The sequence below is a fragment of the Erpetoichthys calabaricus genome, chromosome 8 (assembly GCF_900747795.2).
Source record: "Erpetoichthys calabaricus chromosome 8, fErpCal1.3, whole genome shotgun sequence".
Lineage (NCBI taxonomy): Eukaryota > Metazoa > Chordata > Cladistia > Polypteriformes > Polypteridae > Erpetoichthys > Erpetoichthys calabaricus.
Window position 1 is genome coordinate 55,612,539 of NC_041401.2, and position 72,089 is coordinate 55,684,627.

Consider the following 72,089-nt stretch of genomic DNA (forward strand, 5'->3'; position numbering starts at 1 on the left):
AGAGGCCTACAAGCCACAGTGCTTTGCTCCTGCTGTTACATTTGGTGGAGGATCGATGATGATCCGGGGGTGCTTCAGAAAAGCTGGAATGGGACATATTTTTGTTTGTGAAGGATACATATGAATCAAGCTATGTTCAAGGTTGTCCTGGAAGAAAACTTGCTTCCTTCTGGTTTGACAATGTTCCCTAAGTCTGAGGATTGAGGTATCCAGCAGGACAATTCTCCACGCCACACAGCCAGTTCAATCAAAATGTGGATGGAGGACCATAAGATCAAGACCCTGTCAGCTCAATCTCCAGACCTGAACCCCACTGAAAACCTCTGGAATGTGATCAAGAGGAAGATGGAGGGTCACAAGCCTTCAAAGGAAGCCGAGCTGATTAAATTTTTGTGCCAGGAATGGCATAAAGTCATCCAAGAGCAACGTGAAAGACCGGTAGAGAGCATGCCAAGACGCATGAATGCTGTGATTAAATGTCAGGTTTATTTCAACAATATACTGATTTCTGAATTCTTCCAAAGTTTATACCTTAGTAGTGTGTTGATTAAAATTGAATATGATCTTGATTTCTATGCATTATTCAAGGTCCAAAAATACTACATCTTTGTTATTTTGACCTGTTGTCATTTCATTTTCTGTAATTAAATGCTCTAATTGCATTATTTTATGTGGAATTTGGGGGAAGTATTGTCAGTACTTTATGGAATAAAACAAAAATGTTCATGCTCCTCAAACACACACCCCTATAAATAGTAAAAAACAGGGAAACTGATCATTTTGCAGTGGCCACTTAATTTTTTCGACAACTGTAGATAAAGTAAAATGAGTTTAGATGGGAAGGTTGTTGTTAGTAAGAAGTGAAATCTCCAAGGCTGTCAAATGGCCCTGAATCATAGAGAGTATTATGCAAACTTCTCCTTCAGGCAGTCAGATTGATTCATTGTAAATATGGAGTGGACTAAAGCTGCCATGTCAAAATGTCCTTCACGTGCTCTTCTGGAGACAAGGATAACAGAAAATGTCAGTTAGGAATTTGTCAAAGATTGCGGCCATATTTGTCTGAGAATAGGCTTTTTGGCAACAATACAAGTTTCTGTGATGTGGGACGCCATTTCTGAGATGTAGCTCTCTGTAATCACACTGTTCTTAACATGTTGTGATGAAGCCCCTCATCAAAACACCTTCTGTTCTCTCAGTATGCAATCCAAAATGTTATCCCGATTTTCCTGTTGTCTGAGTCATCTTTACCTGTGACTCCACAGTATTTTGGCTCCAAAAGAAAAGTAGCATTCCTCAAACTCCATTCAATGGAACGTTGGGTTACTTGTGCACAGCACTGGTTAAAAAGCAGTCAGCATTGGTACTCCTAGGCAAGAGCAGTGTTTGGGAGTGGAAAATGGGGTGACCGCCCAAGGCTGCGCCTAAGGGGGCCCTGCTTTTGAGGTCCGCATGTCCCGATTTGTCAATTTATATTCTCCAGTATATATATATTTGAGATGCTTCTAAAAGGAACACTTTTAAAATCCCTTGTAAAAGGAATTGACTCGACACACTTAAAAAGGTTTGGGGCAGCCCCCCGTATATTATTCCTGACTGCAAAAGAGTCATTGATAAATACAGAGATGTTCTCTATATCGAGTCCAAAACAGAACTGATGAAGGTTTGTCAAGACGGCGGCTTTAAGGGATAGGACAGGAAGTGATGTAAGGGGACCGGAAGTGATGTTCTTCATTAGTCAGCTCAGGTGCCGGAAGTGATAATCTTCTCGGCGCCAGAACCGGAAGTGATATTCTCCTGGGTGCCGGAACCGGAAGTGACATCATCTGTTTTAAATTAGACAGGTTTTCTCACAGCTGGTCTATAGAGATAACAGGAGAAAGTTTAGTGCACTCCGCCACCCCCTGGCCTGGTGTGGAATTACCTTTGCTTGGTCCATACAACGTCTTCCTAGTCGCACATGTGTGACACCCTCTTCAAGGTCAAATTCTGTACATGTACGTCTTTGAAAACATTCCATAGTCCACCTTCATCGCCTGAAAAGGGTCGCCAGTATAGTCCATTTGTCGCTGGGTTGGCTCCTCCTATCTACAGAAAAAGACATTGCATCCAGATTAGACTATGAAGATGTCATCAACGACTTTTCCAATCAGAAGGCAAGAAAAGTAGATTTTCGTCTCTGAACCTGGAAACCGGTAAGAGATTTCATGATGATACGTCTACGTTAATTTCACACTTCCTGTCGAAAAACTGAAACTCACATTTTATCTGTAAGTCATAAACATGTCAGAATATTTATGCACAAAAAGATGTATTGCTAATGATAACCAGCTGACATGACATCAACATGAGTTATGACTACGACATCCTGTATATCGAGACTCAGAGTATACTTGCAATTGGGGTACTTTTCTAGAAGAGGCCCTGCTAATTTCTGCATGACACCGCATTGCATTTTGCACTGTCGTGGTATTGTCAAGAATTATGAATTGCACTATTTTAATAGATTATATCATTATATTTTGATAAAGTCCGCGTGTTATCTTGAAAAAATTTAGCTGAATACTGTAATGAGAAAATTTGGTGTATGTTAACATTATATTTATTAAATTCGCACGCAAGTTTATACAGTCCACATGTACCGGTAACAGCGTTTGACGTAACTGGCCCCATGTGGGGGTGGTCAGCCCTAAGTCCGCCTCTGCTCCTTGGTCACTGTTGACACTACAACCTCCCTACAACAACTGTCCTAATTTCAGACCCACAAATGTGCTGCTGTACTATCTGACCATACGTGAGCGATGACTAAACCCTCGTCAGAATTCTCTGATCAATGCATCATCGAGGCATTTTTGCTGTTCTGTAGGAGCCAGCACCGTTCAGCCCTGTCCGTTTGTCATACCATGCTGATTATCTTATGCAAGTGCACAACTCTGTACACAACACATACTGTACATATACACAAATACACACACACACACACATACAGTACATACACAGTATAGAGCAGATATCACATTTCTACATTCAGTATGTATGCTTATTGACATTTAACATCATGGCTGCAATCCAGTTTTTCCCATCTGCACACTATACATTCACTCCACACAGTCTGTATGTTGATTATTTTATTGAAAAATGGGCGAAAATGAAACTGACCTTTGCGAATTTACTTCATCTTGACAGAAAATTCTGCCATCTAATAGAAATTCTGCAAACTGAATACTAATGGGAAATGTTTTCATCATTTATTCACAAAGAATTTGCAAGAAACACATACTTTTTCTTCAGTATTTATTATGCATCTTACTGAATGTTGTTTTTTAATGTTTTTAATAGTAGCAAATGATGACTATGCACCAGTAAAATGAAGTTGGTATTTTTTTTTTTTAAACATTTTGATTAATTTTCTGTATAACAGAAGCCTTTTGATAAATCCATCATGGGTCTGTTATAAATCACCTCAGTCTATTTTGTCATCCGTATTTTTTGACCTTTTTTTTTGAGAACGCTAACATCTATCAAAGTGATAAGAAAAAAAAAATCTGCATAACTTGCCTTATTGATTTGGGGCCTAAAGTGTTTAAAATGAAGCTAAACACTGAACTTACTGCCATCTCAACGCCCTCCGCCCTTTTAAATGGCCACTGATTACTTGACAGTCCAATAACAGACGATTACTGGATAATTCCTTAAGTGTTGCCTTCTTGTCACCAGTGCTAATTCTCCTGCTGTTCACATCTCTTCTGGCTACCAGTGGTAATAAAAACGGAAAAAGATTAGAGTAGTAGACAAGTGCTTTAATCCACATTGTGCTCCCACCTTGTCCTAAAGGTATTCACCAAAGCCCCTGTTTCTGTTTACTTAATGTCTCATTAAAAGCCACAATGGATGCTTTCAACTCTTATACTGTACAAGCTACAAGGGAAATCTGAGTAAAAAAGAAAAACTCTTGACTATGTCATCAAGACACTGCTAAGCTCCTCATTCCTTACAGAAGATGGAGATAAGTAAAAGAAAGAATGGACATAGCAGCATAAAGAGTCCTTAACAATTACCTAAGAAAACAGAAATAATGGTAATGGTTGGAAATTTAAATCAAACATTAGAGAATCGTAAGGCTTGTGAGACGGCACGAGTAAACTGCTGGCTACCTGAAGTGTTTCACTGCCAGTATGGCCTGCAGTTTTGGGACAGAGAGGAGGGCACAGACTCACCTAAATCCAGACATGAGGCAGCTGGTGTAGGACTGGGCACAAGGCAGGTGCCAGCTCTGAAATGGGTGGCAGTCCACTAAAGGGTCACTTAGGCATAAGGAGCCCATTATGAATTGTTACCATACTTGACACCCTCACCTTTGGGATTTGGCTATGGTGGGGGGTTGACTGGAGCAGACAAGGGGATATGCGCTTACTTTGTGCAGACAGTGCAGCCCCCTAAACTTACTGAGGTTTGCATGTTGTTCATCTCTTATCTAACCTGCTAAACCTGTTTGGCCTACTGGTCAAATGTAACTAAGATGGAATGGTTTTATATTTTACACCCCACTGTATGCAAATTACACGCATGGCTGTGCACTATCGTCCAGCTGATTTAAAGGATTTAAAACACGTTTCGATCTCTCAGTGTGTGTTTCCTAAATGTCCCAGGGGGTGAACATAATTAATACCAATGGCTGCCGCGCTTGCCTGACAACCTGCTGCTCTCAAGATGTGTGCGGGGCGACTTATTTATTTTGCCACAATATATTTTCCTGTTTGGAGTTAGTGATCAGTGGCACATAATGCAGCACCTTTAGTCTAATGGGGGTCACATCAACGTATCATGTATTTGTTACTTGTCTTAAACAAGTGGCTCTGTACCTGTAGGTTGAAAGAATGAGGCGTATACTTAAGTGGATTTTTATTAAAAATAATGTCTTGCAGGGTACTGAGAATGGAGTAGGTCGATATTTCTCGGTCCAATATAGATTAGTTTAACTTTCATGCAAACAGCCTGCAGATTCTTTAATCGATAATGAAACGTTATAAAGAGAATAAGTACATTTAGGAGGAACGAGCTAGCGCAGGGATTAAGGCTGAAGCTTCAGGGCTCCACAGTCGAAGCTGATGTCCCATCTCGGTCATGGTGTGGATATTCACCTGATGTCTCTATTATACGTGTTATTTGTTTTTTTTTTTTTTGGGTGGTGTGTCAGTTCCTACTCCCAGAAAGTGCAGATCAGGTTAACTGAGGACTTTAATCTTGTCCTGGTATGAATGTGCCCCATAGTGGAGCACCATCCCATGCTGGGCTGTTTCCTGCCATTTACCAGATGCTGCAGACAAAAGCTATGGCTCCTAGCATCCTGAAAAACTTAAAAAGCACATTTAGCAAATGGAAGGAAAAACTTTATTTTTGTTCTTTATTATTTAAAATACTCTTTATCTATATTTGTTGACCAGACTCCTATAAATCGAGAGTGAATATCTGTGTTTTCACAAAAGCCATTTTTGTGTTAACTACTGAAGCTCCTCATGAGCATGTATGCAATTTGACCATTTTAGGAAAATACTGTCCATTGTAAAGGGGGGGTTAGTGCATTGGTCTTGGTCTTGCCATGGATGGCACACTGGCACAGCAGAGTATGTTGTTACTGACGGATGATTAGGCTCGGTCTGATTCTCCAGTTATGTTTGCCTAGAGGCAGCACTGAAATAAGTATTTACAATTATGAAGGGCGTAAGAAAGGTTAAGGACATCTACCCATCCATCTTTCAAATCTGCTTATCCCGAGTAAGGTTGCAAGCAAGCATCAGGCACAAGGCAGGAATAATCCCTGGACATTGTGAAGATGTACACATATCAGGAGCCAGTTTAGCACTGCCACTCCTTGGACTGCGGGTGCATCTGGAAGAAATCCAAGAGGGAACATGCAAACTCCACACAGGGAGCACATTGGACTTCTTAATGTGAGGTAGCAGTGCTACCACTGTGCCACCCTGGCATCTATTTAATATTTTAAAAAATTGTGAACATGAGCATAATGGCATAAAATAGCCTACATTTCACCCAAATATAACAAAAATATCTCTCTATTATATAAAAAAATCTTGGGTCGAGACGTGACCTTCTTGGAAAGACACTTTGACGTCCCGCGAGAACAACCAATTTAAAACAAGATCACGGACATCTAACCTCTCAGTTGTTGAAATGCTTTTGGCAGACACACTTCATGTGCTCTCAGCTCTTAAAAATTTTATACGTTCTAGATGACACGTCAACAACTAAGCGAAGAAGAGAGAGCAGCGTGTCGAAAAGAGGCACGAAAGTGTTGGAGAGAAAAGAACGTATAAAAGAACAATAATAATCTCTGTGCAAATTCTGAAAATAAAGTAATAATCAGCCTGGACCAAGTGAAATTGAAAACCTCGTAGGTCCAATTGAGGTCAGAAATAAAAGACTTCATACAGATGTTCAAAAACATTGGCGCAATACACATGCAGAGCAGGTTAGCGATTATGAAATTAGCAAAAGTCGAAAGTATCAAAAAAAAAAAAAGAAAGTAAAGATCACATTAGCACAAACAAACTAATTTATAAAAAATAGATTGAATATATGGACATAGGTGATATGTCAGAAGTATGTAGATATTGTAAGGCTTTAAAGTTTAAATCGGAGGCTTGTAGATCTTCTAATTCGTGTTGCCATCAGGGAAATGTAGTGTTGCCTCCTAATGAAGAGGCAATATCCACAAGAAATAAAAGATTTGTTGTTTGGTGAAAGTGAAATCCACAAACACTACAGGCAAAATATCCGAGTCTAGAATAATCTTTTCAAGTTTGCATCATTCAGTGCTCAGAACGTAGATTTACACATACTCTATGAAAATCTGTGGTCCCGCAACAATTAAAGCTACGACAATTATAATTTCGAAGAAACCACAATTCGGTCAGGTGTATATTTATGATCACAGAGAAGCGATGCAACATAAAATCGAAAGAGTATTAACAATTCCCATGAAAATAACAATCTCTTTAAGTTGTATATCCGGTTAACCAAACACAGGGTGGGTGAGCGCAGCGAGCTAGGGAGCGGAGCCCCCTAGTTTGCATAAAAACAGTGTGTAAAACACACAGAACAAGACACTTGAAAACAGCCCATGGAGGACCGTCACAGCTCACTTTGCCAATACCTTGGACATTTTAGGAGATTAGGAGATTGAGAGTCTGGGCTGGACCACCTACGGGCAACCAAACAATTTATAAAGTCATTAGTGTCACATGTGCTGGGTCTGGGTACCACTTTTGAATAGCATCAATTATTGCTAAATTTCCCCTAAGGACAAATAAAGAGCTTTTTATCCATCTATCTCATATGTAACACAAGCAAAGGCTTTGCCAAATTCTGTCTCATTTAGGAACAGAATACTAGGTGATGCATTGAAGGCAGCCCTTATTCTAAAGCTCTGTACAATTAAGACAAAACAAAGGCTTTGTTAAGATCTTATTACACACCACTAATTGCCTGGTAGAGCCACTTGGGTAGGCCCTACACGTAGTACCACATTGTCCTTTGCTTCAATGGGGGTGGCACGTTCTCCTTGGTGTTCAGGCTTCTTTCCAAAGACGTGAAGGCTGATATTGGCCTGGAGAAAGTGTCCCAAGGCAGGCAGTGTGGTGTAGTGGTTAACGCTTTGGACTTCAAATCCCACCGCTAACACTGTGTGTCCCTGAGCAAGTCACCTGACCTGCCTGTGCTCCAATTTTAAAGCCAAAAAGAAATGTAACCAAATGTTGTAAGTCACCTTGGATAAAGGCGTCAGTCAAATGAGTAAATGTAAATGTGCCAAAGATGGCTGCCTACAATAGAAAAAAAGAAGGAAATGGCAGGTTGTTACATTTATAAAAATGCATTTACTTTATATTACATGTACTGTTTATGTTCCACTTTTGAACATAACTCGATCATGTTTAATTTATCGAATGGTGTGGGACGTACAATATTCTAATTTCAGTCATTTAGGTAGAAGTCAAGATAGTTCTATTTAGTCCTCACCGGAAATTAATATGCACCAATTGGATTCATCATCAGCGGAGGTTGCATAACTTGGTGGTAAAGTCATGTGACTTTCAAAGAAGCAACAGGTTGTAGTTTTGAGTTATTGTCGCCGGTTAAGAGCAAAAGGTTAGTGAAATGAAAGTAAAAAAAAAAAACACACACGAGAAATATTCAGATATTCATTTAAAACACTTAATCACAAAGACTAACGTTACTCTGTTTTACGTTTTTTCCTTGTATCCTCTTTTAATGTTTTATCAAACTATACTCACTAACTACAGTCACAAGTCAGTAAATGTGCTAATGCAGTTGCCAAATTTGCTCGTTTGAAAATTAAAAAAAAAAATATATGTATATATTTTGTGTCAAGCAGCAATTTTTGCATTTAATATTTTACTAATATTTAACATTTATTCTATAATATATAGTTACATAAATATAAATAAATGCATTTTATAATATAACACTATCCAAGGTGCACGTTGTGTTCATATTGGTCATGGCATTCTGGCAGAGCCAAAGGAGTAGTGTTCTTGTACATTTCAGCTTTTGAATTACTTATCTTTTGTAATTTGCTTGGTTTGTAGTGTTTTTACCAAATAAAACTAGTTTTAGTATAAGCAAACCTGTTTATTTCTAATTAATAAGTTTGAACTTGAACTATAAAAGGATAATGAAACAAGTGTAATTGACAACCTAAAAAGGTTATAGCTAAGTAACTCAGTGAGGTACATTTTTTAAAAAAAAGTTTATAAAACAATAATGTTAAAATGTTATGCTTTATTGACATTAGTCATGTTCATTTAACATAACATAATTAATTTAACAGAGAATGAAAAATTTCATTCATTTTATATAAAAAATATCATGTTGTTTCATATATGCCCTGTGTTGGCTGGGATGACCCTGTAGTTAGGATATAGCGGGTTGGATAATGGATGGATGGATGTTTCGTATATATTAATTTAGTGCATTAAGCATAATTACATTATTTTTGATAAAAACAATTTTATTATGTGCAACTGATGTACATATTTTTTTTTATTTTAATCTGACATGCCATTGTTTTCAGTGTATAACCCTAACAAGGAAAACGAAGACAAGGTATAAAGATGTGTCTTTTATTTTTTTCAGGTTAGTCAAGCTATCTTGTCATTCATTATGTTTGCTCCTATTATTAATCTGGAACTACCAAGTTGTGTAGCTGAACAACTTTTAAAAAGTCTCTGGTTGAGATATTGGGACATCTTTGGTATTAGCTAACCAGAAGAACCTGAGGAACGGAATGGTCTACTCCCAATTGTTACACTTTTTCTGCCTTTGGAAACTGAAATTCTCACTTTTGCTCTGCAATGTCAATCACATCATAACGCACTAAGTAAATGTGAATTAGTGGTTTGGACATTTCAAACTGAGATCACGTGGCTTTAAATTCAAATTGTGTCTGTCTGTTGCTACATTGCACCAAAATGCCTGGACAGATTTTTATGAAATTTAAGAGGGAGTTTGTAAATTAGCCCAACTGAGAACACTGGTTCATTGAACTTTTTGGAACACCAACTTGAAATCAAATGGCAAATGATATTAGGGTACTTAAGTTAAAGTATTTAGCAGGACTGGGAAATAAAGAAAACCAAATCTGAAACGGGAGCTGGGCCTTGGTCCAACATTTGCAGGCTGATAATGACAATATAGTATTTTAGCTCCACTATTTTAGTCCCTGTGGGACAAGACCTCTAAATTAAAACCCTCCACCAACATGCGATTGAGGTGACAATTTCAGTGGGATACTGTAAAGGGAAACTGGTATCAACCCTGTGATTTCCTGCCACCAATTTGTTTCAAAGTCTGCTCCATCTTGACCGTTAATAAACAAGACTGCTACTGCCAGCCTTATGTGGCATACATGAGGATGAGCAGCACCAAGAAAATATTTATGTATCTAAAATTTAAAAAAATAAACACAATTAAAATTCATTATCTGATAAGCTATGTACAATAACTTTGACATCATTGTCCAGAAGGCAGGATCCAAGCCTGAATGAAGCGTTAAACAGAGGACACGCTCAAACCAGGCCGACGCAAAGACAGCAAAAATACATGTCTTTGGGATATGGGAGGAAAAACCGAGCAGGCCAAACCATGAATACATTTTCTTGAGGCTGTAAGGCCACAGCAGCACTAACCTGTGTGCCACTGGGCTGCCCTGACTTTATTTTGGATTCTTTCCATATATTAAAATGCTCAGGTGAGACAGTGAGCATATGTAAGAGTTGAATTTGAATCCTGGTCCAATGTGCACCTAGCGTTTGTCTGAGTCTCATATCCCTCTTACCTTATGATTAAAAGCTGATGCTGTTATTTTATGATTTATTACTATGATAAATGCATTTCCTGCTATTTCATATAACCCCTTAAAGAGAAAATGTTATATTTGTGGCATAACCACTCTTATATAGTACTAAGTTTCCTATTAAACCATGAGAAACAGGATGAACGTGGAGAAACTCCCACGTCTCCTAAAATAAGAATAAAAAATAATACATTTTAAAAGTCATGTACTGTACATCCTAAGATAACAGGACTATCAATCAAATTGTAGTCATTTAAGGTATCAACATCTGCCATGTCCCGTTAGCAACTGGGTGTAACCAATCATGTTAAAAGTTTTCTGATTACGTAATGAATTCCTTTTATTGAGTAGTGACCTAATCAATGAGTTGTATAAATATAGTGCAGAGGACACTTTTTTCTTTGTAGCATGTTGCTAAGAAGACGTGTTGCCTCTTGCAAGATTTAGATAAAGAATAATGATTGATGCTTTCTCCTGCCTGTGTTTTATTGCTTAAATTGGGGCATTCCAGTGGGGGGGTGTCTGCATTTAAAATTTTCTTCCACACATATACCTGTACATCAGACCTCCTCAGGCTACACTTCAACAGTCCAACAGTGTAATGCCACAAAGTGTAACAGCATACTATTTTAAGAACTGCTTGTAATTCAGATTTTAAAAGCCAGTAACACATGTGAAGAATGGTTACCTTGGCCAGTGCTTCTTCGATCTCCACCAGTGCAGTACTCACTTCTGCCTAATTCAATACAGCACTACTGTCTACTCCAGTCTCAGCCAAGGCAACTCTGCAAACTGGGCAGTGCAGAAAAGCACCTGCTTGCTCCATCAAAGCCAATCTGCACATATTTATTGGATAAACTATGTGTCATGTCACAAAAGACAGAATCTGGGGCTATAACTTTACATCAGACTGTATGGCACACACAAGGAAATTTTTTTTTTTTTATAAAATCCCTAAAAAATACATACAACTTATTGACCCAAAAAGTAAAAGAAATAAAATGCCTTCGTTTATAACACAAAAAATAGCAGCAAAAAGGGCTGTAAATATCCTTGGGTTATTGCACCAGGCTGTATATTTCACTTTCTTTGAGCCACTGATCCGATATTCCTATGGAGATAATCCTCTTATTGAAGAGGCAGCTCCTGACGGGAGGCAAATTGGAAACAGGGCGTCCTTATGGCACTTCTTTTTTATCCCCCTTCAACAATATAAGCTGCAAAGGTTTCAACTTGAAGTGCTCTTTGTTCAAGCCCCCCCAACTACCACTCCTCCAAGTCTTGTAAAAGCAAAGAATTTATTTCTACTTTGTGAATAAACTGCAAAAAATGACCTGAGCCCAACTTTTGACTTAAAACAAAAAGGTCACATCCCAAGTGGCAAACTAACCTCTGTAAAACCTAGTTTTGTTTTTTTTTTTTACCCCTTTTCAGAGTAGAATTATAACGTTTGTATTTCAACTTGACTCTGATTCCTCTTCATAAGGAGGGGTATGCACTGTTACGGATTTAGTGCTCCTTACAATTTGTTGGAATTAAAATCTTACTAAGCTAGTGTCCAGTTCTGATTTGGGGTTGATGATGCTAGCATTGGTTTTGGATTGCCATATCTGTTAGAAAACGCATACGCAGATGGAAACCTTACAATAATCAGGAGAAAATTCGCTGGATTCTTCTGAACGAATTCTAAGCAGAAAACCAAACACAACTAGAACCTAAGTATTTGTCAGGTTTATTATCACACACCTTAAAGTCCATGTCACACTAAATAGTCTTCGTGACTTGGGGAATGTGTGGTTTGTCTTTGTCACCTACAGTTGCCTAATGTGATACACCCAGCGACTTCCAATTAGTCTGCGATTTGTCCCAACAGAGCATTTTGCCTTAAGTCATAGGAATGGGCTCTGCGTGCATGAATGCTACAAATCAATGAATGCTCATCCACAAACACAAAAAACATAACGCAGTGATGAGGAATAAGGAACACGGATGTTTCGGATCTCACAAAATTGAAGAGAAGCTTGTCTGTCTGATATCTCATGTTCTGTTTAACATGTAAATAGAAGAAAGAAATAAAGGGCAGAGATTGCAACTGAACTTTGGAAACGTGAAACTGTGCTGGAGGGTCACCTTGCAGTTGGATAAATTGGACATGCTCAGCAATTTCAGGTTTTATAAACTGACATACTTAGGTGACAAGATCAGCTACTGCCATCATCAAGACTGACCTACCCTCTAAAAAGAAGTTGTGTATTGTGTCATCAGCTTTACAGGAACCAGCCACCTTTTACAAATCCAATAATGAAGAGCATTTGTGTGTAAGGAGGGTGTTTTTGGTTAAATAAACCTCTCCCAAAAAGGAGGAGAGTAACAAAACTAATGTACATCATGAAAACAACTGCACTTTCAAATCAGGGATAAAGTAAAACAAACTATTTAAGGTGTTGCACAGCAAATGCTCCATTGTACATTTTTTTTTCAATGTTCAATTTACAGTAAAGTACTGGCAGCTATGGTTGCCAGAATTTTACCGTAAAAAATAAGGTGACAATATTTTTAGGTTTACTTAGATCTACGGTATAACTGTAGAAAATAACTTTTTTCTTTACAACACATTCCAATAGATGTGAATGTTTAACCAGAACCTGAAATCCATGCACTGTAATAAATATGCCAATCAATAAACCATTAGAATATATTGTCAGGATCGAACACCAGTACACAGTTTGCATCAGTAAAGTAACAACACCCAATAGCATACATGTATCACTTAATTATATACATTGAAAAGAATGTAATGTTTAAGGAAGTTATGGCACATTGTCTGCTGGAGAAGTAAAGCTTGCTTTTGAGGTATATGGTGTCCTACAGGTGTGCCAGTTCATTGAATACAACCCACCATAAATCAGCTTCCATAACCTCAAAAATCCTTCAGCATGCAGGGAAAAATAAGTCAGCCAACTTTAAGCTTTTTTTCCCTCCTGTTCACAGGTATGCAGTTCACCAGGAACAATATGTTAAAAGGGCACATTTCCTTCTGCAAATACCATAACTTTGGTGTTAATGAAACACTGCTTTACCGTTTTACAGTTGTTTACCTTCGCTATTTAACACTTTAACTCTGTAAAATGAACAGAGATTTTTTTTTAGTGTAGCTGTAATGTATCAGTAAATGGTATGTAGCATATTTTGAAGGTAGAAAGATATTGATTTACAGAACTTGGCTGTAAAAAAAATAATGAAATGTGTTAAGATATACAGGTACTTTTCAGTAGAACATAAGGTAACTTTCCTCTTTTTCAGAAAAGGTATTTTACTTTCACCATTTACAGTATTCTTACCGTTAAATTTACAGTGTAGAGTTGAGAACACAGCAAAGACAACATGGCACTACAGTACTAAAAATCTGTGTAGAAGATCATCAGAGGGAAAAGGTGAACTGGAGCCACTGGACAACTCACAGGGAATTGCAGTCCTACATGGCAGAGAGGGGAGAAAACAGAGTAAAACGATGCTTGGCCAATTCTTTAATTTGAACAAAAGCCCATAAATCGATTACTGTTTACAGGCCAGCATTTACGAGATTTTGGGATCAGGTAAAGGATTCAAGAGAATAAAACTGGCCTTTTTGAACTTAACACTATGTGCCTGGTTTGAGTTAAAACTGCACATCACTACAGTGAAGCAGAATGAAAGCAGCCTCTGGGCCAGGAAATTTGAAGAAATCATCTAAAAGGAGGGTAAAAAAGATGGAGAAATCTAAAAAAGAAAACTTATGGCAACTTGCAAACTATCTGGCAGTTAAAGTCATTGCCTAGACAGTCGGATGGTTTGTGTCTTAACAGGACCCAAAACTGACAGTGTCAGTGTGCTTGACTGCTATAGACAAAGCACAACCCGTAATCCACATGAGCTGAAAGGTGGTTTAAATCAGCACCAACAACTCTAACCCATCATGTAAGCGTTTGGACAAACTTCATAATCCAAATGTGCAAAGCTGGCAGAGGCCTATTTTAAGAGACTCCTGGCTATAATTCCTTCTAGAGGAAAATCTACCAAATATTTGCTCAAATGCAATGAATACTATGAATGATTGTACGTTTTCATTGAGAATGCCAAATGTTATTTTCACTTTGGCACTGTTATTCTTTTGTTAACTGCAAAGAAAAAAAAAATTAGCACTAAGGTCACTAAATAAATCTCCAGAAAATGAAGAGAAACTGACAAAAGTGTAGTTACTGATTATCTGTCTTTCTTATGCTACTCTTCACATGTGGTTTCTTTCAAAAATTATACAAACTAATAGTTTAAGATACTTGATTAAATTTGATGTAAAAGTGTGGGATGTTGAATTCTGTTTTGTTAAGTTCAACTTTGTTATATGGAATGTTATTTTCCTCCAATGAAATTAATAAAAATGTAGGGAATAATACATTGGGATAATTGCAAAAAGGCAAAATAAATTATAACTCAATATAATAATCACAAACTGTATTTAGTAAATGGGACACATGCATATAAAAAACAACAGCAGAATATGTTAAGAATAGGAAGGATCAAATTTTGAATGAAATAAACCTTAGTGGTGCTTGTATAAAGTCAAAGACGTAGACCAGCGGGCTGTCCAGTCCCTGTATGGTAATCTTACACAATACAAGCACAAACAGGTATACCTTTATTCTGCAGCCACCATGCAAATGCTCTCTGGGTATGCTGGGTAAAGGCTATCCTAACTCAATGGCACATCCTCCTGACCAGTGCTTTGTTCTTGTCCTTGCTGATAGAGATAGAAGCAGCTGGGATATTCTAAATGTAAAATCTGAGAGTTAATAAATACACTTAATGAATGCTGGTGCCTGGGGCAGGATAAATGGGTTAATGGGGGTCTAGAAATCCTTCTGGGGCAAGAGCCATTCATATACCTCCTTGAATTCACGTGAAGCCAATGTTCTTTGTCTTGGGGACAGAATGTTAAAACCATACAATACAGCAGCATAATAAATATTCATTCACAAGATAGAACATTAAAAAAGAAAAATATCGAGAGAAAAACTCCTTTCATCTTTGGCAAAATTACAGAATTTATTTTTGGACAGTTTTCTTTGATTCATAAATAAGAAAAATGCAAAATGTTATAAAAGCAAAGCATAACCAGAAAGGTAATTGTAATGGCACCTTGCGAAAGGAAAACCGATTCCATCAAAGTAAGCAAGAAATACAACTCAGTTAAATTTACTGTCACCATAACACAAAGTATAATGGTAGTCTGCAAGAAAAAAGCAGTGACCATACAGTATGTGACAGAACGACATGGGAGACACAAATAACTAAGCGCAGTTATGTTAATAATAATAAAAAACACTAATTAAAAATAAAAGTGCATAAACAGAGATGAAAAAATAATTAAAAATACAAAACAGATACATTTACCAAAGAGAACAAGCACAAAAAAAAAAAAAAAAAAACTGGACTACTGGTGCAAGCTGAATAGTAGTCTGTGGTAGTCAATGGAGTCTTTGTCATAGGTTACAGTATGTAGATGACTGTATGAATTATGGGGTGTGCAGGGTGTTGACAACGGCTTTCTTAAGGCACGTTCTTGCCATAAATGCCCTGCATGGATCAGAGTACAGTTTATTTTTGTATATCCCAAAATCACAAGAAGTGCTGCAACAGGCTTTAAGTACTGCTCCAGTGATGAACTGGGCTATTTTAATAACCAGTTGCAGGACCTTGTGGCATGCCCCCTGTATTTGCCATATCAGGCTTTGGTGCAACTAGTCGGCATGGTCTCCACTGTGAATCTGTAAAAATCAGTGACAATTTGGGGGGGTCGGTTGGGGGTTTGGGCGACTTATTTTCCTCAGCTCACTCACAAAAGTGAGTTCTGCTGAGCTCTCTGAATGAGATACAAGACAATGGTGTTAAGGGATGATAAGACAGCCTCAGTGATGTCAACCCCCAAGAACCTGAAATAATCTTTTCTAAAGCATGTCCTCATTATTTCACCAATGAAAACAGAGAGCTCAAGAGCAGCTTTCATAATTAGATAAAAAAATTCTGTTCTGGATCTTTTTTGTTTACTCTTATGGTGAAGTTATATATTATGTGGTGCAGTTTGACTTTTCCACTGTACACCACTACATCCCTGTTGCAGATTTAGTCACTGTAAAATGCAATTCATGACCTAAACATGGTTGAATTAGACATATTCTTAAAAGTGAACAACAAAATCCTGTAAAAATTATACCCAAAACCTCAGACACACTATTGAAGTTTGCACAGTACTGATATTTTGGTCCCACTCCCAAAAAAATTTCATCCAATTTCTGTCCACTTCTTCCCACCTTTCCCAAAAGGTCCCTTTCTGCTCCCAAACCATTGTCCCCTTTAAAAGGCACTTGAATTGGGCAAATAACAGGAGTGAGACTGTGTGGTGAGGCATGTTTCAGTATGTTTTGAAATGTTCCAATTAAAACTTAACTTTAATGACAATGACGACATCTGCTACATTATAATGGATTATAGGGTCTTCATTTATACTTCAAGAGGTATACAGTGGGTACGGAAAGTATTCAGACCCCCTTCAATTTTTCACTCTTTGTCATATTGCAGCCATTTGCTAAAATCATTTAAATTAACACATACCTCAGTGCAAGACACATGACAGCCCGCATGGAGTTTGCTAAAAGACACCTGAAGGACTCTGAGATGGTGAGAAATAAGATTCTCTGGTCTGATGAGACCAAGATAGAACTTTTTGGCCTTAATTCTAAGCGGTATGTGTGGAGACAACCAGGCACTGCTCATCACTTGTCCAATACAGTCCCCACAGTGAAGCATGGCGGTGGCAGCATCATGCTGTGGGGGTGTTTTTCAGCTGCAGGGACAGGACGACTGGTTGCAATCGAGGGAAAGATGAATGCGGCCAAGTACAGGGATATCCTGGACAAAAACCTTCTCCAGAGTGCTAAGGGACCTCAGACTGGGCCGAAGGTTTATCTTCCAACAAGACAATGACCCTAAGCACACAGCTAAAATAACGAAGGAGTGGCTTCACAACAACTCTGTGACTGTTCTTGAATGGCCCAGCCAGAGCCCTGACTTAAACCCAATTGAGCATCTCTGGAGAGACCTAAAAATGGCTGTCCACCAACGTTTACCATCGAACCTGACAGAACTGGAGAGGACCTGCAAGGAGGAATGGCAGAGGATCCCCAAATCCAGGTGTGAAAAACTTGTTGCATCTTTCCCAAGAAGACTCATGGCTGTATTAGCTCAAAAGGGTGCTTCTACTAAATACTGAGCAAAGGGTCTGAATACTTAGGACCATGTGATATTTCAGTTTTTCTTTTTTAATAAATCTGCAACAAGTTCAAAAATTCTTTTTTTTTGTCTGTCAATATGGGGTGCTGTGTGTACATTAATGAGGGAAAAAATTAATTTAAATGATTTTAGCAAATGGCTGCAATATGACAAAGAGTGAAAAATTGAAGGGGGTCTGAATACTTTCCGTACCCACTGTACTTTAAGACGTCTGTTATGCTAAAAACATACATTTTAAATATTATGTTATTCCTTTTTTACTCTAATGGGAGAGAAACATCAATATAAATACTTGCAATATTAGTAGTTGAATATAAACGAAGACATTTAAATTGATCTGTTAGATTACAAAAAATTTTAAAAGATCCATTTTACATGAAGGCAGGTGTCAAGTTTCAATTATATCAGCCCCTGGTCCTCTTCTTTGAAGTCTTGTCACCCTAAAAGACAGCTAGATATGTCTGTTATGGCTGGTGTGTCACTTAGACAAGCACTCAGAATGCAAGTTATTCATGCACACACCAGGCAAGATGCAAGCCTATGGCTCCACTGCAGACGTAAACACTGCTAATCCTGTCCACAGGAAAGTTAATAAAGATATAATGGAATGCTACCTCTTCTTCTGTTCTGACTGAACAGTATGCATTTCTACAGTGGCACAGTACTGATTGTAACACTGAGGATAAATTATAATGGTAAAATAACTTGGCGTATTTTCAGTGGTTCATCAATTCTCTGAACTCATTCCTGATCACAGGAATTAAATCTAATTGCCCATGTGCACACTCACTACACCTAAATTTTAGCAAATACACAAACAAAAAAACTTGAATCCAGTGTAATTTCCGCAGAAGTGCAGACCTCTCCTACTGTATATAATGTGATGCATCACATACAATATCTCATTTCTTTCTAATTTTTTTTTAGACTAGACCTTGTTGAAATTACTTTATTAAAATGAAACAGGTTCTAAAGGCTGACACAAGGCAATAAATTCAGAACACATTGTAGTAAGTGCCACTTATCATACGAATTCAAAAGCATACTCTCTTCACACCACGGTCAATTTAGTGTTGGCAATCAAACTAACCTAAACATATGCTAATGGTGACTATCATAAATTGAAACATTTTTCTTTACCCATTATGCCAATATTCTGACATTTTGTAGAAAAGTGTTTCATTACCACATTCAGTTTAATCTTTAAACAAAAAAAGACAATATAATAATAGGAGTCAATAATTCAACAACAAAAGAGTCAAAGGCAAAGTGAGCTTTTATTGATTGTGCTTCAAATTTTCTTTGAAGTTGGCATACCATTGTTTTAGTCTAATACTTCAGGCTGTTTCTAGAAGTGGTAGATTATAATATCCCAAAGATAATAACTGTAGGCACTATACAGTGACAATCTCATTTGTTGTTTCTATATATTTTTTCCCTAATAGCACCAAAAATTTTTAGACCATAGAATTAGAATTATTTTAAAGACCATACATCTGTATATAAGATGAAATTAAAAGCATAAACAATATCTGACTAGGAAAGAATGAAATGTCACAAATGTGTACTTAAAAAAAAACTATCATACACAATTACATCATTTGTGTTTCTATTACAAGCAAAAAAATAAAAGTGAACATTAATTTATAAAAAGTAACATAAAATTCAAAATAGACCTGAATATCACCAATGACGGTAAAACCTATATGAAATTTTTGAAAAGTGAATCAAAACAAATAATTTGTTCATATAAACTATTTAATGATAATCAGATTGCAATGCTTAGTGGATGATCCTGCTTACTTTGCTTTTAGTGGTAAAATAAGGGAAGACAAACTTGTCACCGAAAGATAGATATGATCAATAAAATTGGTAGTGTGAAAAGTGCCTATAATGGATACCACTTGCATTTTTGAATGCCATAAAATATTGTTTTATAAATACAGGATGAATACATATTATTTACTGTATATGGTAAAATAAATATATTATCTTAAAAGACTACTAAAAGAAGTCACTTTAAAGTGTGTGGGATTTGATCAAACTGCATATGCAGAATTAAAACATGTAACCTTGCACCAGTGCAAAACACAGCTTACAAAAATATGTTTTCATTTTTATTACTACTTTGTCAAGTAAAGGATTTTGAGGATGAATCTCTGTTTTAATTTAGTTTCCTTGAAGTTTTTTCATGACAAGACTATCTGTGGGGGCATTAGTGAATAGACTTCCCACAAAAACATGTGTTCCCCAGAGAGAATGTCGAATGACTTTGCAACAACCAAGGTCTTCAATGCGGAAGCCCAAGTGACGGTACCTTTCATCTGTTTCGAACAGAGTGTTGTTTGTATAGGGTCCAAAAAACTGTTGGAGAAGCACGAGACATTTAGTAGATCATGACATACGGTAATATATACAAATAATTAATCTTCACGTTATTAGCTTTATTTCATACTAACATGAAAATTAAACCAATTGTGTTAAGATATATACAAGTTTAAAATTGTTTTAAAGCTGCTAATTTTTTGGAGTCAATGGCTACATTAAAGTAAAAATAAAAAAAGGTTACTGTAAAATTTGAAAACACACACTTACTGCAAGCCCTGATGATGGATCTATAAAGTCAGACCAATATCCTTCAGAACGTAAGGCGTAACAAATTTCTCTCGCCCCACTAATAAACTGAAATAAATAAATAAAACAAAAGAAAATTATGTTCATATGTACAAAGTAGATATGTTGCACTTGTGTAAAGAATTTTATTAACGATTGGAAAATGCTCATAGATGCAAATTGGCACTAGATATGTAAAAATATTCAAAGAATTCTATGAACAGAAAAGGCACTATATGACAGAGAGATAGAACTACGTAATTTGTTTCCTTGAAAAAATTAAACCATTTATATACTACAATAGTCTTGCATATAAGACATGGTAAATTATATTAACTGCTCTGCATATCTCAAATTATACCGGGAGTAATGTTCATAACAATACTGAAGAAAGGTAACCTGCTGAGATGTTAAGTACAACTATTATCTAAGAATTTCCAATGATCAGATAAGAATATAAACAAAACACATTTGAAACAGTAGGAAACTTCACAACATATTTATCTGCAAATGTTTTTTTTACACAGAGCGGACAGAATGGGCCATTTATTAATAAAATCCTTTGTTAGTAACCCCATGTTTAAAGAAAGGTCAATCTCAGCATGATGCACCGCAGAACCATGTAATTAAACTTGACACTAGGGTGTTTGTTGAAATGAAGTCGGTTAACATTCAATCATGGTAAATTACAACAATAATGTGCAAAAAAAATTGAAATAATTTTAAAATATATAACCCATTTGAATACTGATCAGTTTCTTTTGATAATGTAACTGCAAATCTTACACACTAGCTCATAAATGATACTGTTGATATTATTTCATTGAATTAAAATATGTAAGTCAAAAATTTACAAACAAAAAAAAGTTTAATTTTTATACACCACTATGTGTATGGACTGAATGGTCTGTTATTGCTTGTCAAACTTATATTCAATATATAGGATGTCTTAAAAATTTTACATGAACTGTAAGAAATAAATATCATCACAAAAAGATTTTAATTAGTTGGTTGTTTAGAACAAGAAACTGTTTGCAGCACAAGGTAAAAAAGCTATCTATTTTTCAAATATAAATTAAAATAAAACTATAAACACTCAAAAATACATGATTAAATATACACTATATGACTGAAAATATGTGGACTCCCTTCCAAATTACTGAGTTCAGGTGTTTGAGCAGCACCCATTGTTACCGAGTGTACCATGCAATCTCAATTGACAAACATTGGCAGTAGTATGGATCGTACAAAAAGAGCTCAGTGACTTTAAACATGGCACTGTCAAAGGATGCCAACCTTTGCTACTGTACAAGTCAGTACACAAAATTTCTGCTCAGTTAGATCTTCCACGGTCAACTGTAAGTGCCATTATTGTGAAGTGGAAGCGTCTAGGAACAACAACAGCTAAGCCATGAGGTGGAATAAAATGCAAGCTCAGGGAGCAGGACCACCGAGTGTGATGTAAAATTGCCTATCCAAATTGCCTCTGAAAGCAACATCAGCACAAGTAGTATATGTTGGGCGCTTCATAAAATTAGTTTCAATGGCTGAGCAGCTGCACACAAGCCTAAGATCTCTATATGGAATGCTAAGCATCAGCTGGACTAGTGTAAAGTATGTCACCATTAAACCCTGTAACAGTAGGAACGTATTCTCTGGAGTAATGCATAATGCCTGGCAGTCTGAGAGATAAATCTAGGTTTGGTAGATGCTAGAAGAACAGTAACTTCCAAACTGTATAGTGCATACTTTAAAGTTTGTTGAAGAAGTGAAAATGGTCTGGGGATGTTTTGCAGGATTTATGTGGTGGTTGATTTTAGTGAATGCTAGAGCATACCAATACATTTTAGACAAATGTGTGCTTCCAGCTTTGCTGCAGCAGTTTTGGTAAGGCCCTTTTCTGTTACAACAGGACTGTGCTCCTATGCACAAAGCCAGGTCCCATTAAGAGGAGTTTAGTGTGGAGGAACTCGAGTGCCAGGCACAGAGTGTTGATCTTAACCCTACTGAACATGTTTAGATAAACTGAAATGCTGATTGCAAGTAAGGTCTTCATGTTCAACATTAGCAACTGACCTCAAATGCTCATTTGGTTGAGCACAAATTCCCACAGTCACACTATAAAATCTTGAAAGCCTTCCCAGAAGACTGGAGGCTGTTACATCTGGAAGATTGGTTCCGTATCAATGCCCATGGTTTTCCAATTGGATGTCCAACAAGCTCCTATAGGCATGATGGTCAGGTGTCCACAAACTTTTGTCCATATTGTGTATGCATATCATTATGGACAACTTAAAATATTTTACATATCTGTACTGGTAAACATTTAAAAAAGGTACTATTTAATCAACAGTTTGCTGTGATTATAATTTGTTTTGTAAATGTTCATAAATCTAACAATGAAACAGAAAGAAATACAATTCACATGAACTAACACTGTTTAATAGCACTAACCCATTCTATAAAGATTTCTTTACACATCTTTCATGCATTTGGGGAAAAAGAAAGATTCCTTGTCATATATCAAAAAAGCAAAACCAACTACATTCTTTAGAGAACCTGAAATTACTTCTTTGGTATACCTGGTATAACCAGACAGCTATGCAAATTATTTTAGTGAATATGGTCTGCTGTACATGATACGGCTGACAGTTCTATCATTATGGTGAAAAATGTAGAGAAAATGCATTTTTGAGTGGTTCTTAAAACTTATATAATGTGAAAAAAATATTTACAATACCTACTCATACCTTACATTAATTAAAGATGAATGAAAGAGAAAGAGAATGCAAATTGAGAGAGCATGCAACAAAACAAGATTTTTGCGAGTAAAGCATCATAGCTTACTTTCACTACCAGAGCCAGTGTGATTCAGAGCTGGTAGCCAGGACCAAAACCCATTCAAAACCGTAACCCTGCCTTCACAACTATCATGAGTGAAGATGTGACCCAGCAAAAGACAATGGCGGGCAAAAGCAATTTTTTTGTTCAGACCTGTGCCATTCATCTGCAAAAAGTAATTGTAACAGACACGTAGTATAAAAGTAGCATATGTGAAAGTTGCCCCTCTGAAGGCAATATCCCTAAAGACTCCCTAACATGTCTATAGATCTAACATGTACAACTGAACCCTGTATTTTTCTTTTATTATATAATGTGAACAACATCACTTTAAAATGATTTACTTTAAATGTAAATTGCATTTGGTTTTTTTTAAAGATATAAAACACAACAGTTTGGTTTTTGTCACTAAGCTATCAAAAGAATTTAAAAGGAAGAAAATTAAAATATATCATTTAAAAACAGTTCAGTAACATTATATAAATTACTATGGCTTCTTACTTTTTCTAATAGCACCTCTCTTTCCTTATCCACTTCTTCACACCAGATAGTCATGTCATTTTTGGTTTTCTGGGTCACAGTTACAACAGTCATCATCCTACTTACTGGAGCCTCTGGGAACATTGTTGTAAATTCTAATAGTAAGAAGCAAGAGTTAAAGTACTAATACAACAAGCAGAAGAATGAAGCATTAATGAGTCATGTAATGTATATGATCTGATTTGAAACGCCCTCTGTTGGACTATAGTAAAAATAACTACAGATCTAAATTAGAATCCAACAAAGGAAATACCAGCACTTGCATTGCAATATGTATGCCAGTTTTTTTTAATATCTGAACTGTAATACAGATACAAGAAATAAATCAGGTCAGTGTAAAACATTTAGAAATTACTCCCTAGAACTATAGAGACAACAAAAATGTGCTGTAAACAAAAAAATCAGAACTGATCTTGAAAAGACACAACAGAAATAAACACCATCTGTTTGATGGAAGTACAAACTATGACAACCCTTCTACAGTATGTGAGTGGATATGTAAAAATAGATATACTTTTATATATTTTTGGCACGGTGGCGCAGTGGTAGCGCTGCTGCCTCGCAGTTAGGAGACCCGGGTTCGCTTCCCGGGTCCACCCTGCGTGGAGTTTGCATGTTCTCCCCGTGTCTGCGTGGGTTTCCTCCCACAGTCCAAAGACATGCTGGTTAGGTGGATTGGCGATTCTACACTGGCCCTAGTGTGTGCTTGGTGTGTGGGTGTGTTTGTGTGTGTCCTGCGGTGGGTTGGCACCCTGCCCGGGATTGGTTCCTGCCTTGTGCCCTGTGTTGGCTGGGATTGGCTCCAGCAGACCCCCCGTGACCCTGTGTTCAGATTCAGCGGGTTGGAAAATGGATGGATATTTTTGGCAGTGAATTTTATATTCAGGCACTAACAATACCTACAAAGAAGTAACGCATAATCAGTGAAAAATCTGTTATCTATTTGTAAAGAAAATATGATGCACAAAACACTAATACAATAGTGAACTAATGTGAGTTTTAAAACTGATTAAAATAAAATAAATAAAAAATATATATATATATATATATATATATATATATATATCTATAGTGAAAGATACAGGCACTGTCGACCCCTTGAACCCTCAGACCAGACGTCACACACCAGATAAAAGTCCAATATGACTTTATTTTATAATAATTATGTGCACCAAGCACACTACACTCCACTATACTCATATAATAACACAATAATAAATCAATAATCAATCAATCCTCCATTCCCAGACGCGTTGCCACCCTTCCATGCAGCTCAGCTCAACGTCTGGGATTTCCCACAATCCTTTTATAATCCTTGACCTGGAAGTGTTTCACCCTCTCTGTCCATGTGACCTGGAACACTTCTGGGTCAGATAAAAAATCCTTCTTTTCTTCACCCAGGAAGCAAATCGTTCCCTTTGTCCACGTGACTCTGACGTACTTCCTGGGCGTAAGGCAAATAGTCTCTGTGCCTCCCTGCAGCGTCCTCTAGTGGGCCCCAAGGTATCCAACAGGGCTGAGAATAAAAACTACATTGTCCAGTATTCCCTGCTGGCATTCAGGGCACCTCCCTACTGCAGGAAGGGCTCCACCTGGTGGCCTGGGGGTGTTGGCCGGGATGACATGCCGGCCATATCCCACAATATATATATATATATATATATATATATATATATATATATATATATACAGTCATATAAAAATGTTTGGGAATCCCTCTCAGCCTGCATAATTTACTCTACTTTCAACAAAAAAAAATAACAGTGTTATGTCTTTCTATTCCTAGGATCATCTGAGTATTGGGGTGTTTTCCGAACAAAGATTTTTAGTGAAGCAGTATTTAGTTGTATGAAATTAAATCAAATGTGAAAAACTGGCTGTGCAATAAATTTGGGTCCCCTTGTAATTTTGCTGATTCGAATGCATGTAACTGCTCAATGCTGATTACTTGCAACACCAAATTGGTTGGATTAGCTCGTTAAGCCTTGAACTTCATAGACAGGTGTGTCCAATCATGAGAAAAGGTATTTAAGGTGGTCATTTGCAAGTTGTGCTTCCCTTTGACTCTCCTCTGAAGAGTGACAGCATGGGATCCTGAAAGCAACTCTCAAAAGATCTGAAAACAAAGATAGTTCAGTATCATGGTTTAGGGGAAGACTACAAAAAGCTATCTCAGAGGTTTAAACTGTCAGTTGCAACTGTAAGGAATGTAATCAGGAAATGGAAGGCCACAGGCACAGTTGCTGTTAAACCCAGGTCTGGCAGACCAAGAAAAATACAGGAGCGGCACATGCGCAGGAATATGAGAATGGTTACAGACAACCCACGATCACCTCCAAAGACCTGCAAGAACATCTTGCTGCAGATGGTGTATCTGTACATCGTTCTACAATTCAGCGCAATTTGCACAAAGAACATCTGTATGGCAGGGTGATGAGAAAGAAGCCCTTTCTGCACTCACGTCTCAAACTGAGTCGCTGCTTGTATGCAAATGCTTATTTAGACAAGCCAGATTCATTTTGGAACAAAGTGCTTTGGACTGATGAGACAAAAATTGAGTTATTTGGTTATAACAAAAAGCACTATGCATGACGGAAGAACATGGCATTCCAAGAAAAACACTTGCTACCTACTGTCAAATTTGGTGGAGGTTCCATCATGCTGTGGGGCTGTGTGGCTAGTTCAGGGACTGGGGCCCTTGTTAAAGTCGAGGGTCAGATTAATTCAACCCAATATCAACAAATTCATCAGGATAATGTTCAAGCATCAGTCACAAAACTGACGTTACGCAGGGGTTGGATATTCCAACAAGACAATAACCCAAAACACATTTCGAAATCTACAAATGCATTCATGCAGAGGGAGAAGTACAATGTTCTGGAATGGCCGTCACAGTCCCCTGATTTGAATATCAACGAAAATCTATGGGATGATTTGAAGCAGGCTGTCCATGCTCGGCAGCCATCAAATTTAACTGAACTGGAGAGATTTTGTATGGAAGAATGGTCAAAAATACCTCCATCCAGAATCCAGACACTCAAAGGCTATATAGGAGGTGTCTGTTTAGAGGCTGTTATATTTGCAAAAGGAGGCTCAACTAAGTTTTGATGTAATATCTCTTTTGAGGTGCCCAAATTTATGCACCTGTCTAATTTTATTATGATGCATATTTTTTGTTAATCCAATAAACTTAATGTCACTGCTGAAATACTACTGTATCCATAAGGCATGTCATATATTAAAAGGAAGTTGCTACTTTGAAAGCTCAGTCAATGCTAAACAAAAATTAAGAGGGGTTCCCAAACTTTTTCATATGACTGTGTGTGTGTATATATATGTATGTGTGTATGTATATATGTATATATATATATATACATATATACATACACAAACACACACATACATATATACACACACACACACACACATAAATATATATACAGACATACAGTGCATCCGGAAAGTATTCACAGCGCATCACTTTTTCCACATTTTGTTATGTTACAGCCTTATTCCAAAATGGATTAAATTCATTTTTTTCCTCAGAATTCTACACACAACACCCCATAATGACAACGTGAAAAAGGTTTACTTGAGGTTTTTGCAAATTTATTAAAAATAAAATAATTGAGAAAGCACATGTACATAAGTATTCACAGCCTTTGCCGTGAAGCTTGAAATTGAGCTCAGGTGCATCCTGTTTCCCCTGATCATCCTTGAGATGTTTCAGCAGCTTAATTGGAGTCCACCTGTGGTAAATTCAGTTGACTGGACATGATTTGGAAAGGCACACACCTGTCTATATAAGGTCCCATAGTTGACAGTTCATGTCAGAGCACAAACCATGCATGAAGTCAAAGGAATTGTCTGTAGACCTCCGAGACAGGATTGTCTTGAGGCACATATCTGGGGAAGGTTAACAGAAAAATTTCTGCTGCTTTGAAGGTCCCAATGAGCACAGTGGCCTCCATCATCCATAAGTGGAAGAAGTTCGAAACCACCAGGACTCTTCCTAGAGCTAGCCGGCCATCTAAACTGAGCAATCGGGGTAGAAGGGCCTTAGTCAGGGAGGTGACCAAGAACCCGATGGTCACTCTTTCAGAGCTCCTCCAGAGGTCCTCTGTGGAGAGAGGAGAACCTTCCAGAAGGACAACCATCTCTGCAGCAATCCACCAATCAGGCCTGTATGGTAGAGTGGCCTGATGGAAGCCACTCCTTAGTATAAGACACATGGCAGCCCGCCTGGAGTTTGCCAAAAGGCACCTGAAGGACTCTCAGACCATGAGAAAGAAAATTCTCTGGTCTGATGAGACAAAGATTTAACTCTTTGGTGTGAATGCCAGGCGTCACGTTTGGAGGAAACCTGGCACCATCCCTACAGTGAAGCATGGTGGTGGCAGCATCATGCTGTGGGGATGTTTTTCAGCAGCAGGAACTGGCAGACTAGTCAGGATAAAGGGAAATATGACTGCAGCAATGTACAGAGACATCCTGGATGAAAACCTGCTCCAGAGCGCTCTTGACCTCAGACTGGGGCGATGGTTTATCTTTCAGCAGGACAACGACCCTAAGCACACAGCCAAGATATCAAAGGAGTGGCTTCAGGACAACTCTGTGAATGTCCCTGAGTGGCCCAGCCAGAGACCAGACTTGAATCCGATTGAACATCTCTGGAGAGATCTTAAAATGGCTGTGCACCGACGCTTCCCATCCAACCTGATGGGAGCTTGAGAGGTGCTGCAAAGAGGAATGGGCGAAACTGGCCAAGGATAGGTGTGCCAAGCTTGTGGCATCATATTCAACAAGACTTGAGGCTGTAATTGCTGCCAAAGGTGCATCGACAAAGTATGGAGCAAAGGCTGTGAATACTTATGTACATGTGATTTCTCAGTTTTTTTATTTTTAATAAATTTGCAAAAACCTCAAGTAAACTTTTTTCATGTTGTCATTATGGGGTGTTGTGTGCAGAATTCTGAAGAAAAAATGAATTTAATCCATTTTGGAATAAGGCTGTAACATAACAAAAGGTGGAAAAAGTGATGCGCTGTGAATACTTTTTGGATGCACTGTATACAGTGATCCCTTGCTATATCGCGCTTCGCCTTTCGCGGCTTCACTCCATCGCGGATTTTATATGTAAGTATATTTAAATATATATCGCGGATTTTTTGCTGGTTCGCGGATTTCTGCGGACAATGGGTCTTTTAATTTCTTGTACATGCTTCCTCAGTTGGTTTGCCCAGTTGATTTCATACAAGGGACGCTATTGGCAGATGGCTGAGAAGCTACCCAACTTACTTTTCTCTCTCTCTTGCACTGACTATCTGTGATCCTGACGTAGGGGGTGTGAGCAGGGGGGCTGTTCGCACACCTAGACGATACGGACGCTTGTCTAAAAATGCTCAAAGATTATCTTCACGTTGCTATCTTTTGTGCAGCTGCTTCCTGAAACGACATGTAGCAAGGTGCTTCGCATACTTAAAAGCTCGAAGGGCACGTATTGCTTTTTGATTGAAAAACAAACTCTGTCTCTCTCTCTGTTTGTCTGCTCCTGACGGAGGGGGTGTGAGCTGCCGCCTTCAACAGCTTTGTGCCGTGGTGCTTCGCATACTTAAAAGCAAACAGCCCTATTGATTTGTTTGCTTTTCTCTATCTATGTGACATTCTGTGCTCCTGACAAGCACTCCTTTGAAGAGGAAGATATGTTTGCATTCTTTTAATTGTGAGATGGAACTGTCATCTCTGTCTTGTCATGGAGCACAGTTTAAACTTTTGAAAAAGAGACAAATGTTTGTTTGCAGTGTTTGAATAACGTTCCTGTCTCTCTACAACCTCCTGTGTTTCTACGCAAATCTGTGACCCAAGCATGACAATATAAAAATAACCATATAAACATATGGTTTCTACTTCGCGGATTTTATTATTTTGCGGGTGGCTCTGGAACGCAACCCCCGCGATGGAGGAGGGATTACTGTACTGTATAGTAGCGTTCATTATCAGAAATATACTTAGCTTGCAAAGCATTATCTTAATTATAAAGTGATTAGAAACACGCTATAATATATTACTATATTAGAAGTAGCAATATTCCTTCAAAAACAGATGGTTATATCTTCTTGTACTTATTCATGATAATTCTATTATCATGCCATTTATATCTAACTTGCTAGCTTGCAGGTTCTTAAATGATCCTTTCAAAACATCAGACTTTTTTTTTTTTTTATTCTGGGGCTGGGGTGAGTAAGACGCTCACAATAGGGAGAATAAGCACAATGATAACATCCTAGTGTGATTTATGTAAGATGTGCCATTCTTGGTAATTTTTACAAAGTTATCCATATTTATTAATCATTACATCCATTACAAATTTGTACGTAAAACTAACATTAGATTTGCAGATACAAAGGCTACAATAAATTAAAAAAAGAATATTCAGTATCTAAACATACCTTTAGCCTTAGAAGCACAGTACCTTTTTTTAGCAGCTCTGGGCAGGTTTGTATTGCACACTCAACATTTGCACTTTCAAAATAGTTTTCTGCTTTGTTGACTTCCTGAGGTCCTGAAGCAGTTTCATTTCCCTACAAGTAATAATATATGGTTAATAAGCAGCTTACCACAGTACCATTGAGTGTTCCTGAATATTTAACAGATAATTTTCAATCTATTTATTTTTATCAGAATATTTAACATTTTTTTGTGAATGGTTGCAAATGAGATATTGATATGCATGTTTTTCAAATCACTTAAAACAATTTGAAGACAACACAGTTGTTTACACAACACCCTTTCACAGAGTTTGACATAAAATTTAAAAAGAAACTAATTATATCCAATTCACTAAAACACTAACACAGACATTAAAAAAAGACTGGACACGGCAATGTTACTCTTCATTGCAAAGGTTTAGCTTTTGTGAATTCCAGATAATAATTTGATTCTAAAACAACTTTTTTGCCCTCAATTGGTCACTGAAATCTGAATATCTTTTAAAACTGATCTTACAACTGATGAAAAAAGATGTGATGCATGTGCCATCACCTGCATATGTAAAATCATAGTTTAATGTTCAACCTACTGCCACTTTATAGAATACTAGGTCTAACAATATGAGTATTCCTAACATTCTAAAGAAGATTTCATGATATTACACAGAAATGGATAGCTATTCTGTATACAGACAAGCAGAGAGAGAGAGAAAGAGAAAGAGAAAGAAAGAATGACCAGCACAGCACCTCAAGTTTAAAATAATCATCCTTTTTCTTTTTTTGTTTTGCTATTACTGGTGTGCTGTGTGGAACATATTGTCCATAGTGCCTACGTCATTTGAGTGGCTGTGCAGAAGTTCCTTCTAGCAAAGTGGAGCTGTCATATGTGCAAGTAACATATGCATACAGTGGTGTGAAAAACTATTTGCCCCCTTCCTGATTTCTTATTCTTTTGCATGTTTGTCACACAAAATGTTTCTGATCATCAAACACATTTAACCATTAGTCAAATATAACACAAGTAAACACAAAATGCAGTTTTTAAATGATGGTTTTTATTATTTAGGGAGAAAAAAAAATCCAAACCTACATGGCCCTGTGTGAAAAAGTAATTGCCCCCTTGTTAAAAAATAACCTAACTGTGGTGTATCACACCTAAGTTCAATTTCCGTAGCCACCCCCAGGCCTGATTACTGCCACACCTGTTTCAATCAAGAAATCACTTAAATAGGAGCTGCCTGACACAGAGAAGTAGACCAAAAGCACCTCAAAAGCTAGACATCATGCCAAGACCCAAAGAAATTCAGGAACAAATGAGAACAGAAGTAATTGAGATCTATCAGTCTGGTAAAGGTTATAAAGCCATTTCTAAAGCTTTGGGACTCCAGCGAACCACAGTGAGAGCCATTATCCACAAATGGCAAAAACATGGAACAGTGGTGAACCTTCCCAGGAGTGGCCGGCCGACCAAAATTACCCCAAGAGCGCAGAGACGACTCATCCGAGAGGTCACAAAAGACCCCAGGACAATGTCTAAAGAACTGCAGGCCTTACTTGCCTCAATTAAGGTCAGTGTTCACGACTCCACCATAAGAAAGAGACTGGGCAAAAACGGCCTGCATGGCAGATTTCCAAGACACAAACCACTGCTAAGCAAAAAGAACATTAGGGCTCGTCTCAATTTTGCTAAGAAACATCTCAATGATTGCCAAGACTTTTGGGAAAATACCTTGTGGACTGATGAGACAAAAGTTGAACTTTTTGGAAGGCAAATGTCCCGTTACATCTGGCGTAAAAGGAACACAGCATTTCAGAAAAAGAACATCATACCAACAGTAAAATATGGTGGTGGTAGTGTGATGGTCTGGGGTTGTTTTGCTGCTTCAGGATCTGGAAGGCTTGCTGTGATAGATGGAACCATGAATTCTACTGTCTACCAAAAAATCCTGAAGGAGAATGTCCGGCCATCTGTTCGTCAACTCAAGCTGAAGCGATCTTGGGTGCTGCAACAGGACAATGACCCAAAACACACCAGCAAATCCACCTCTGAATGGCTGAAGAAAAACAAAATGAAGACTTTGGACTGGCCTAGTCAAAGTCCTGACCTGAATCCAATTGAGATGCTATGGCATGACCTTAAAAAGGCGGTTCATGCTAGAAAACCCTCAAATAAAGCTGAATTACAACAATTTTGCAAAGATGAGTGGGCCAAAATTCCTCCAGAGCGCTGTGAAAGACTCATTGCAAGTTATCGCAAACGCTTGATTGCAGTTATTGCTGCTAAGGGTGGCCCAACCAGTTATTAGGTTCAGGGGGCAATTACTTTTTCACACAGGGCCATGTAGGTTTGGATTTTTTTTTCTCCCTAAATAATAAAAACCACCATTTACAAACTGCATTTTGTGTTTACTTGTGTTATATTTGACTAATGGTTAAATGTGTTTGATGATCAGAAACATTTTGTGTAACAAACATGCAAAAGAATAAGAAATCAGGAAGGGGGCAAATAGTTTTTCACACCACTGTATATGGATATGTATTCTAATATTGCTATTATAAAAACTTTAGTAGTTGGTTATAGATTACTGCTGTCCAGCTAATACAGTCTGTCTTGTGCTCCAAGTACTTTCATCAGCAAACAGTTTACTGAGCTGGATAAGAGCGATACAAAAATGGATGGATGGATAGGGTTTAAAGTACCAGAAATGTAGGGGTGGGGGCATGCCCCAGGCGGAGTCTTTCTGAAGATCCTTTAAGGCACTGCAACAATATTTGATGAAAATATGCTGTGGTCTTATTTTTCTTTTTTCCAACCAAAGGGTCATCTCTAAAAAATCAATGGTATCTTGGAGACAAATAAGTACAGTATGTGTATTTTATGCAGTATTAAATATACAATTTTAAAAAATGCATAGTTTAAATAGGAATGATTAAAAAATATTTTATGCCCTTTATTTTAACAGTGTAATGTAAATGACATACAAAAACTTCATCAATTTATTTGAAATTTTGGTGATACGTGTAATTATTTTCAGATTAATGAAGTCTACAAAACCCTAAAATAAAAAGAAAAAAGTCACAATTGTAACATCTACAATATATATTGAATTTTTAACTTTATTTATAAAATAAAACAATTTCTTAGACTATCATGACTGTTTTAAGTCCAGCTAAATAAATGTCCAAGGAAAGTTTCACTTGAAAGTCGGTGATTTGTTCAGAGTACTGCAGACAAAGGATATGGGAAAAAATATGGCAGGTGTGCGATATTTATCATCTACGATAATATCTTAATTGCTGTTTTAACAATGTATGAACTAAAATTAGAGTATGTCACTCACTTTGCAAATAACAATCATAAACACACCTTGACAGTCCACACATTCAATGTTTCATGTAAGCTAACTGGACGTGCACAAAGTGAGTGCACCAGAAGTATGAAGTTTCAAACTGACTATTTTTATTTCCGTAAGAAGCAGATGCCTATAGGGTGCATTTTATTTTGCAAGCCTGTCTTGGTGGGGGTGCTTGATTCCAAAGTACTTCATTGTCTCATTATTTAAAAAAGTCGTACAAATCCCTGTTCCTTGCCCGCTTCATCCCATCCTGACTTGTGTATAAAGTATGTGCAATAACACAGAAATTCAGAAAAGGTGAGTGTCTGTACAATGCTATCGAAAAATAGATGAAGGGCTACTTGATGATACCTGAGGTGAACAGTGATGTAAACCCACTTGAGGGGTGGAAAATGCAAGTAGTACATTTCCCCAAATTGGGGAAACTACAAAAAATAGGAGTTTTCAGCACTGGAGGAAATGTTGTAACATGTAACCATGTTGCTCTGAAGCCAGATGTTGTGGACAGAATGTTAATTTTGTATACTGCAGGTTACACCATTAAATGAAAGAATAGACTGTCTTTTGGAAATGACACATCAATTATCCTAATTTGGATTAAATAAAAAAATGTTTACATAAACAGCATAGGATGGCACAGTAGTATTTTGCACATTGCAAATGCCTCACAGTTTTCAGGAGACTAGATTCAAATCCTTGCCCATCTTGGATTAACAAGATCATAAAGTCTACATGGGGTGTCCACATTGTGTATGGGTCTGCCTGCATTCATCTCTGGTTTCTCCAGGTTTACACCAATGTTTTAATGATGTTCAGTAGAGTGACTGGTGACTATAAATTGAGTTTATATGACTAAGTATGGATATTCATATTAGACTGCCCTGCTATGGACTGATTCCCTATCCAGAGTTGGTAAAACCTATCCATATTACTAACCGAGAATAAACCGGATATGGATGCAGGTACACGGCGATGGGACGTACTGCGCAGGCGCCTACGCGCGCGTCTCATAAACCGCAAGCGAAGTCTTATCCACCGCGAACGAAGGAGTCACGGCCCAAAAACGAAAGAGCTCAACTAACGTGAATGACAAATGAAGCAACAATGCGCCCATAGCTAACGACTAACGACACAGCCACACAAAAAAGTGGATTCTGCGCTGCACCCCAGAGTCAAACGGAAGAGGCTACGGAGGCCCCACAGGTCCAGAAAGATAGTACGGAAGGCGCGGGCATCCAAAACGCGCTTCTGAATAGGACATGAAGCAACAACACCCCACGAACTCTCCATATTAAACGTACGACATCCTCACACGCCCAAACCATATAGCATATGTGAATCACATTACAGTGATGCATTATTAACGGTACAACCACAGAAAACGCTCCGTATTAACAGTAAGTACAATTATCCATATCACTAATGGTAGACAACGGATAACTAATGGAGTCACAGTCACGGCTCCAAACCGATCCAGCTCAACTAACGGAGCTACAAAAGCGAGCCCGCATGGATAAAAACAATAGACGTGGGTGCCTACAACGCGCGTCTGAAACCGCGGAAGCAAAACTGTCTCGGCTCCAAAACCAAACAGCTCCGCATGAACAAATACAATATACATAGATGCCTACAACGCGAAACCGCGGAAGCAAAGCAGGCACGGGTTCAAAACGAAAGACCACGACTGACAAACACGAGCCCGCCTGGATATAATCAATGAACGCAGGCGCCTACAGCGCGCGTCTGAAATGCCGCAAGCAAAGCAGGCACATATCGCATACATTCATCAATGTATTTCAGGCAAAAACCCGAGATAGTACAGAAGCCACGAAGATCCGGAATCCACAGCGTATGTGAATCACATTACAGTAATACAACACTATAAGTACTCAGAAAACACAAACAGAACAGGCTTCCGCGTCCCACCCCACAGTCAAACCAGAGAAAGTACGGAGTCCCCAAACGTCCACAAAACACAGCATAGTCAAACACGAGATAGTACAGATGGCTCATGCGCCTATGCACCGCAAGCGAAGGAGCCACGGCTCAGAAACGAAAGAGTTCGACTAACGGAAATAGGTGATTTTAACATTGAGTGCAATTATCCATATTACTAACAGTAAACAACGTATACCTAATCAACAAATCCTAAGGACAGACCAATTGACAGAGTCGGCCTTTACCTCTCTGAGCCTGTATTTAGACATGGACAACTTTATGTAGCCTTCTCAGGAGTTCGGCATGCATGTGACGTTAACGTCAAGATTATAATAACTCCATACCAAGGAAAACACATTCAAGGACAACACGCCGTCTTTACTACAAATGTGGTGTGTGAAGATATCCTTTGTATGTCATCTACACCTTTACACTGCAATATATCTCATACATAGATCTGCGCAAACTCAAAGACATTCTATACTTACATAACATGACAATTAAACTGCTATTGTCATTTACATATATTACATGGACCTACAGATGTCGTAACGGTGAACATGATACATATCAAATCTATTTCGGGTTACCCAAGACCAGGGGTTGGCGAGCGAAGCGAGCAGGTGGCGGAGCCCCCTAGTTGCTCAATATTACCAGGATAAAAAATTTGTCAAAACTGAACTAGATTAAACATATTCAGAAAAATGATTAGCAACGTTGATTCTGCAAGACTACGCTTGAATTTTGGTGTAATCATCATTTGTGTGACATTTTCAAGATTTCCAAGTGCGTCCAGGTAAACTGCTTTTTCAAGGACATGCATGTCAAATTAAGCTGCACCGAGGTCCATCCAGGGTCACTTCCCTTCCACCAACGTTGATTAATATAACAGATATGCTTCCAACAAGTTTGATTCTAGCTTTTGCATTAAAATAACTTTTTAAAGAGGGACATAGGAAAATTTACTCTTGTGGAAAATAAAATCTAAAATTAGAAATTTCTCTACTTAAAAGTATATACTTTCAGCACAACACTCAGAATGTACTTAACATACTGTTTCACACACCACTGTTAAAAGCAAACAAGTTAGAAAAATGTGGTAGCTGTTAAAAATGTTAACATACTATAGATGTCTGACATTTCAAGGTGATCAGTAGAAATGTGCAGGTCAAGAGGCAGGACCATTCAATGACCTATTAATTTAATACGTCTCGAGAGTAATAGTGTAACTGGTGCGAGCCATTATTAGTCTTTACAAACATTAACTAAAATATAGGTGCCAAGGGGGTGTGCCACTTAAGAATGTTACCTTGGTTTTCTTGGGTAGCACCACAGACACTAAAGATGGGAAATGGCGGTGAATTGTGGAATTTACTGGAAATGTTCTAATGATGAAAACTAGTTGCTTTCTTAGAGGTTCTGTGCATATCATGTTCCCAAAGATGTAGTAACATTACTTAACATGGACTGCTCTTCCCAGCAGTCCCAGGAGTACTTTGTCATTGGGCAGCTTTGGCTGTCACCATGGGGGTTACTGGGAGAAAGATGAGGTGCTAGATTTAAAAGGGAACTGTTAAAATGTTGGTAGGTTTGCACTCTTCTTGTGCCTTTTTCTTTCACTGTATTCACCACTCTACTGGAGTACAATTACCTTTACCCAAAAGATTACAGTTACCACTGGATTTGTGTTCTTGTCCTGTGCCTGTTTGTGTAGCTTGTCTGGCTTGGAAAACATCTGTCCAAGGAGCGCTTCCAAATTCTACAAACCTTCACGTACAACTGCATATAACAAGACAAAACTTTACATAACATTCAGAAGGCTGTTCACTTGGGATTTTATTTCTTTCATCGCTGTCATTTGCATTTGTGAAACTGGACTGTGTCATTAATGTTTACCATTTATCATTCTGTGTCTAGTGTTTTTTGGGTTTCTTTTGCATCTGTGTTAGTTAATTATCGCTGTTGTTTGGGTGAGTTTCTGTGAGTGCATTATTTGTTTTTGCTTTCGTATTGTTTATTGAAGATATTCTTTATTATTGATTTATTTTGAACTGCTGTAATATGTTTGTGTGTGATCTGATGCAAATGTGAGTGTGTTTCTGGAGTATCCTAAATAAAATAAACAAATCACCCTGTTTTACAATGAAAATGTAAGTGCTTTGTGAATGGTACATATTTCTATCAGAAAGCCCTCAATTTTACAAAAAGTATAAGTGTGTTGAGAATTAGTAGTGTCTCTGGAGAAAACTTCTCTATAAATCACTTTATAACTATCATCATTTTGCAAGTGTTGCCATGTGCACTATGCATTCAGATGCTCAACTGGTCCTTGTACTCCCCATTCGTTAAACAGTCTATCGGACGGACATCACAGCTTAATTCTGTGAGTCTAATTGGATATTCAAGATCACACACTAATTTAAGTTCTCTGTTGCTTGAACCACAGTAGTCTCGTAGAAATGTACCATCAACTCATAATTTACAATCAGTTATCTTAAAGTGTTAAGAACAGATACATTTACTAACATTTTTCCAAAACTGACATTTCAGAATGCACAGAATTACTATAATCACAATTTGTTCAAAGTAACTGTTTTTATAATGCTTAAAGTAATATGTCTAGTGCTTTATCAGGTATAGTTGAAGACTGTTTCTCTACACAATGAGTACAGTATTATAGACAAGAGTCAACTATAAAATATACAGTACTTTGAATCAGTCGGTGTTTTACATCACCAGCAATTCCAAGATGAAAAATTTGTAGAACCTCCTTTAGTCTATCACAATAGAAATTATTTGTCTATACAGATGTCCTTATCTGTCACACTTTATTTAAGGTAAACATAAAAAATGGCTTAAAAATACCAGTATGATAAGCACATTTACAAATTATCACCTAATGTGCTTTACCTGAAACTCGTTCACAAACTGAGCCAATATAAACTCGTGTCTTTCACTATTTATAGGCTCAGAAAGCACGTCTGGCACTTTTTTGGGATTATTGCTCATCTTCTGATCAGTAGTGCCATTCAGATGACAATCAAATCCTACATTTCCAGGCAACTGAAACCGCTGGTCTTGTGGGCCAAATGGACCCATTTTTTCATCAGGCCATACTGTTCTTGAACCTATAACATAAAAGTTAGTATAGTAAAATAGACAATAATATTTTAGAATAAGCTCTTAAAGCACTGAGGAAGTAGACTCTCTTCCCATTCCTTTTTCTTCTCCATCTATCTTTATCCGCCTATTAAACTCATCAATTTATTTATTTTTACTAGCTTTAAGTTTTACTCCGTTGGCTAGGTTCTCTTTCTCAGGGGTGGGGGTTGATTTGTTTTCAATCCTATTTTTTGTAAAAAATGATCTATTTGTATGGAATGATTACAATGAAATCAATAAAATTTAAATAAAAAAGTACAGTAAAATAGATTTATAATTACTAAATTATACTATTAATTACTATGTCTCTCCTAAAATTTAGGCTCTATGACATTAATATCAATTGCTTTTTGCATTTATAATTGCACATAAAAAAGAGAACAAAAATTGAGCTTTTTTCCCCTATGAACTTAAATGCCTTCCTAATATATTTAGTGTAGATTTAGAAAGTATTTCTTACCCATGTCAACTGGAGTAAAAGCTATATATGGCTCATCTGAACCAGATGATCCTGCAGCAGAAAAATGCCTTGTGCCAGCAATCCTCCTTATTAAAGTATGAAGCCCAGGGAGGTATGTCACAAGCCTGGCTCTATTACAGAGCACCTACAAAGATGTACAGCTCAAGTTTGATGAAAAGGAAATGGACTGAACTTTCCACAAAGAAACAAATTAGTATGAGTGAACATGCTTTTAAACTTTATGGATTATACAGTTACATATGTGACGTATACAACAACGAAAAAAAAACCAAACATACACAAAGATTTCAGTTTTTCACAAACTGCAGTAATTGGATATTGTCAAGCTGTTCTTTAACACTGCTTTAATACCAACATAGCAGATTTACATTTGGGCCTGAGGAAATGCTTTTTGCATTTTGGCTTGATCTGTATGTTAAACAATAATTCACTATGAGACAGCTATTAGAACATAACATAGTTGAAAGGAATGGGCCATTCAGCTCAACAAGCTTGTCAATCCTATTAATCTTGATTCTTCAAAATACTTGGAGAGATTTGAAGGCCTCTAAAGTCTCATTCTCTTTACATTGCTAGTCAATTTATTCCTCGTGAATACAAATGTACTGCATATTGAAGGAACTTTTGGCATGGGGGGTCTACAGCACACTCCTAATATAAAGACTTTATCCCTAACGCTTTGTAGTTGCATCTAGACATCCTCATTAAGATCATCACCTAAATAAAAACTTACACTCAAATCCTGTTTTATGCAAATGGTTACTCCTGCGCCTTTTCGGTTTTGCCTATCTTTCAAAAATAACACATACTTGTTAATGTAATATTCTTCCCCATTTCAGTTATTTAGCAAGGTTTCTGTTATTAAAATTATAATTACGTGCAGCAACATATAAATTCAGCTTATTTTATTAATACTTTTACCATTAAGGCAAAAAATTTTAATGTATTACTTAGGGCTGCAACGATTAGTCGACGTAATCGACAACGCTGACTACAAAAAATTGACGCGTCATAAATAGAAACTTCAACAGAGGCTCCAGTCACAAAGAACCACATTGGTTTTTGTAACTGCAATGCACTACATGAACATCTGTGGGCAGTATCGTTTGTTATTGTTTGTCAAGACTGCACACAGTCCTACCAACAAAGAAAGAACGTCTGAGGAGAAGAATAATGTGGAAGAAAATAAACGTGGTTGCAATGGTGAGTCGGATTGAGAAGGGGAAGGAGATGGAAAAAAATCAAGACAGAAAATTTCTGAAGTGTGGGAACACTTCACCGAAAAAGAAAAAAAAAAGCTGAATGCAGATTATGCAAAGCGGAGCTTTCTTTTCATGGCAGCACCACCGCGATGCATGAGCATCTGAAACGCAAGCATCCTGGAGCTGTGATGCTGCCGTCTCTTGAGAGGTAAGTTTTAGCGAGTAAAGTTAGTGTCACGTGTTAACGTTGATGTTTGTACTATAATGTGTATATCAAGGTTTCAACAATGGTAGTTAACCCTTAAACCGAAACACATACTTGGGGGTTAATACACCCCTGGACGCCAAATACTTTTTAGCTGCACTTTTTAAGTAAACGTCACAATTCACAAAGAAAATGTGAAATTTTAATGGAACACGTTGATTTTTTTTCATGCAAAGAGCATCACAATTACTGCAACTGAAATGTAAAAACTATAAATAAAAAAAAAAGACTACTGCAATAATCTATTATTATGTTCAAGGTGCAACTGAAGGCATTGATGAAATTCAGTAAATCACCGATCTAACTGCGCTTGAACTGGCTGCACGCCAGGGACAAGGATGCTGCAAGGAGCCAGTGGTTACGAGCTGGCTGCTCAATGAATATACAGCACTGACTGATCAGCTCCGGCGTGCTGGCAAATTGCTTTATGAAGCAACTTTAGCTGGGTGCAGCATTCAATGAATGTACATCGCCAAATATACTAGCCCCCTGTGTGCTAGCAAATTGCACTGAATCACGACTATAGCTGGTTGCAGCATTCAATGAATATACATCGCTCCAGCATGCTGGCAAATTGCACTGAGAAACAGCTTTAGCCAGTTGCAGAGTTCAATGAATGAACATCACCAAATGTATGTCGCCGCATATACTCTGCTTCGGCGTGCTCCCAAATTGCACTGGAAACCGACTCTAGCCGGTTACGGCGTTCAACGAATGTACTTTTCCGAATATACTCGACTCCGGCGTGCTGGCAAATTGCAGTGGTAAATGGCGGTTTAAGGGTTAAGTGATTATAATTTCAGTTATGTTTGCTAACGTGTTTGGAGCTATAGTAAACAAGTGAATAGGAGTAGCTGAGCCGTCCTAGTTTTTTTTTCTTCTTTTGTCGTATAATATTTGAGTACATATAAATAGTAAACCATCTCTAACTAACGTTAGGTAACTTGTGTTTTGGAGTATATCAGTAATTAGCTTGTTACATATTTTAGTCTGTTATTTTTTTATTTTGGCATAATATAGTACATGATGTGATAAACTACAACACTTTTCCTTCAGAGTGTTATGATTAAAACATCTTTCTCTGTCTGCAATATCATTCTTGTGTATTCCTGCTACCTCTACTCCTTCTGAGCGTCTCCTCTCAGCAGCTGGGAACATTGTCTCAAATAAGAGAGCCAGCCTCACACCAGAGCATGTCGAAACACTCACGTTCCTGCACTGCAATCAGGAATATATAAACTGAATCTTTTATAAACCGTACATTATTGTTTTATTTTATTTGAATTGAAGCTTTATTTAAACTTTTGGACTTTAAGACACACCAGTGGCCATTTTTGGTTAAGTTAAATGCAGTTTTTTTGTTTAAAGACTATGTGCACTTTTGTTTGTATGGTTTAATGTATTTCTTTTTTATTGTGATGGTCACACTAATATAAAACATCTGATTATTTTCAAATTCATATGTTTCACTGGTTATTTCAAGTTGATTATTATTAATTTTAAATCATGTTAATGCAGAGACATCAGGGTGACATCCACAGGTGGACAGACGTGAGCAGATGAGGTAAGACATGCACTGGAGCCCAGAAGAGGATGAGCAACCACAGATCGCAGGCGTCAAAATAGTCAGGCATGAAATAATCGTGACTAATCAAAAAAAAAAAAAAAAAAGAACGATTAGTCGACTACCAAAATAATCATTAGTTGCAGCCCTAGTATTACTTCACTTTGGCTTAACAGTGGAGAAAAATTTTAAATTTATCCTGTATGTATTTGTCCCTTTATGTGTTGTTCCTCGGATTCTGTAAAGAAGAGTGATCTCAGATTCCCTTCTCTATATTCTACAGCCTTATAAGATGCTATAGTAGAAGACTCAGCACTGTGCTATTGGCAAAGACAGGTTTAAAAAAATAAAATGCAGGAGTGTCTATAATCGTGGAGGGGGATATATTTGCTTACTGTCTTACTGCTTTAGTTCAGAGCACACACACAGAATATCAGCAATTATGTATATGTATTTATTCTTGCCTCAAAACCAATAAAGGGTGGTATATAAAACCATAAGCTGGTTCAGGTTGGATGGTGTATCTGTGCAGACAAATTTTCACATTTACACACCATCTTGCTAGGTTATGTGATCATGTTAAACATTACAGTAAGAAACTTTGGAACTGGGATAATATAATACTGAAGTATTACTAGAGAATATGTAATGCAATATACAGTACATTTGGACTTTTAATGCTTTGTTATTCAAGAATGTAGTTAAGGTATTGTATGCAGTTTTAATAGTCCAACTAGAGAAACACCTAAACGGTACAGGGTTACACAATAGTATGGATAAAAAAAGGGAGAGGTAGGTATATTAAAAGAATGCATGCCAAAAATGTTATTGGTTGAGCTTTAGAACACGTATATAAAAACTGTATAGGACTTCCACTATGTATGTTTGTAAATCACAAACTATTCTTCAACAATTTAACCAATTTATCAATGTATGTATACATCCACCCACTTCCATAATCCACTTATTTCAATTTTTGTTACAGGACAAGTTTGTGTTAAAATAAATTATATACTGTATATTTAATTTATATAAATTATATACTGTATATTTTATTTACACAAACACAAAGACACGCTATTAGACTGTTTACTTCTTCAGCACTGACTACCAGGTACAGACAGAAAGAAATTTCAAAGTATCCAAAATAGCAACTACTGTGGAATAAAAAAATCCAATGTGTATTAATTCATAGTTAATGTACAAAGGTACATTCAGAGTGTTCAAAATTTGATTTTATTAGAATTAGAACTAAAAAATGAAATTTTTTTCTTGATTCTTCAGATTTGTTGTCAAATTATAATATTAAAGATTTACACATTGGAGTACCATCTGAAAACAATCAACTCAGTCATAAAACTTTATGTGGAATAAGGAAAATCTATATTTTAATACAGTATTTCTCACTGTAACTTAATGAAACAAAATACTTACACTGGTCATCTTGATGAGCTCGTCTTTCTAAATCTCCACCTATGATTGAATTAAAGATGGTCAGCGACTCAAAAAAGATTTTTTTTTAACATAAGCAAAAGGGAATGAAATGAACAGTGCTTAGCAAGTAAAGACTATAGCACATACTGTATGTGACTTTACCAGTGATCTTCAGTCATAGCCTTCATTTACATATTCTTAGTAATTCAGAGGAAGTCAGTGGAGCACACTTGTGAACCAATCATGTAATGCGACATGCTCAGCAACTCAGTCCAACAAGTTTGCAACTCTCTTGAATAAAATCAGACAGGTTTGATTTTGTCTTTAGTCATAGGAGTGGGTTCTGTGTTCATCAGAGCAACCAATGAATACTCATCTGGAAGTACAATGCATAGAATGCAGCGACAAGGAATAATGAACACAAGTGTTTTGGATCTCACAAACAGAAGAGATGCTTATCTGTCTAATGTCACGCTTATAGGAGTGGGTTCTGTGTTCATCAGAGCAACCAATGAATACTCATCTGGAAGTACAATACATAGAATGCAGCGACAAGGAATAATGAACACAAGTGTTTTGGATCTCAAAAACAGAAGAGATGCTTATCTGTCTAATGTCACGCTTTATGTGTCATGTCAAAGGACGAGGGGATTGGTTAGAAGAAAAAAAAAGATTGAGGGTTAACTCTCTATAGCAATGCTGCCTCCATTAGGCAACACAATATTGGTTGTTAGAAAAAGGGGCAAACATGACTGTTTAAGATGGTCATCACTCAGTTGGTAAATGTGAAATGGGCAGCAATTTTTAGTCATTTACATTGATATAGATAGATAGATAGATAGATAGATAGATAGATAAATAGATAGATAGATAGATAGATAGATAGATAGATAGATAGATAGATATTGTAGATAATGGCAAGTATGATATTGTACTCAGACAGACCGTTTCCATGCAGATGTTTGTCGTCACATTTAATGAATATAAAATCAGTTTGCTTTCAACAACCCTACAGGAACTGTCCATTCCTTGAAAACCTGATAAATAAGGAAACTGGGATTGTTCATAAAAATATATTGTTAAAGGGCAGCACACACCCCTTGCAATTGTATAGGCAATTACCCATACATTGCAAAGTCAAATCGCCACAGCAAATATTGCACAAACAGTTTGCATCAACTTGCTTTTCTTTTCATCTGACACATTTCTTTACAAAGCTGAAAATGTAGAGAGATTTGGAAAGGTAACAGTGTGTTAGTAGGTATACAGAGTATTGTCTGAGTTAAAGCATTTTTCTCTAATAATGTGCGAACAAAAGATACAGTAAATTACACATTTGCCCATAGCATCAATGCACTGGTAAGTCCTTCTAAAGGACAATGGCTTGTGTGGTCAGTCCTATTGTGAAATCAGCCATTTTGACAAAGACAAAGTCCACAGTGCACGCATATTCAAAGTTACCCACCCAACCAAGTGACAAAGTTTGCAGCTTTCTTTTAAATTGTTAAATATGCTTGTATATTTCAAAATTACAAGAATACCTGTGCTTTCTTAATTTTGTCTTGCATCCTAAAGCCATCCATATTACTACAGAATATGTAATGGTTTTAAGTGATTGAAGTCTGACATTCACAAACTAGCAAAAACTGAATGCCTTTAACATTTACAGTAATCCCTCGCTATATCGCGCTTCGACTTTCGCGGCTTCACTCTATTGCGGATTTTATATGTAAGCATATCTAAATATATAACGCGGATTTTTTGCTGCTTCACGGGTTTCTGCGGACAATGGGTCTTTTTACTTCTGGTACATGCTTCCGCAGTTAGTTTGCCCTGTTGATTTCATACAAGAGATGCTATTGGCGGATGGCTGAGAAGCTACTCAATCAGAGCACGCAGTTAAGTTCCTGTGTGCTGCTGATTGGCTCAGCGACGGAGTGCTGCATTAACCAGGAAGTCTCATCTCACTCATTCAGCATTAACGTGCTCCTGCTTCAGGGGCCGTGTCCAAGCGCCAACAGAAGATGCAAATGATTGCAGAAAAGGTAAAAGTTTTGGATATGTTGAAGGAAGGGAACAGCTACACCGCTGCAGGACACCATTATGGCATCAATGAGTCCACGATTCTTTTTATTTAAAAGGGACGAAAAGCATATAAGATCTACGGCCGCAGTGTCCTTTAACCAGGGTGCAAAACGAGTTGCAAGTGGACGTGATAAGGCAGTAGTCTGGATGGAATCTGCTTTAGGGATTTGGATTGAAGAGTGCTGGAAGAAGAACAACGGCGGTGCTACACAATTGCCTGAAGAGGCTCCTTTAGAAGAGCTGTAACGCTATCCTTTGTTGTGCAGTAAAATTAAACTCATCGTTATCGGACAAGTCTTCGTGTCATTGTTGGTGAGTAACCATAATTAATTATCTACATACAGTACTTATTACATGTACATAGTTTAGTGTCACTGTACACACATTTTACTGTATACAATTTTTCTTGCATTGTACATATTTATTGCTGGTGGCCTGTCTGTCGTAATGGCAGTAACATATGTGATATCGGAGACACTCGATATCTTTGAAATAATATTTAGGTTTTACTGCATATAAACTGTGTTTACATACATAATTTCAACGAATCTTACCTAATATCTAAGAGAATACAAAGGGTTTATGCTGTATAATTGTGCAGGAAATGTTTATAATAGTGTGGGAGAGTTTATAAGGGCTTAAAATATATAAAAATAACCATATGAACATATGGCTTCTACTTCGCGGATTTTCACCTTTCGTGGGGGGTTCTGGAACGCAACCCCCGTGATGGAGGAGGGATTACTGTAATCACGTAATGCACAAATTTGGAATGGCAATGTATTTTGGCATTGGTCTGCAAAAGATTATTACAAAGCCTCTCCCACTTTCTGGTGTTATGACAGATTAAGCATTACTTTTTCTTCATCTGTTGAAAATAACACCACTTTGTTATACATTTTTCCATCTCACAACAATAAAACCTCTAAACTTCCAAGCTATTCCATAATGCACCATACACCCTATCAGCATTACACTGAAAGTCACATGTACTCAATCAGTAAATGCTGGACTCTCCGCCAACTCTTTTTGCACCATGAGTGATGATCTCCATGGTCATTTCACTGGGCTTCTCAAGTATTAATGATGCATGCATAATTTTGAGGCAATGAGAAACTGTACACACTCATGGAACTGACTGGGCCTAAATTGAAATATCAGTATTATTCATGGGAGACTTAACTTCTCATGCATGCTTCTTTGAATACCATGAAGATTAGCTTTTAAAAGCTGTACATCCTGATGCATTAATAATTGTTATGCTTATAATAAATATTTAAATGAAAAACTCTGGATTTAAAGCATTAAGCACAATACAGTGGAACCTCGGGTCACGAACATCTCGGACCATGTACAAATCGGGTTACGACCAAAAAGTTTGCTAAACTTTTGCATCTGTTCACGACCACACACTCGGGTGACGAACAAGCCAGTTTCCCTTCCGGTTCATACGTGCCGATGATTTACGCACATGTTCAGTCTCTCCCTGTGCATTCCCTGTGCGGAGAGCGCGAGAGAGCAAGCGAGAGAGAGAGAGAGCAAGCAGAAGAAGTAAACATTACAGAAGAAGTAAGTAAACATTTATATTACTATTACACTGTGCACTCTATGGTATAATTAACTATTTTTGTGCTTAAAAATCTTTAAAAAAAATATACATTTACATACAGCTCGTACGGTCCGGAATGGATTAATTGTATTTACATACAATCCTATGGGGGGAAATTACTTCAGGTCACGACCAAATCAGGTTGTGATCAGAGTTTTGGAACGAATTACGGTTGTGACCCAAGGTTCCACTGTACTTCTATATTCAACATATGTTGTTTAAATGAAAACATTAAAGCACATCAATTTCAGAATTATTATAGAGTAAAAGTTTTAAATATGCATTTGATTTAGATAACGCTGCTTTTGTGGATGTTCAAAGTTAATATGTACTATTCAAAGTACTTTTGCTTTGACTTCAGACAAAAGACATTTTATATCATGTAAATTTTACGTTTATGTAAAGATCACATTCAAGTTCCAATTCAAATGAAATCTTAAAATACCTATTTATATAGAAAAAAGTTTTTACAATGTATATTACAAAAAATAGTTTCTGGTTTTAGGACAGTGTGTCTATACATCCTGAAAGTGTGCCATCTTCAGGATAAACAGCAAAGGCAAATTAACTGAAGGTACAACCTATTTTTCATGTAAATACACATAATCACTGTTAATTCTTCTTCATGATGCACAAAACTCTAAATGAGCCAACTGTAAGTCACAAATAGATCAACTTCCAGTACTAATAAAACATTCCACAAACACACAAGAAATTTATCTAATAATTTTATTTGCAAACCAGTCTCTATTGTTAAACCGTTTTCAACGTACTGTCAGTGCTCACACATCATTTAAATAGGGTATGTACTGTATTTATCACTTTAATTAATTGGTTATGCAATGAACATGACCATCCACTCTACGTCTGTACTGCTTTCTCATTCTTTTTGATATTCTTATGCCAAATTTAAAACCAAACAAAATTCCATTAAAATGAAAGAATACTACTACTTCTTCTTTCAGCTGCTCCTGTTAGGGGTTGCCACAGTGGAACATTCACAATTGTTGCCCGCATATTGATTTGGCTAAATTTTACACCGGATGCCCTTCCTGATGTAACCCTTCCCATTTATCTGCACTTGTGTTACAAAAACATATATGTTCTATGGTGTTTTGCTATCTCTTACAATTGTTATCCTTTATTTCTGCCTGAAAGAAGTACCTAATATGAATACAGTAAAAATACAATTCCACTGCTTACCAGTAGACAACAGCCCATTTACTTCAGCAAAATCAAAAAAATATAAAAAAAAATTTTTCTTGTGAAGAAAGACGTTTCCTTTTTACAAATAATACAAACTGACCAGCTGTGATTGGTGTTTATACATTGCTGAGTAGACAAAATGAAGGGATATGATTTCACATTTGATTTATTGCCTATTGTCCATAAAATGGAAACCAGCTTTGTTCACAATGACAGCACAATAAAGACAAGCTAAATGTAACTGGTTGCTAGTCAGGTAGCACTTCTCAGACTCCATATACAAAACAAGGTAACACACTGGAAAATAAAAAATATATTTATAAAAAAAATACAACAAATAGTAAAAGTGCACATTTGGAGAGGTGTTCATGAATCAATAAAAAAAAGAAGTATTTTATATAATAATCTGTATGCTCTCACTATATTAAACCCAAACCCTTGACTGGATAGACCAGGATTTAAAAAAGAAAATACACACACGCATGGTGAAATAAAGTGAATCAAATCTACCACACCCATATCTACACTCACCCATTCGGGCTCAATGTTCATACTAACTAACCTTACCTGGACATTTTTAGGATGTGTTGTACAATTGGGATATCCAAAGAAGACCTACACAGTTTCAGTGAGAACATGCAACTTGTGCATTGATTTGAAGGAAGTTCAGTAGGACAGCAATTGTTAACAGATCAAGTTGTACCTCTTCAAGTCTGGCTGCCCCATTTGCTTAATTGCTCTTGATGAAAATTCCCAAGGAAACGTTCCTGCAGTGAGATATGAGGGTGCACAAAAGTGCAACTCTTAAGTGTTTGGGCTTCCGTCCTACATTCCCAAAGACATCCCTGTTAAACAGGCAATATGACCCTTGCTTTATTGAGTAAAAATGTGGGCAGATCCTGTGAATGACTGGTGTCTCTTCACACTTAGAAACTCAGTGCTATTTATGATAGTCGGCAGTCTTCCTGAGACCCTAAATTTCATTAGGCAGCGTTCAAAGTGTTCTTTTATCTTATTTTATTAAGCAACAACTCACAAAAACTTTCATTTTTCTTCTGCTGTTTTAGAATGCAACAATGACAAAATGTAAGATGATTTCAGAAATTTCCTATTGTATTATAGTGTACTGCATAATTTAATATACAACTATAACTTTGAAGGTTGTTTCATCATGAGATGTTTGCAACTTCACTTTATGTTGGAAGATCCAGATGGATAAAGTACCAAATTGATGAATTCTAGCCAAACAAAGAATATGGAGACTAGAATATAATGTGTGTTCATTTTTGTGCAGTTAATAAGAGAGCTTAGCTCCACACAAAATGCAAATTAATATGACACAATATAATCCAATATACTATAACAATGAAGCAGTGGTTAGTGCTATTACGCAGAGAACCAGCTGACTGTGTAAGATTTTAAGAATGATCAACATCTATATAGACTTTTCATGTACTCCTCAAGTCTTTTTCTAGTATTTAATGTTCCCCTGATATGTCACTGACGAACTGACCTGCTGGGTGACTTTTTCAAAACCTGCACGGTGTGAATGAATGAGAGTGGGTGTGTTTGTGAGCATCCTTCAAACTTGGTCAGATCCTTCCTTACACTTGATGTTTTTAGAAAAGTCTCCATCTCACCACAACCCTAAACGCGCATTACATGTGTTTAGAAAATGGATGGGAGATATAAAATGTTTAAAAACCCTTAAATCTGCATGAAGGACGTGGCTCAGTTTTTATACAAATTGTAGATATTGCTAATAACACACACAAGCTTACAGCACTGCAATGATAAAAACAACACTGATGGCATCATTAGCTGATTACTTTGTATTCAGTGCCAGTTTGGGCTTATTTGTGCAACATATCTGTAGTACTAGGGTGTTGTACCATGTTAGCCATTATGAATGTAGTGGCAAGTCAAGTAAAACGACACCTTTTATTGGCTAACTAAAAAGATTACAATATGCAAGCTTTCGAGGCAACTCAGGCTCCTTGTTCAGGCAAGATGCACATTGTAATCTTTTTAATTGACTTGTCACTGCAACATATGGCGAGGAAGGCAGGCACGGAGCTGGACAGTTTGACATTATGGCAGAGCGACGGACGCTCAGCAGGCTCCTGTCAATCATGGAGAATCCACTGCATCCACTAAACAGGATCATCTCCAGACAGAGGAGCAGCTTCAGCGACAGACTGCTGTCACTGTCCTGCTCCACTGACAGACTGAGAAGATCGTTCCTCCCCCAAACTATGCGACTCTTCAATTCCACCCGGGAGTGTAAACATTAACAATATACAAAGTTATTGTCTTTTTTTACCTGCATTATTATCAATCTTTAATTTAATATTGTTTTTTTGTATCAGTAAGGTGCTGCTGGAGAATGTGAATTTCCCCTTGGGATTAATAAAGTATCTATCTATCTATCTATCTATCTATCTATCTTCTATATCTGAAAGGAATACAGTACTCGTTATCGACGTTTCACTTATTTTTTTGTGGTTCTACTACTAAACGTTATAATAAATAAAGTAACTAAAAATGGGACTCCGTAATAAACGTGACACTAACCGAATTACAAATAACATTACATGTTATGTTCTGAGCTCGTTGAATACACTGGTTCACTACATACAAACAAATGTAATATTCGAATTTTCGAAAGGACAAAAATACTCAATTAAATCGAAACCGCACAAACAAAAGTCTTGAGAAAATACAAACAAAAAACAAAGAAAAAAAAGGAATATGAAACGTTTATATCTGTACAACCGGCTGCAATATTAACCTGTACCGTTAACGCCAGTAATAGTTTAATTTTGCATGGACAACAGTAGTGTGTTCACCTTCATAAAAAAGATTAAAGTTACCAAGGTGAAGAAAAAACACTCAGTTATTATAAAACATGTTTTACAAAAAACGATACTAAACATGACAATACAATATCAACTGTACTTAATAAAGAAAAAAAAAACAGATTCACGTATTCACTACTACCTGTTTATCTCTCCTCGACCTCCACGACGTAAACGTAATGCGTCATGACGTCACCATCACAGCGCCGATCTACGGGTTACAGTTTGGTACAAACATTATATTTTTATTGAACCGCATCTAATTTTCTTTTGTCATTTATTATATCTGAACGAGCATCAACATTGTATACTATATGGAAATTACAGCATATTGAAATGGAAATCGAGAAGATGAAGCAATTATACCCAAGCTGTGTATGTATATTTATATATGAATGCAATATACAGTATACGAGGTATGACAATTTAATTCCTGGAGCGGCCGTGTAGTGTCGCTCGTGTGCCTTAACTGTTTAACTAGCGTAATGTGTATTGCGCCTGTCGCTACCCGATCTGCGGTGCCTGTCGCTACCCGATCTGCGTGCCTACCAGATTTGCGCACGCAGGCGCATAGCTTAACTATTACGACCCTTGTTGGGATCAGAGCCTAAAATCACAGCCTGACATCTCGATCAGACTGAATGTGGGATGTGGGTGGAGTTGTTGGTGTTGAGGGGTGGAGTTTTGAATATAGATTGTAAAAAAAAAGGAGGAAGTCTGTGGTGTGTGTATTGTGTTGGATTGTAGCGGATCACTCTCTTGGCGTTGGTCTCTGTTAACTTGAAAACAAGCACCTAAAAAGTATTTTCAATAAAGTTAACTTTGGAGCCTTCAAGCCTTCTGTGTCGCTCCTTGTTGAAAATTAGGACAAGGGAACTCAGGGACAGGGTTTTACCCCCAGAGCACGTGGCTCTGGCCCTGGAGCTTCACACCACTGAAAACGACGAAGGAGAAGCTCCCCTGCGTCACCCCGACCACGGTCTGGAGACAGGCAGGAAAGGTAACACCCTGCACGATCTGCGTTTCTTTTACTTTGCGACAGGAGTCCCCATCCGATTTGTCTCGCGCACGCGCTCTCTGCTTAATTAAAATTCATTTCACGACGCTGTCCGATTTGTTCTGCGCATGTCCAATGTTTTACGACACACGAGAAAAAAAGTTACCACGGGATTTTAATTTCTCGGTCTGCATTAACAAATAGAACTTTCGCCATTCGAGTGAGAAGGAGAAAGAAGAACTCTGTAGAGAATAGGAGCATATTGAATTTTTCTCCTGGCAGAAGAATAATTTTCACTTCTTGAAAAAATGAAGACTTTTCAATTTTACAACGACTTGAAAGAATATCTTTTACGGGAAGAATTTAGCAACAATTTAACGGTCAGAGAGCGAAGTGAAGTACGACGTGTGTCCGTGAATTTTATGATTAAAGGTACTGTATGTAATGTTTATTGAATGCTTTTCAATTTTTGAGAATACAGTATATACTGTAATATAATCTAGATATATTTAGGATTATCTGACGTTTTGTTTAATAATTGGAATATTACAAAATTTACCGTTTTAAATAGGCTGGTGATTTCAATGAACGCGCATGAATGTTTTGAAATATGCAAAACTTTTAATAAATTGTGTTATTAAAAAAACTGCTCAGGTGGACTTTCCTGTTTACTGATTTATACTTGATTAATGGATTAGTAGGTTTTCTCTTTTTGGGAATATGAAAATCTGAACTGCCTAGATGTATCTCAGATCAGGTGTCTAAATTTTACAATTCTTTTAAAGAAAGAAGTAAATTGGTATCCACTAACGAATGTTAAAATGTGTTTTTTCTTATGCAACTCCCCAACATTAGACCACAATATTTTAGTGTGTGTGTGAATCCTCGCAATCCCAGTAACTGTTGTGTTTTTCTCATTGTATGAGTTTCAATAGAAACAAAACCAGGCTGTTCCATTTGCAAAATAAAGCACACATTCTTAGGGGTATTATGCTTTGTTACTGGGTAATTGGTGTATGCCTTTACTTATAATGTGATGTGGTCATATTTCAGTTACATGCAAGCAACTTTTGTATTCTGTTCTTTCTTAATTTTGGATAGTCCATCATCCATGCCCTGGCTGCTCTACAGGGTGTATCAGGACAGGAGGCAGAAGACTTATTTCTTGGTGGCCCAGAATACAGTATCAGGTAAAAGTCAAGTCTATGAATGTTTGAAGTAAGTGTTTAAATATTTCTTGTTTATTATTTTTATGTTTTACTTGCCTTAGTGAAGTGGAAGAATTTAACTGAAAGATAGGGCAGCAATTAAAGAAGGAGAGAATGCTGTGATATCTGTTGGAATAGAAGATGGTGCTACTGCCCAGTGCTTCCAGAATACTTCATTTGAGTCTTGGGTCTGAATCTACTGCGTCATTGCCAAGTATTCTGGGGTAATGTATCTTGTTTTGTTTACATTTTGTTTTTCTCCATATTCCAAGCTCATTTACTTGACCTTAGCTTTAATAAACTGGATGGCTGTCTCCTTCACAATTGATTTTAAAGTACTATACTATTCATTACATAAAAAGCTCTGAACAATTTAGTCCCTTCCTGTATTTGGTACTGTCTCTCCCCCAACACTCCTCAGTGTAATCTTTAATCCACAACCACTAATTTGCTTATGAAAGAACTGGTGAAGCAGCTTGCACATGTACACCAAAAATATAGAATGCCAGCTATAAATGAAAAACCTTTTAAATACTTTTAAAACTCCATTTTTAAACTTCACCTCTGCTTAATTCCCATTTCTATCAGTTTATGATTTACTTCTGGTTTATGAATGGAACTGCATACACTGAAAGATTTACACCAGATAATAACCATTGTTTTTTTGTTTTTTTTGCTGTTTTTCTTTTTTTTGTCCAGTGATGCCCTTTGCCATGCACCCTGGTCAAGTCTTGTGCAACTGACTGTGGTGCTGAAGAGAGAAGATTTCTGAAGACCCTCTTGAAGTGGAGCTGCAATTGGATTAACACCACAACAGTATGCTTGGTGAGAATGTCCACAGGGGCCTGGGGGGGCTGTGACCTTGTGACCTGAGACGTTGTTTTGTCAATCATCCTGACAAACTGGACCTTTATGTGTTCTTCAACAGGGCCATCTGATCATCCAGATATAGTTAAGGAGAAGGACCTTTCAATTTTCCTCTTGTGTACTTTTAAATTGTATATGTATTTTTTCGTTTTGATAAAGTTATATATATTTGTTAAGCAGTTTAGCAGTTTGGGCTTTATTAGTATTAAAATATGTTAGAAGTTATCTGTGGAATAATATTAATAATCAAAATAGCAAAACAATGTAACTTTAAATTTTCTGTGCTCTGGGTAAAATATGTTAAAGCTATGTGATTTTTTTTTTTACTTCTTTGGGTTTTTTTGTACATTTGACAAATGTTTTTTTTAGGTGCATTGTTCTCACATTGTTCACTTTTGTTGTTCTCATAACATTTATTCAATAAAATTTGCATGAAAAGTGTTTCCTTTTTCATTATTCAGTTATTAACTCACATTTAAGACACTATATGGGTGAATAAAAGCCATTTAAATTTGAGTACAAGACGAGCAATAGTATCACAGAAGATGGTGCTGGGGTTGTGCTTTATGTGGGTTAGACATGAAATGAAGATTTCTTTTTCTTTAAAAAGACTGTTTATGCAATCCACTAGTATCACCGCAACAAAGTTTTGTAAACCATGATGCCCTATGACATGTGTATTTCATTAATAATAATATGTAAAGTTATTTTTAAAGAGTTTTTCCAGGGATGAAAAGTGCATCAACAGTTCATTTTTACATATATACACACTTATTTTGACTAACTGCATGAAAGCCTGGTACAACAGCTGCACCAAACCTGCCAAAAAAGCCCTGCAGTGGATCATAAAAACATCACAAGACTTTCAATGGAATTGAACTGCCATCACTTGGTCATCGATACAAGATTCCCTGTGTAAGAAGAGCTGAACACATCATCAAGGAGAACACTCATCTTGGACAGAACCTGTTTAAGCTTCTCCCATCTGGCAGGCATTTCAGATATATAAATGCAAAGAATTATTATTATTATCAATCTGTATGCTACAAATGGACAAAAAAAAAAACTTTTTTTCCAGCTGCAATAAACTTACTGAACTCGTATATCTCCTCAATCTGAAATCGTTTTCATTGATCATGTACAATTAATGTAGTATAGGTAATCTATACTGCTGTGCATTTATGCAATAATAATCCATCCTGGTTACTTTAACATTATATATGGCATCTTGCCAATATTTTGAACATATTTTGTATGATTACTCAGTTTTTAGTTCATTATTTATTTATTGTATTATTATATATCGTAACTATTTGACTGGAATTTAAATGCAACGTGAAGTTGACACGAGTAATTTCGTTGCGTTACTCAATGTCAATAAAGTACTTGAATACATCTATTTTTAAAACTCATTTATTTTTTATATGTAGACTATAATAACATACAATGGTTAAATACTTTGTACAATGGGAACTAAAAAAAGAAGTGCTATGTAAATTAAACGAAGCGATCTCAGTGATAAACAACGTGTATAACGAGGAGTATGACGAGCTTAATTCAGCCGTGCAAACAGAACGTACAATGAATATTTAATAATATTATCATTATGGTCAACTACTACGGCATTTCAACGAAAATACTGTACTGCCCGTTGTGTATCGACATGCGCAGTTGAGAGCGATCCGTGCCGAAAAGCGAAATGTTTAGTATATATTTTTTTTTATTATTAAGCGCATGCGGAGTGTGTTATTGCATACATATTGAACGAAAACGTCATCGCTCACTTTACGGTGCTGCCCAATCTGTTTAACGCATGCGTGAACACTTTACGGCATGCTAGGCTTTCAATACGCCTGCGCGCGCAAATCTGGTAGGCACGCAGATCGGGTAGCGACAGTGCCTACCCTATTTGCATGCGCAGACCTTTACTACCTGGTTCCCGTTGCAGGCTTGATCTGCGTGCGCGTGCGTATTGAAAGGCTACGTCATCACACACTTGACGGTGCTGCCCAATCTGTTTAATGCTTGCATGAACACTTTACGGCATGTTAGGCTTTCAATACGCCTGCGCGCGCAAATCGGGTAATGAATGACACATCTCAGACCAGTAGTGTCATTTTTTTGAGTGGGCTGTGGCGAAAGCAATACAAGTCACTGTGTGAGGTTTGGCTTAAAAATGAGTAATAGAAATTTAGAGCAGCGCATTAACATCAAATTCTGTGTGAAAATCGGTAAAAATGCTACTGAAACGTTGGAGCTTTTGAGAGTGGCCTATGGTGAAGATGCCATGAAAAAGTCAAGTGTCTTTGGTACAAGAGGTTCAAGGAGGGGCGAGATAATGTGAACGACGACGCCAGAAGTGGACAGCCAAAAACACAAAGGACAGCCACAAATGTGGACAGAGTGCGAAGAAAGAAAAAAATAAATATAAAAATAAGATTAGGTAATACTAAGTAACAAAGAATAAAGTAAGGTCCGATGGCCAGGAGGACAGAAAAAAACAAAACAAAAAAAAACAACTCGGGCAAAATAAGGACAAAGATAGACTCTTTTGTTATTTGAAGAGAACTGGGGTCACACATTTAAGATTGATGTGACTGTGCCAGCCATCACCAACTCTAACATGCCCATTCTACATGTTGAAATAAGGGCCTGCATCAGGAATTTTCTTATTTGAATACCAACATAAAACTGGTGTTGGCTATGATGTGCAGGCCCTCTTCTGAATAGTAACTGGGGTCAGAAATTTAAGATTGATGTTAATGTGCCAGCCACACTGATGCCATCTCTGGAGGTCATATTTGCCAAGTGCTATCTGGGAAAGGCAGAGTGAGTCATAATGGACCCCAACATATTTTTCTCCTTCATACCATCAGGCAGGTGTTATAGAATTATTAACATCCAAACTGTGAGAATTAAGAACAGTTTCTACCTGCAGGTAATAAGGCTGCTTAACTGTCATATGTTATAAGTGATAATCAACTTGAGCAAGTTAAGTGCTACATCATTTGCAGTTCTAGTGTGCATAATGTTGTGTTTAGTGTTATTTATTGTGATTGTCCACCTTAATAAAAGGATGTCTATGTGTTTGTCCAGTTGCTATGTCTCTTGTCACTCCAAAAGATTTGTGCATCACAAACATTTTTAGTAAAAGAATGCAGTATCAAATGGCATATAACAGAGACTTATGAATTGCATGGTGCACTGCAAACATTAATGCTGAGATCTACTTAGATTTCAGCCCGGTTTATTCTGGTAACACAGCTAGTTATTAACATTAGATTTAAGTCTGAGCTGTTGTTTTTTTTTTTGAGCCTGTTGTATGTTGATTTTTGTGTCTGCAAAAAACATTACGCAAATAAGAATTTCTCTGTTCATTGTAAATGTGACAGTAAAAAAACCTTGACTAGGATGTAAGAATATATCGAATGGGAAGAGGGATCACAGAATGATCTTCATTCACCTAAAAAGAAGATGTAAGGTGGGTAATTGAAATATAAATATGTTATACAGCACATAAAATATTCACTACATATACTGTATAATTTTCAAAACAGGGTGGCACGGTGGCGCAGTGGTAGCGCTGCTGCCTCGCAGTAAGGAGACCTGGGTTCACTTCCCGGGTCCTCCCTGCGTGGAGTTTGCATGTTCTCCCTGTGTCTGCATGGGTTTCTTCCCACAGTCCAAAGATATGCAGGTTAGGTGCATTGGCGATCCTAAATTGGCCCTAGTGTGTGCTTGGTGTGTGGGTGTGTTTGTATGTGTGTGCCCTGCGGTGGGCTGGCGCCCTGCCCGGGATTTGTTCCTGTCTTGCGCCCTGTGCTGGCAGGGATTGGCTCCAGCAGACCCCCGTGACCCTGTGTTAGAAAATAGCGGGTTCGATAACGGATGGATGGATGAATTTTCAATGCCCTTGCAAACAAATCTATGTATATTCTGTAACTTTAATAATGCAAACTCATCTACAAACTGTGTTTTATACTGTGCTATACAGGTGGGAAACAGGGGAAGGCATTTCCCATGTGGAAAAAGAAAAACAGTAAGTAAATGTGTGTGCTGAACTTGTGTCCTGCGGCTCTCTGTGTTGGGTTTGGGAGGCAGGAGCACCATCTACAGGCCGCTCAGTTTAACAAATATCTTAATCAGAAGTGTCTAGAAGACTGACCACCCTGGCCCACTAGTAAAAGCTTGACTTAATAACCAAATCAGGTCCGAAATGGACTGGAGGTACTCCAGCATCATGAAATTGAGATTACCATTTGAAGACACGACTGTTCAAATGAATAGTTTAAAGACTTACTGAGGAGATTGACACAAGACAAGGAGCTCAGGTAAAACCACAAAAAATAATTCCTTTAGTTAAAAATGCACATTTGAACCAAAATTTTTTGTTTTAATCAGATGTTAAGCTCTGAAATATTTGTTCATTTTTCAAACACATGCTTTTTTAACATAATACTAAGCATGAAAACTTTGATAAATGCAACTCATAACAGAATTAGAAATAAGGAGATATTAATTATGCAAAGAAATGTATATATTAATTATATGTTTTAGGTGTTCATAGTTTTAAAGGGAAAAACAAGAGAAGTATTACACCAAGCCAGAATGGAGTGTCCTTTTTAGGACAAAAGATAGTAAAGAAATAGAAGATTCTGAGCAGTTCTGATACAACCTACTTAAATAAAAACCCAATAGGCTTACAAAAGAAAAGAGATAATCTTAAAGACAGAACGTTCAGTATGAATCTGCATCAACCCTGCAGAATTATTGTAAGACTTATTTTCTTAAGTATGTTTAAATGTGATTATAGAAGCTAATAGTTGAAACAGATAACAAGCTGTGGTATTATATTAGATATCATTTGCCTTTAATTTTGTATCATTGTATTTTGCTGGTGCTTTAATACATAAGGTAAAATGTTTTATTAATTGGGCCTAAATTCTTAAGATTTTTCTTGTCTCAATGGTTAAGGTGTGGGGGGTGTCAATCTGGGGCCTTCATTGAAGGGTTAAGCAGTGTTATGAATAAAAATATAGGGCTATGTGAGTTAATAGCCTGATCACCAGGTGCTTGAACCAGAGATCTGGAACTGCAAGGCCCTAAGGTCACTGTCCCCCCTTCACCTGGAAAAGAGACAGATAACTTGGGTGTCCAGGGTGACAGAAACTAATTCTTGCCATTAATGATACACGTTATTTAACTCTGTCACCAGTTAGTGTTCTTAGTTTTCCACCACAAACTGTCCAGTTTCTTTTTCCTGAATCCACCATCTGAATGTATTTTGGCCAGGTCACAAATATTTTTTATCTTCACTTTTTTATTTTAAAATATTTTATTTAAAAAGATATTGTATGATGGACACATTCTGTAGGTGCAAAGGGAATCAAGTTAGCTGGTCAACAGTTGGCTTGCTTTGCATTTCATAATTGTTTGGTGGCTGCTTAAAGCAAAACAAATAAATAAGTATTCTGAATCTTCCAAAGCATGTCAATTAAAAATCAAGGCAACAAAATATGATCCATTAGTAGGGGTAAATGGCTAACAATTATGCACATGGCTCGACTGAAAACCCGCAGCCACTGCTGCCCTCCAGGATCTGACTTTGACACCCCTATTTAGGATCACAGATTAAACAGCATATAGGAGGGAATCCTTTCAAACACAGGAAAAATGTGGAGATTCCTCAGGAATCAAACCCAGAGCCATAAAACTATGAGGCAGAATTGTGTCACATTTTGTGTATTACAGATTCCAAAGATACATTATGTATTTTATTAGCTCATTTCAATTACTGTATTCCTGAAATCCAAAGCTTTGTGCTTAAACCTTTTATTCCACTAGAGGGCAGCATTGTACTGCTGCAAATTTGAAAAGTCATTGGACTTTTTCGTTAGTAGAGCCAATCAAGGTCACTATGACCAAGGATCTCTATAATTTTGCAATTCACCGTCTTAAATTAGGCATCTACTTTCAGTTGGAGTAAATACAAGATAGATAAGAGTGTAAACAGAGAAAATATTCTTATTTAAATAAAGTGGTCCATGAAACTAAACCAAGTTTGCAGCCAAAAAGTTATAAGCCACTAAAGTTAAATTACATGAAATTCCTGGACGATAATGTATTTTTGGTTATATACAGCTATGTGTTACTAATTATGTATATAAATTCTGTCATGCAATAGCGATCAGAAACAAGTAGTTTTGTGAATGTAGAAGGCTCAGTAACAGAGTGCTGTTCTCGGGAACTCTTGTTTGATGTTGATTTAACTAAAATTTACATTTGCATGCTGCTGCATCCCTACACTAACTCCATGGGCTGTAACTTGCTGTATCCCACCATGCCTCTTTTACTTGCTTGTTCCTTTTCACTTGAATACATGATGAAGGCTATAAAGCCAAAACATTGTGTCTTTAACCTTCTTTCCTTTTTAGCATAGAAATAACCTTTAAAGATTTTTTTAAGCAGAATTTAGCCCTACAACTCAGGTGCTAGTTGGCTAAGCAGCTTTCTTAGGATAAAACAAGTCCAAAGTGAGATTTAAACTGTCTGCTGGTGTGTGATGGATCTAGCATCCTGGGTTTAATCAGTGGAGAACTACAGACAGTGTGGGTGGACAGGTCTAGGGCCCATGGTGACTGCATAGTTGACATCAGAATGAAAAGATTAATGGCGTTATTAGCCCTTGTGATGGATGGGATGGCCCTTCACCACATCTGCCAGGGGGACAAGGATGGGAAGCCCAGTATCTCCCCCTGGACACTAGATGGCAGCCTCCCTGGGTTGCAGCGGTGCCTCGGACTCCCCCAGGGCTTCATGGGGGTTGGAGTTCTGTGCAGTGGGGTTCTGCAGGTTCTGCAATAGGAGCGGCTGGCCCCTTTTGGGCACTGGTTTCGCCACACCTGTAAGTGCAGCCGGATGTCGGCAATCAACTACCTGGAGCACTTTCGGGTACCCAATAAAAGGGAGCCAGCGACCACCACTCAGCAGCCAGAGTCGGGTGGAGGAGGATGAGATTGCTTGGAAGGAGTGGTGGTGCCAAGGAGGAAGAGAAAGTGCAGTGCATTAGTGGTGTGCTTGTGCTTGGGACTGTGTATTGCCTGTGGGTCACAGGGAAGAAAATAAAAAGTATTTGTTTTATTTTACATGTGCCTCCCGTGTCCAATCTGTGTCGGGTCGGGCACTATACAGCATCCATCTTACACCCTATAAATCCAAAAGATTAGTAATGACTATTCACCCCTTATATAGCTTATAACATTGACATATATAATATTGATAGGGTCATTTTTTAATTTGAACTTCATTTAATTTCACATGAAGGGGCCTAATTTATATCCATCAAATTCTAGCTATAGCACTGGTTTGAATCTAGTTCCTGGTCGTTGTCGGTGAAGAGTTTGCCTATTATCCTTGTGTCTATCCTCACTTACTCTGGGTTTCCTCTCGTATTATTAAAGACTTGTAGTGAAGGTTAACTGAAAATTTCACATGGACCCTGCGTGACTGTGTGTAAGTGGGTCCTGCTAGTGGTCTTGAGACCCAAATAACCCTGAACTGGATTAATCACGCCGGAAGTGGGTATGTAATGTAACAAAAAGACAATATGAGGTATGAGGCAGTAGGCTAGATCTGTTACAGCTTTCTATGAGAATGATCAAATCTCATCACCTTCATCAAAAATGTTTCTAATGTCAAGTAAATATAATTATAATTATAAAAAAAGGGCTAAGGCTAGTTCATCTGTCATGTGATTAGTTGGGAACTACTGTGGTGAGAACCTTGATGTTGGTCTTAAGTGCTCATGTGTTTATTACAGCAAATCAAATAACATGGCCGTAAGAAACAGCACCAACATCTGCGTAGCATCAATGAGTCAGAGGTTGTTTACGTGATGAAGAACACCATAATAAAAAGTACGAAAATGAACAGCAACGTCATTTGCTGGGCATCAAGCAAACTGTAAAGGTTGTTTATGTGAAGAAGAACACTATAAGAAGAAAGAAAGAGCAGTGACGTCTGCTGACTGCCAAGCTCATCACAGAAGGCAAATAAGTGATGCAGAACAAAAAAAAAAAAAAAAGAATAAGCTTGCAAGATGCTGAACCACATTCAGAAGCAGGAAGTAATCCTGAATATAAAGCAATTTAGTGGCAGACAACCGCGACGGCTCATAGGCGTGCAAGTCCAGTATACAGAATGCAAGAATGCCCCAGAGATAGAAATGCACAGTGGAAAAAATTAAGAAGATCATCAAATTTAGCATATTGTAGTAGCTTTTTACAAAACTTAAGTATTAACAGTTCCTTAACCTGTAACTTGTTTTTTTGTGTATCTGCCTTTTATTTTAGGACTGTGGGTCCACATATTAAACTAGTTAAATGTTATAAAATCAGTAATATTTGAATTACATTAAAGCATGCATGAAGAAATATACTTGAACTACAATTAAACAACAACATTTATTTATATAGCACATTTTCATACAAATGATGTAGCTCAAAGTGCATTACATGATGAAGAAAGAGAAAAAAAGACAAAATAACAATTTAAATAAGGGAACACTAATTAACATAGAATAAAAGTAAGGTCCGATGGACAGGGAGGACAGAAAAAACAAAAAACTCCAGACAGCTCGAGGCAAAAATAAAATCTGCAGGGGTTCCGAGGCCACTAGACCATCCAGCCCCCTCTAGGCATTCTGCCTAACATAAATGACCTCAATCAGTCCTCATTGTATTCAGGGTTCACATGGAAGAACTTGATGACATTCATGTGGACTTCTGGCCTTTAATCCATCAATGTAGGGACATGATGGTGCTTTGATCAGGTGGTGGTGGCACAGATCACCACCACAGAAAACCAGAAAAAGAACAGAAGAGAAAGTAGGGGTTAGTATGAATTTTGAAGCCACCATGAATAATAATGATGATTAATTGAATATACAGAGCATCAGGTTTAAACTAAGATGAAGCTATAAGAAAGCCATGTTAAAGTAATGTGTTTTCAGCAGATTTTTAAAGTGCTCCACTGTATTAGTCTGGCTAATTTCTATTGGTAAGCTATTCCAGATTTTAGATGCATAACAGCAGAAGGCCGCCTCACCACTTCTTTTAAGTTTAGCTCTTGGAATTCTAAGCAGACACTCATTTGAAGATCTAAGGTTATGATGTGGAGTGTAAGGTGTAAGACATTCCGAAATATAAGATGGAGCGAGATTATTTATGGCTTTGTAAACCAAAAAGGCCAGAACCATGAAGTATATATGAAAAGCAGAAAATTTGGTAAAACAGCCAAGGTATTAAAATCACTAGGTGGCCTGTAAAATTCCCACCTCAGACTCACAGGGTGACCCTGAGCAAGTCACTTCACCTGCCTGCACTCCAGTTTTGAAACATATATGTAGAGTTTTATATGTCATCTTGGATTAGAACATCAACCAATTGTACAATAATTTGGAAATGAGAAAGAGCAACAAACCAAATTAGAAAACAATGCTGCTATTACGTTATATTAGCCTGTACAAGATTTAACACTTGTGCTCAGTTTCGTTGGTCTTGCATTGTAGTATTTACAAAATGTCCTACGGTGTTCTGCTAAAACATTTTTTCTAAAGCCCTTAATACTTAATTACAGTATTTTCTCAATTTGGTCAGCCTGTGCATATTGATGATTTCTGACAGCCCCACCAAGGCTAAAGGATGTCTCTATTGGCAGTTGTAATCACGGTTCTGGCAACTGACACTAGATGGAGTTCAAAGGCAATGTGTAGAAAGGAATAATGAATTTCAGACAGCACAGTCCAGATGTTATTGAAATCTTGAAATATTTTCAAAGTTTATGCAAAGTTTATCCATACTTCCTGGAGGGCAAGTTTAGGGGACCTTGGGATATTTCAACAACGTAACAATTCTTTGTTGCTGGCAGACAACTGTCATCACACATGAAACAGAAATTTAAACTGTTTCATGCCATGAAATGCTGCAGAAAATATGGGATTCAATATTCTGAGCATTGAAAAATAAATAAAATAAACTAGTGCATCAAGAACATTGAAAGGCGAGTCTATTGTGAAGGCAGTGCAATTTGATTGAGCATCTAACATACTGCAGCCTTCTGTATAAAACAGAAATCAATTAAAATTGCCTTAGTAAGTCAAAATGATTACCTTATTAAAAACAATAAAATGAAAAGTTAAATTCCACATCTGTATTTTAGTTTTACATCAAAATATTATCTGAAGTGTATAACTGATAGAAAATTAATGCGTGGGAAAGTTTTTCATTAGAAGCAAAAGTTCACATGTGCAGCTGAATGAGAAATTGAATTTAAAAATTAACAACATTTTACTTTTTATAGTGAAGAAGAGCTTGACTCAGACATGTATTTTTTAAAGTGAGGCACACTTTTAAGCAATATAAAATCCTTATTATATTTTTTAAATTAAGTAATATATTTAAACTTAATACATCAAGCACAGTTGTTGGGAAACAATGAAGTGTTAATTATAACAGAATGCTTCACATAAATATTAGTACTGTATATTGAAAACATAAAAAAAATAAGAATTTTAAATGAAACCCATTGATTTTTGAGTTTCCTATGTGGCAGAGTACTTATCAACCCCAGGAATCTGGCTTCAGTATCCCAGCCCAGACACTGTCTGTGTGGAGTCTGCACATTCTTCCCAAGCTTGCGTGGGTTTTCTTATAAGAACATAGAAGTTGCACTGACAAGAGAAGGCCATTCAGTCCATCAAGTTCATTTCATTAGCTAATAGCTAAGTTGTTCCAATATCTCATCCAGGCACTTTGTAAAAGGTTTCTGCTTCAAGTACTTAACTTCATAATTTGTTCCAGATTCCCACAACCCTTTTTCTTTAAGGGCTTTGTTTTCCCCTTCCCTCACAAAGATCTGTGCGCCAGGTTAATTGGTGACTCTGGACTGGACTGGTGTCATTAGTTCTAACTGTGTCTAGTGATACATTGGCATCCCCCTAGGCTGGTTCCTGTCTTGTACCCAATGCTTCTTGGATAACATCTGTTTTCATGAGAGTCAAAAAAAAAACAAAAACAAAAAAAAAACACGAAACTGGCCCAGAATTTGAAGGCAGGGGTTTAGAGATGTACTGTATATTTAGAGACTTCCACAAACCTGGCACAGCATGTGAATAAAAAAAGTCTTTTTAGAAAAGACTCATTTGGAGTATTTGATCTGTGTCATCAGATATCCAATACAGGGGTCAAAAATCTGGGATCTATTCTCGCAATATTGGGTGGAGGCCAGGAACCAGTGATAGATGACACGCCGACCCATTGCAGCATATTCTAACTTGCATACTAACACTCACTCACTCAAAGGCCAATAAATAGTCATTCTTGAACCCAATCTGTACTCTTTGGGGGTAAGGGAGGAACACAGTGGAGTTACCAGAGACAACCCCACTTTGTATTAACCATTAAGGAGTAGGGTAAATTTGCATATCTAGTGTTAAATGTATTCAGGGAAAAGAATTTCTGGGATGAAGGATTGCTTTCTGCACCCTCAACATCCACTAGTAAATTCATTTCTGCTGTGCTATGCAAAACAATGCTAGTAAAGACAATATAGTTTGAAATATGATGTCCTGGTTAAAACCATTCTGATATCCACAACTTAGAAAAGTGCCACCAATGCAATGCAGCCACAAAAAATACCACCAAAGCAAGTGTGATGGATGGCCGGCTACATATTCCGGCCCTCACCCCCAGGCCGCCAGGAGGAGTTCTCCCGACAGCATGATTGTGCCCCGAGTTCCAGCAGGGCCTCATGGACTATGTAGTGTTTATACACAGCCCTGCTGGATACCTTGGGGGCCACCGGGAGTTGCTGTAGGGGGGCTCGTGGGCTCTTATGTGCCCTATAACCCGGGAGTACGTAATGGTCACGTGACAGGAAGGAGCGACGTGCTCCCGGGGTGAAGAAAAGAACTGTTTACCCTGACCCAGAAGGAATACGGACTTGTGGGTAATGGACAGGAACACCTCTGGGTCAGGGTGTATAAAAGGACTGTGGGAAAGCCCAGACACTGAGCTGAGCTGGGAGGTAGGGTGGCAAGTGTCTGGGCGAGGAGGAGTGATTATTGTGTTTAGTATTGTAGTATATGAGTAGTGTGGTGTGGAGAGTGCTTTGTGCATGTTATTGTTATATAATAAAGAAGTCTTGGACTTTTACCTGGTGTTCTGAGTGGTACCTGAGGGTTCAAGAGGTGGACAAAGACCTCTACTGCTACACAAGAGAATGCAATAAAGGACCACAGAGTTACAATAAGGACACCATGATAGAAGAGCCACAAATTGGGTATGAATAATCAACTGCAATAATATTCGAAGAAGCAGTTCTAGCTTTAGACCTAGTGGGGTAACCTACGGGCTAAGACATATTTGCTTTAAAGGGCATTGCTACATGTGGTTCTGAAAAGACTGGAAATAATGTTTTAGCTTCTTCTTCTTTCGGCTGCTCCTGTTAGTGGTTACCACAGCGGATCATCTTCTTCCATATCTTTCTGTCCTCTGCATCTTGCTCTGTTACACCCATCACCTGCATGTCCTCTCTCACCACATCCATAAACCTCCTCTTAGGTCTTCCTCTTTTCTTCTTTCCTGGCAGCTCTATCCTTAACATCCTTTTCCCAATATACCCAGCATCTCTCCTCTGCACATGTCCAAACCAATGCAATCTTGCCTCTCTGACTTTGTCTCCCAACCGTCCAACCTGAGCTGACCCTCTAATGTATTCATTTCTAATCCTGTCCATCCTCGTCACACCCAATGCAAATCTTAGCATCTTTAACTCTTCTGCCTCCAGCTCTGTCTCCTGCTTTCTGGTCAGTGCCACCGTCTCCAACCCATATAACATAGCTGGTCTCACTACCGCCCTGTAGACCTTCCCTTTCACTCTTGCTGATACCCGTCTGTCACAAATTACTCCTGACACTCTTCTGCACCCATTTCACCCTGCCTGCACTCTCTTTTTCACCTCTCTTCCACAATCAGTACTCTGTGCTGTTGATCCCAAGTATTTAAACTCATCCACCTTCACCAACTCTACTCCCTTATTTGCCCACACTATATATCCAAATGCCCAGCCTAGATTAACATTTTAGTAATCTCACTGCTCACTATACAACTATGTGTGCACTGTCAGAGAAGTATTATTGCTTTGGTGATCCGAATAAGGAATTGATGTTATCAATTGCATCTCAATGCAAACCATGATAGAAGGACAAAGGCCCTCTGGGAGCTTATTCTCTTATTATGCCATTTTGGGCCATTTCACATTGTGCAATCCCTTCTTTCTTTGGGAAGATTGATAAAAAAAATGTAAAGAATAGCTAGAAGAAAATATCCATATTAATAGACTACACGGCAATGTAGTTTTATTTAGCTTTTGCTTTAGGTACCTAAGTCAAGAGACATAGCCAAATACAGTAGTTAAGTGGAGGGCAACATAACCTTGGCTGAGGTAAGACCAGGGCCAAATAACCCTGTTGGACTCTCCACCTGATATGGGCTGGTAAAGCAAGTGAAGGAAACTGAGCTTTACTTCAAATTCCAATTTATTCAAAATACCAGACACATATTTATATAATTATAAAAAGTTCTGCATAGATAAACATTTTCCTTTTCTGCCTTAGCAGCAGGTAGAGGCCTAGAGATAACAATTAATACAGCTGTCATGTTTTATGGTTTTGGTCCTGTGGGATTCTATACCCCCCCCTTATTTTCTATTTTTATTATTAATAAACTTTTTTGCACTTATTTTTAATAATTAAGTCAGTGATGTCATTGTGCTACACTTCTTGGACTTGGTGGCCATTTTTTTTTTTTAAAAAACAATGACACTTGTAGTCAAGCAGGTGAGTGCCAGTGTCATTGTGTGACTTCATTACGCAGTCACACAAAAAAGGGTGACATGGTAACAGACATTTGTGCAATCGAGTTCTCAAAAAATAAAATATAAAACAAACAAATGCTTTTGTAGTTTAATTAAGGGAAATTAAGTAAAACAATGAAAGGAACTTTTTTGCTTGCTCTCTTTTGACTATAAATTTCATTTAAAAAGGAGGTACTGATCACCTGATACCATACTGATTTGATGACCGTTTTGCTTGTCCCCAACCTCATCTCTGCTGTGTTTTTCCTTTTGGCACCATCTTAGCATTAGAGCAAGCTTCCAAGACCACCTACGTTCTAGGACCCTGCCTGTTTTCTTGTATAAAACTGCTGCCTACCTCTTCAACTTTGATTATTTCCTGTCCCATTCAGTAACATCTCCCAATCTCACCTCTTCCATTGACCTGCCCAAAATCCTAACAGTACCTTCAATATGACAGATTTGCAAATCAGTGCCTGGGACATCCATTTCATTGTTGGTTGAGGAACAGATAAGATCAAATAATTGTTCATAGCGCTTAGTTGGGATATTAACAAAATCCACATTCAAAATTATAAAGTTACACACAAATGTTCATGAAGTGTAATCCACAATATTTGCTCCAGATTCCCACAACACTTTTCTTTAAGGGCTTGTTTTCCTCTTCTCTTTCAAAGACCTGACTCTGAACATGTTAGATGTCATTGGTTCACATTGGATAACATCCGTCTCCCCGAGAGTCAAAAAAGCACAAAACTGACTAATCCAGGGATTTACAGATATCTACCTTAATAAGATAACAATTGTCTGTGTGTCTGTCTGGATGCCCATCCGGTTGCTTTGTCTCTGCTATTCAACAGATGGTGCATCCAAATAGCACTGCTTTTATGAATCCTATACCAAATATTTGTAACACGGACATAATGGCATGGATACACCACACTGTAAATGTTAAAGCTAAGGTCTGTGTGGATTACTTAGATTTCAGCCCATCTTACACGGTAGCAGAGCTAGTTCCTTTAACTCTTTCAGGGCTGATGTTGACTTTTGTCAAAATTCAGGTGTAGAGGATGGTAGTCGGCTATAAGCTGCGACAAAACTCGCCCTTACATTTTAGTTCGACTCTCTTTGCTTGAAGGAAAGTTACGTAGCTTTGTTGATTTGACCTCGATTCCCTGCGTGTGAATGAGTAGTGAAGAGTAAACAGCTTCTAAAATGGCATCGACATCTGGCGAGACTAAAGCAAATGTGCAACGCAAAATACTCCATGGACGTTTTACGTATTATCGCTGAATCAGGCTCTGCCTTTTTGGACTCTGAGTTTGATGCAAGTGATCTGGAGATGGTTATCGAAAACGAAAGTGAGGTACCAGCATCAGCCAATCGGTCCCCAGCTGATTTTGGTGCTGAACACGTTCGTGTAGCTGATACACCTACAGGAGCATTCGCCTAGGAGGACCACCACTTATGATGACAAGGTACAAACCATATTGCATCACACTACGACTGCCACCGTTGCCCACCTGCTGTGCGAAGACACAGGTAGCCAGCCCGCCATGCAGTCCTGCTGACCACCGAGCCACCCCTGTGCAGCCACTGTTGCCAGAGATGCCGAACAGGCACCAACAGCAGCCACAGCGCGTAGGAACAGATGTTTAATGTTGGTTTTATGTATGAAACCAGTGCATTGTGTGGAAAAAAATTCAGCCCTCAAAGAGTTAAAAAAAAAAGACTTGCACAAACCTGGTGCAGTATATGAATACTAAAACATGGGAAGTAGGGAAACACATGAATAGAATGAAAATTAAAACAAATACATTTTTAACTTATGTGTTTAAAAGAGTGATTGTGATGGAGGAGTAGCAACTTTAAATTTAAAACTAATTGCTCTTGTCGGAAGGTACAAAATGGCCTAATTTCTGAAAGGAAATGTGAAATATTTTAAAGACTGGCTGTCCTTCAGCGAATACTGATTTATTGTGCTGATCATGTACTGAATTTATAACTTTATAATCCCACTTTGCCTTCTTTAAATTAGCTTTGAGTAATGGTGATATAATACTTGTACTGATATTGTGGCACAACAGGATATTCTCAGGCCCACTCAATCCATTTATGGTCACAGGGTGTCCGAGCCTATCCCAGCAGCATCTAGTGCAGGGCAGGGATCAGCTGTAGCTGGCTCACAAGTCTATCACAGGGCCCACTTCCACACAATTTCTCACTCACTCTGGGCCAGGTTAGAATAGACATGTAACTTAACACTCACTGCTTTTATCAATAACTTAGGGTTCCAGACTGAATTTATTATTTTACTGTACAACTGCCAATAGCCCTTGGTTTGCTTTTTATAGAAAGACATTGCTGCTAACTGTGGTTTGGGTTCTTCCCTTTTGTTTTTGTTGCTTTTAAATTTTTCACTTGGCATTCAAAGTCTATGACTAGTACTTAGCTAAATGATGTTGGAACAGACTTTCTCATGAACAATTGCTTTTTATGTCTGCTTAAGATTAGTAGTGAAAAAAGTGAACGGAGTCCAGGAGACTGTCCAACTTTGAGGGTATGAGGGAAGTTAGCCATGCAGTGTCAGTTCTAAATGGCAGACATGCTAGTTTCATTTTACAGCATTTAATAACCACTTAAACATTTTATGAAATGTGTCCATGTTGACAGACCTTCATCTTAGTTTTTGGATGGGTTTAATATTTTCCTTATCGTCCACAGACTGGATATTCCTAATTAGAAATAGACTCCTATAACTTTAATGGCACAGTAATGGATGTTTAAATCTTCTTCTTCTTCTTTCGGCTGCTCCTGTTAGGGGTTACCACAGCAGATCATCTCAATGAATGTTTAAATGTTGCGTGGTAATTAATACTAATATATTTTGCGTAACTAAAAATATTAAAAATCCTGAGACATAGAACTTTTAAATACATATTACACTAACGTTTAATGTGATTTCAAACTGTTAAAAAAAAAAATTGATCCTAAAGAAGTCACAAAAATTTATTTCTGTGACCTTATAATCAAATAAGAAAGTTCAGTAAATGGATGAATGGATAGATAGAGGCCAGCAAATGTGTCACCATTCCTTTTCAGCTTCATGTATAAAATATTTTATTCTTGAAAAGATATAACTATGTGTACCATGTGTAGTTTTATGAAAAACTGCACTGCTAGTTTATTAGACATTGTGGCGGATGGCCGGGGTCCAAGACCGGCCGGGATGCCCCTTCGTTATATGCTCAGGGGGAGCAGCCATGGATGGTGCAATACCTTCCCCTGGACGCTAGATTGCCACCCCCCTGGGTTGGAACGGTGCATCTGTTTCCCGCAGGGCTCCACGGGTGCAGCCCTGTTGGGTCCCGCAGGTGCCGCCAGGGTGGGGGCTGCAGCTGTAACTCCTGAGCCCCTGTGGGCAGTATTTTCACCACACCCGGAAGTGCAGCCGGAACTCGCCAATCAAGCACCTGGAGCACTTCCGGGTGAACTATAAAAGGGGCCAGCAGCCACCACTCCGGGAGCCAGAAACGGGAGGAGGAGGATGAGGTTGCCTGGGAGGAGTGGTGGAGGAAGAAAAGAGTGCTTTGCTGTGTGTTTTATTTGGTGTGTTCTGCTTGGGACTGTGTATTGCCTGTGGGACATGGGGAAGACACGCGCCCACAGGCAAAGAAAAATAAAAGTTTATTTTACGTCTGCCTCCATGTCCAGTTTGTCTCGGGTAGGCGCCCTTTCACAA

The 72,089-nt window shown here is 37.7% G+C and overlaps 1 protein-coding gene and 1 long non-coding RNA gene across 4 annotated transcripts; one reads left to right on the top strand and one right to left on the bottom strand.

Annotated features, from left to right (window-relative positions):
- Positions 1–18,979: 18,979 nt before the first annotated feature.
- On the bottom strand, positions 18,980–51,578 carry mmadhcb (metabolism of cobalamin associated Db). Of its 3 annotated transcripts, none has more exons than XM_028806536.2 (8): positions 51,504–51,578; positions 43,604–43,642; positions 39,118–39,262; positions 38,406–38,623; positions 30,186–30,294; positions 23,675–23,808; positions 20,315–20,401; positions 18,980–20,083 (listed from the first exon to the last, which is right to left on the bottom strand). In XM_028806536.2, the coding sequence occupies exons 2-8, from the start codon at positions 43,610–43,612 to the stop codon at positions 19,889–19,891; spliced, it is 897 nt and encodes a 298-aa protein (XP_028662369.1). In that variant the 5' UTR covers positions 43,613–43,642; positions 51,504–51,578; the 3' UTR covers positions 18,980–19,888. The 3 variants fall into 3 exon arrangements, with proteins under 3 accessions (XP_028662369.1, XP_028662372.1, XP_028662371.1); XM_028806539.2 differs by having other exon boundaries at positions 51,498–51,546; XM_028806538.2 differs by having other exon boundaries at positions 51,501–51,525.
- Positions 51,579–52,377: 799 nt separating this feature from the next.
- Positions 52,378–54,085, top strand: LOC127528904 (uncharacterized). Its single transcript, XR_007935521.1, has 3 exons — positions 52,378–52,790; positions 53,460–53,548; positions 53,629–54,085. It is a non-coding gene; the product is annotated as an uncharacterized LOC127528904 (long non-coding RNA).
- The last annotated feature ends 18,004 nt before the right edge of the window (positions 54,086–72,089 follow it).

What these genes read in the sequence shown, in the direction of transcription:
- mmadhcb (XM_028806536.2), bottom strand. An exon ending in AGTTTGTGAACGAGTTTCAG is followed by an intron (nt 30,295 to 38,405) that starts GTAAAGCACATT and finishes TATTACTTGTAG; the next exon opens with GGAAATGAAACTGCTTCAGG. An exon ending in GAGAGGTGCTATTAGAAAAA is followed by an intron (nt 20,402 to 23,674) that starts GTAAGAAGCCAT and finishes TATTTATTTCAG; the next exon opens with TTTATTAGTGGGGCGAGAGA.